Genomic DNA, 60,948 nt, shown 5'->3' on the forward strand with positions numbered 1-60,948 from the left:
CTGATCCTTCTTCTGATATGTCTGAAGAGACTGACAGATCTGATGCCCTCTTCTGGTGTATCTGAAGACAGCTACAGTGTACTTATATATAATAAATGAATAAATCTTAAAAAATAAAAGAAAAAAAAGAAAAATAATACAGTAAATTAAATAACGCACAAGATTAACATGTGCATGGACATAAGAATAGAAACTTTTTCTCTGCCGGGCTACCTACTGGCAACTGATTTTCATGGAAAAAGCCTGGCTTAAGAGTTGGCTTGGAGGGGTTGGGGATTTAGCTCAGTGGTAGAGCGCTTGCCTAGCAAGTGCAAGGCCCTGGGTTCGGTCCCCAGCTCCGAAAAAAAAAAAAAAAAAAAAAAAAAAGAAAAAAAAAAGAGAAAAAAAAAAAGAAAAAAAAAGAAAAAAAAAAAGAGTTGGCTTGGAGATCAAGGGCACTTGCCGCTCTTCCATAGGACCAGGGTTCAATTCCCAGCACCCATACGCAGCTAACAACTATCTCAGCCCCATGATATTGGATGCCCTATTCTGACCTCTTCAGACATCTGACATACATGTGGTAGAGGCACATATATGCAGACAATGAAATAACAAGATAATAAGTAATAAAGAAAAAAGCTGGGGGCTGGGGAGATGGCTTAGCGGCTAAGAGCACTGGCTGCTCTTCCAGAGGACTCAGGTTCAATTTCTATCACCGACATGGCAGCTTACAACTGTCTCCAGTCCTAGAGAGTCTGATACTCTCACACAGACATATATATGCAGGACAAACACCAATGCACATATAGAAATAAAACGAAAGTTTTTAAAAAAGGAAAAGGTTGAGTCAAAGAAATTCTGGAGAGGCAGTTGCTATGGGGATGGCCTGTGAAAGGTCAGGAAACAACTGGCCCAGCCTTTTCTCCACTCAGTAAGCATCTTCTCACTCAGGAGTCCTGTCCTCCTTTTTAACACACTTTATTTTTATTACTAATCCCTGGTGCATGTCTTTGTCCTGGAACCCCAAATCTGAAAACCTTAGAGGGTGTCCTCAGACTTAGAAGACCATTTGTTGCTCTTCCGTAGAACCTGGGTTCAATTCCCAATGCTCAGACACATGCTAACAACACCCGAAACCTCAGCCCCAGGGGATCTGATGCCCTCTTCTGACAAACAACAAGAAGGCATTGTCAGTGGTGTGGGATGAGTGGCTGCCTGGCATGACACCACCTGTCAGAGGAGAGAGGTCGAACACGTTTGGAAAGTGTCTGGTGAAACGAAGTTAACAGACTTGTTTGTTTCAGGCCTTCTGAGGGCCTATGACATGACATGAGCCATGAGTTCCAGGAAGGCTTAGGACACTCAGCTTTCCCCAAAGTTTTTCAACGAAGGACTCCTCCTTTCAGAGCTAAAGAGTTAAGAGCACTTGCTGCTCTTGCAGGGAACTGGAGTTCGGTTCTTAGCACCCACTTCAGGTGGCCTGCAACCACCTCTAGCTCCAGATCCCAGAGGGTCTTCTGGACACCTAGGTGCACACAGCCTAATCCCAGAACTTGGAATGCAATGAGAGGTGGACCCTTAAACCTGGAGGTCAGCCTGGTCTACACAGAGTTTCAGGTGAGCCAGAGCTAACTAGTGAAACCATGTCTTGATTTATCAAATAAATAAAAAAGGTAGATTTATGAGGTTTATCTCTAACTTCCACATGTATAGGTATACATGGATATCTTTTTTTTTTTGATCTTGAGCCTAGCCTTTAAAGACTGAGTCATCTCTCCAGCCCCACCCCAACTCCCCAAATTAATTGGCTGTCTTTCCAAATTCTCTTTGATATGCTTTGGTGAAAATGCATTAGGTTTTTTTTTTTTCTTTTGTAGGGTCAGGAGTAGAACATAGGGCCTCCAACATGCCAAAGAAGCAAGCTATTACTAAGCCACACCCCAGCCCAAAGCTGCTAATTGGAGGGATGTCATGGGGCCAGGGTTCCATCTGCTGCCTGGGCCACTTTCAATTTCCTGAGTTTAGAGGATCCTTCCCAACCTCCCCCTCCAAGTTCTGGGATTATAGACAGTGCTACTATGCTTGGCCTTGAATATAGTAATTTTAATGTGGTTGAATTTTTCAAAGTTTTCCTTAATAGTATGTATGGTGTTGAAGTTCTAGGAAGAAGCCAAGTCTGTATTAAAGATCCCACAGACTGACCTTAGCTGAGTAGAACATCATGGTGATTGTGAAAGGAGGAATGCTGTAGGTTGAAGCCAAAATTGCTTTGGCCTATCTGAGTGCCTATAATAACCATTTACTGCAGTTTCTGTAACTGGCCTCACGTCCTTAAGACTACAAGGAATATATACTTAAACTTTGAAGACCTCTAGCCTTCATCAACCCTATACCAAGAATCCTATAAACTAGCATCTGATATTATTCATTGCAAGTTTTTTAAAAAAAATATGGAAACTATAGGAAATATATATAGGAAATTATCTATCTATCTATCTATCTATCTATCTATCTATCTATCTATCTATCTATCTATCGTGTCTGAAACCTGTAGCAAAGAACCTTGCATTAGTAGGTAATCTGCTTACCTACTGCCTCTACCAAGGAACTTATTAAATTTGCTTGCTTGTTTGTTGAGACACGATCTTGAGCTATGCCTCAGGCTGATCTTGAACTACTAAGGCCAAAGGTGGTGTCGTGACAACCCTCCTGTCTTATCTACTATTGCTAGGATTTCAGGCATACACTACCATACCCAGCTTTATCAAACATATTGATATGTGGTTTTCTTTTTCTTTTGTTTTTGTTTTTCTCTAGAGACAGGGTCTTACTATGTAATCCTGGCTGTCCTGGAACTCGCTATGTAGACCAGGCTGGCCTTGAACTCACAGAGATCTTGAGCACTGTGATTAAAGAAAGGTATGTGCCTCTGTGCCTGGCTGAGTTGCGGTTTCTATGCTCTGTGACTACAGAAATACAGGCTAGGGTATAGCTTAGGGGTACAGTATTTGTCAAAGACTTTGGCAGGACGGTAGGAAAGGTTTGTATAGCCTTCTCTGTGGCAAAACATGCCACCCAGAGTAACCTGGGTCATGGTATTTAGTGCAGTTAAACACAGCCAAAGAACCAGGAGACAAAAACCGGTGGAAGGAACCACGTTCATTCAAAGCTGGCCTGCAAGGGTGTGGTGGTATCTACCGGCTGAAAGGAAAGACCGGGAGACCCACAAGATCAAGCTCTCACCACAAAGGAGATTTACTTGTCCTAGAGAGATGGGGGACAGGGAATAAGAGACAAAGAGGGAAGATAGAGGATGGAGGGGAAAGGAACAAGGGAGAAGGATATTTGACCTTGAGGGACAAAGGCCTGCCTCTGGATAGAGAAGAGACAGAGCTGACACATGGGAAAACGGTGGTTTATAAAGGTAAAGGGGAAACCCTGTGTTAGGACGAGGTGTTTAATTTTAATTGGGAATGTTTATTAGGTGAGCCTTTAATTGCTGGATTTCAATACTTGGATAGCTGGACTGGTAGTCAGTCTCAGGAGGAGGAAGTGGCCAAATAAGGGACTAGACCTTGGTGGCCAGCTTTAGGAATGTAATCTAATGGTTTTTGACAAGGCAGAGGGAATGGGGACAAGGGCAAGTCATTGCCAGAGCCATGTTTGTCAGGCTGGCTGGACTCCTTCACCTGCAATCCAGGCCGGCTCAGGGGTTGAGAGTGCTTGCTGTTCTAGCAGAGGACCTGGGTTTGGTCCGCAGTACAAGTGTCAGGCAGCTCTTGGTCACCTGAACTTCAGCTCCGGGACCACTGTCCTTCTCTGACTTTCATGGCTACTGCCTGCGCACAGGCATATAAAGAAGCCTATTTTAAAAAAGCAAAGCACTGAAGCTGGCTCTAAAGAAGGCAGAGGATCTCTCTCTCCCTCTCCCTCCTCCTCCCCTTCTCCCTCCCTCTCCCCCTCTCCCTCTCCCTTTCCCTGTCCCCCCTCCCCTTCCCTCTCCCTCCCCATCTCCCTCTCCCTCTCCTTCTCATTCCCCTCTCCCTCTCCCTTTCCCTGTCCCCCCTCCCCTTCCCTCTCCCTCCCCATCTCCCTCTCCCTCTCCTTCTCATTCCCCTCTCCCTCCCCCTCCCCCTCTCCTTATCCCTCCCCCTTCCCCTCTCCCTCTTCCTCCCCCTCCTCCCTTTTCCCCTCCCCCTCCCCCCTCTTTCTGATGATGAAAGTCTTGAGGGGATGAGGCAATGGGTAGGATCTGCCTCTTTCAGAAAGAATCCAGCTCTCAACCTCCTGGGACTAGCTAGCATCTGCATTTCCCTTTCAGATAAACACGAATTTTATTTTGTTTTCTGCAAGTTAATTCATATGAGCTGGGGAGAGTAGTCTTTAGAATTTGGTCAAGATCAAAGCAAAGACTAGGGAATAGATGGGGAGAGAAGGCAAGAGGAGCGCAAGGTTGCTGAGCTTTGTACATTTTCTACAACCTGAAAACATCTTTCTTAGTATTGATTACTTATCTGTTTGAGTGCATGCACATGCGTGTAGAAGTAGAGGTCAAAGGGCAACTTTCAGTGGTCAGTTTTCTCTTTCCACTATGGATTCCAAGGACTGAACTTGGGTCACTAGACTTGGTGACATGGGTCTTTATCTGTTAAGACATCTTGCCATCCTTCCTACAATGGAGTGTGTGTGTGTGTGTGTGTGTGTGTGTGTGTGTGTGTGTGTGTGTGTGATAGGTAAATTTTAGCCATTTCCTTTTGGTAGATCAGACTGTAGATCAGGCTAGCCTGACAGAGATCTGCCTGCCTCTACCTTCCAAGCATTGGAAACACCCTGTGCCATCATGGCCAACTGTGTGTAATATCTTTACACCCAGCTTCTAAAGCACTAATTCCTTTACATTCATTTGTTTGATTTGTCTATTTTTGTAGTCCTGGTGCTTAAAATGGGGACTCTTGTGCTGGATGAAAAGGCTGAGGCATTGCCCTAGCTGGAGGAATAAAGTCTCCATGACAGAGATTTCACACAATTCTGACAACTTATCCTGCCACCTTATTCCAGAGATGATGATGATGATGACGACGACGAGGACGACGACGACGGTGACGAGTGGAACCACACCTTAATCAGGACTGTTTAACTATGGATAACTTTTTTGTACTCTTTTTAAACCTAAACCTCACGTCAGAATCTTGATGATGGATTGGGGAGAGCAGGAAGTGTTTTCTCGATGTTCCTGTCCCCAGTATGGCCACATTCGCTTTCCACTATTGATACAGGGAAATCAGTCAGGGTCCTCCTTTGAGATTCTTAGCCTCATTGGTAAAAGAATTGTAAGAATGGACTCAAATAGAAACTCAAGGACAATTTTATTACAGTTTAAAAGGAAACCCCAGAGCACCTGAGCTGTGAGCCATAGCAGAGGTCAAAGGTCATGTCACGGAACTGGCAAGGAGGGCAGACATATGGTGGACAAGCAACCACATAGCAGGAAGAGAGGCTTTAAAGAAAGGATAATGAAGCCCAAAAGTGGGGGAGCCCAAAATGTTAAGGAAAACATGCTTAGAAAAGAGAGAAAGGGGGTTGGGGATTTAGCTCAGTGGTAGAACGCTTGCCTAGGAAGCGCAAGGCCCTGGGTTCGGTCCCCAGCTCCGAAAAAAAGAACCAAAAAAAAAAAAAAAAAAAAAAAAAAGAAAAGAAAAGAGAGAAAGAAGAGGGAAGTCATGTCTTATCACATAATTCAGAAAAAGCATCAGATTTAAGACCCTTACAGGGCTGTAACCTCTGAGCTTCTGCACTTGGGAAGGGGATCTTGGTAGGAAAAGTACAGCGTCTCACTGAGGAACTATGTATCCTGTCCATCTCTGCAGCGCTGTCGCTTATGGTGAGCCCACTTTAGTCAGTGATTGAACCCAGACCAATCGGAATGTCAAGTCCACTCTGGACCAAGAGGTTTTGTTTTGTTTTGTTTTGTTTTCTACCCTGACACTTGTCTGCTCAGTTGGCCTCTTGAAGATGAGTGGACAAATCTAGTTGGGGGGTCCAGGGTCCAGGCTGTGACCCCAATAACCTTTGTTTTTGAGTTTTGTTTTGTTTTGTTTGGTTTTTCAAGGCAGGGTTTCACTGTGTAGCCCTGGCTGTCCTGGAACTTTCTCTGTAGACCAGGATGGCCTTGAGCTCAGAGATCTGCCTGCCTCTGTCTCCTGAGGACTGGGATTAAATGAGAGTGCCACTACTGTTGGCCAGTGTCCCAAAGTAGATGCCCCTAATCAGAATTCTCAGTAGATAAAGATTTTTGTTTTATTGTCCTCTGAGTACTTGGAATGAGCTAGCCCAGGGAACTGCACTACTAGGTTAGTTTGGACAGAGGGACACTGAGGCAGACTGTCCCTTTTACTAAGAGAGTTACTAATGCCACAGAAAGCATTTCAGGAGTTCTTAAGAGAATTTGGGCCCAGGAGACAAGCTGGGTTTCCCTTTTCATAAGGTGTCTTGGGGGAGGGGAAGGCCTGTAAGTATTCCATAGTCCCTGTTTGTCATTGGGGTGGAGTGGGGTTTCAGGGTTGCAGCGGGTGTTGCCTGTTATCTCCATAGCAACATTTCCCTTTGTAGGGGAGTGTGGGTTTGTGGGGTGTGTAGGGTGTAGGGAAGGCCTGATTCATTCAGGGCAGCAGAGTCTGGAAGGCACGACCACCAGTTTTTTGTTTGGTTCATTAATCGGTAATACTAGTTGTGGTGGGGGGTTATGTTTGAGTTCATTGTCTGCTTCGAGACCTGGAAGACTCCAGCTTCACTTCTTGTCCCCTTCTCTCCTCCCACAGTCTGAGAAAACGCTCTGGGCACTCAGGACCCTTCTATGCTCTCGGGGCAAATCTGGTTCTCAACACTTACTCCTGTTTTCTGTTTTTGTTGTGGTTGTTTGTTTGTTTTTAAATTTTATTTTATTTCCCAGGATTTCTTACATTCTAGCAAAAATCACTCATAAGTCAAAAGAAATTTTATCTCTTAGCCCATCCAACCCCTTCCCCTGCCGATGCCTCCTCCCATTGAGACAGGTTTCCTACAGCCCAGGCCGCTCTCCAACTCTCTGTACAGTTGTGGATAACCATTATCTTCTGACTCTTCCGCTGGGAGATGGTGCTGAAATGGAGTCTGAGGCTTCCTTCATGCACCAGGCAGACAAAGTTACTCCCCAGTAAGCACTGAGCTATCGTCTTCCCTCTCTTTGCTCTTTTATACTGGGTTTTCCATGAGTCGTTAGCATCCCATACCCCATAAACAGAATGTCTTTGAGTTATATATGCATATGATGGCACAGCTGCTTTGGCAGGAATGGAGAAATTCTAGAGACACCGTGTCTCTCAGTTCATCAACTACTAAAACAATGGACCTCAAGGAAATGGTTATTTCCCCCAGGAATCTCATGCTAGAAGAAGGAAAGTCCCCAGTCAAGGGGGAGCTGGTCTCCCAGACATTTCAAACAGTCCCAACAACTTGTCCTATCACCCTACAGGTTGGGACTGAAGCCCAGATCATTGTGGGACCACACCTTAACCAGAACTGCTTACATGTGCACATCCACCCTTGGCTCTCCATTTAAACTTTGAACTCATTATAGGAGTTTAACGACTGGAGGGGTTTGCTGGATCTCTTTGTCCCTCAGCCCAGTGTGCCCACGTTGACTAAATTAAATACCAAACAGTGCAGACAGGAGACTTAAAACTTGGGTTTGAAACCATTCCAGCTCCCAGTGTGAACAACTCAACAGATGGTGTTGTTCAATTTGATCCGGGGCTCAGCTCAGGGTAGAGAAAGCTTTGCTCTTGCGAAATACACAACCCTTGACAAGGAAAGAGAATGCTGCAGATGTTTCAAGTCCCTTGACAGTATCATGCAGGTAGAACCGAGTGGCCTGAGGATGTGTCTCTACTGCACCTGCTCCAGAGTTTCTGCCATTGCAGACCTGCTGCCTTCCGTTTCATCTACAACAAGAGCGCCTCTGTCTGCTGTACATTCACATTTTCAGAAAAGGAAAGGGAATTGGTCTATCCTTGGTCAAATGTTCTTTTCCCTGGTCTAGACTCTGTGAACAGTGCTGGCCATGGAGGATACACACAAGTGTTGTGGGGTGGGGTGGGGAAAGGCAGCAGTTCTTGGAGAAAGGTTTAAGTGGGAGAACCTTAAGTGGGAGATGGGGTCAGTCAGTGACCTCCCTCTTTCTCTGCTCTTTGACCTGCAAGCTCATTGCTCTTGGAGGGTGGCTTTTGCTGTGAAGAGACACCATGACCATGGCAGCTCTCATAAAGGAAAACATTTAATTGGGGGCTGTCTTACAGTTCAGAGATGTAGTCCATTATGGCAGGAAACATGGTGGCATAGAGGTAGACATGGTGCTGGAGAAGGAGCTGAGAGTTCTATCTGGATCTGCAGACAGCAGGAAGACAATGCTACACTGGGCCTGGCTTGAGCATCTGAGACCTCAGAGCCCACCCCAGTGACACACTTTCCCCAACAAGGCCACACCCACTCCAACAAGGCCACACCTACTCCAACAAAGGCCACACCCACTCCAACAAGGTCACACCCACTCCAACAAGGCCACACCCACTCTAACAAGGCCACACCCACTCTAACAAGGCCACACCCACTCCAATAAGGCCACACTTCTTAATAGTGCCACTCCTAAGGACCAAGAATCCAAATATACGAATCTATGGGAGCCATTCCTATTTAAACCATTACAGAGGGGAAATAGTATGCTGTCCATCTATTTGTAGAAACCACAAAGGAAAATTTCAAATAAGAAAAGGCCCTGTGAGTCTCTCCCAGTGTTGGTTGGATGGACAAGGATGGTGTGGCTGTAACAGTGTTGCAGTGAAGCCTGGTCCGTTGGTTCCAAAGAGATATGACCTTGTTGAATTTACCATAGCTTAGAACCAGCTTGTGGATTTTACAAGCTTAGTCTTGCAATTCATTAGTGAGATTTTTAAGAAACAAATACAGAAAGCCTGTAAGTTGTCTCATTGTGTTAAGAATTTGCTGCTAAGCCTGATGACTGGACAGTGAACTCTGGAATGGACAAGGTAGAAGGAGGAAATCTACTCCTGCAGGATGCCATCTGACCTTGACACATGTGTTCTAAGTGTGCATGCGAATCTGTGTGTGTGGTTTTTTTAAAAAGAATTATTATTAAGAATTAGCTGAAGACAGCTACAGTATTCTCATACATAAAATAAACAATTCTCCTTTTTAAAAGATTTATTTATTTAATGTATATGAGTACACTATCATTGGCTTCAGACACACCAGAAGAGTGCATCAGATCCCAATGCAGATGGTTATGAGCCACCATGTGGTTGCTGGGATTTGAACTCAGGACCTCTGGAAGAGCAGTTGGTGCTCTCAACCGCTGAGCCATCTCTCCAGCCCTGTGTGTGTGTGATTTTTGAAAAGTGCTGGTATATAAGGGAAATGGCCCCATCAGTAAAGTTCTTACAATAGGAATTTCTGAGTTCAGCTCTCCAGCACCCACATAAAAACCCAGGCATTGGGTGCAGTCCTGGGATCCCAGCACAGAGGAGCTGGAGGTGTGCTTACTCCCAGGGCTCATCCTTCAGCCAATCGAGCTGAATCAGAATTACCACGCTCAGGGGTTGGGGATTTAGCTCAGTGGTAGAGCGCTTGCCTAAGAAGCACAAGGCCCTGGGTTCGGTCTCCAGCTCCGAAAAAAAAAAAAAAAAAGAATTACCACGCTCCAGGATCCATACGAAACATTATTAAAAACACTAAAACAGCCATGTGTTGGCTGCGGTGGCGGTGGCGGTGGCGGTGGCGGTGGCGGTGGCGGTGGCGGTGGCGGTGGCGGTGGCGGTGGCGGTGGCGGTGGCGGTGGCGGTGGCGGTGGCGGTGGCGGTGGCGGTGGCGGTGGCGGTGGTGGTGGTGCAGCACACGCCTTTAGTGGCCAGCAGATCTATGTGCTTCCAGGGCAGCCAGGGCTGCTATACAAATAAATCATGTCTCAGAAAAACAAATAAAACAACAACATAAGAGTGATTGAGTGACATCTACCTCTGGTCTCTTCATGCCTATGCACACACATGCATGTGTATCTACACACTCACTGTTCACACGTATGCCCATATATATCACATACATAAAATAAAATTTAAAAAAAGCTGAAACCCAAATCCTAAATGGAAATGTATCAATTTAAAATGATGACCTATGCATTAGTCTTCCCTAAGTCTGTTTTGCAAACACCTTTGAATATCACAATTCAAGCTGGGTGGTGGTGGGGGCACACCTTTAATCCCAGTACTCAGGAGGCAGAGGCAGTTGGGGATAGGTGGGGATCTCTGTGAGTTCAAGGCCATCCTAGTCTACATCGTGAGTTCTAGGACAGCAGGGCTACACAGAGAAACCCTGTCTCAAAAAACCAAAACCAAAACCAAAACAAAACAAAAAACAAAAACAATACCGAACCAAACCAAAACCAAAAACAAAAAAACCCTCCAAAACAAAAAACAAGCAAACAACAACAAACAAACAAACAAAAAGAAAGGAAAAGAGAAAGAAAATCCCAACTAAATGTCAAGTCCAGTTCTGACCAGTTCTGACCAGTTCTGACCAGTTGACCAGAATGGAGAGATAAATAGGACTCAGCTTTTGCTCCCTGAGGGCTCCCTATCTTGTGTGTGTCTTGGCTGTGGGCAGGTGCTTCTCTGAAATGACACAGCCAATTCTCTACCAGGAGGTAGCCTGTTCAGCATGAAATCCTAACAATGGCTGGCCACAGGGCCGGATAACGGGAGCCAGGACCTCTGCTGACAGGGTTGATGAAACAACCACTATCCGTGGTGTGGTTTTCAGACCCTTTGCCTCCAGGTTCCCTTGGGTCTTCCCTAGCTGCTGACAGGGTGTGTGCTCCTGAAATCGCTTTGTCCGGAGAGACTAAGGGGCTTCTGTTCCCCCTTCTTTCTGGTGAATGAGATCATGGGACGGTTACTGAAGTGCCTTGGATAAGATTAGTGCCTGATAAGGTCAAACCACATATCTCAAAGCTTGCACAGGTGGTTAAGACATGCCTTGAATTGTATGGGCTTGTTTTTGAAATTCCTCAAAAATTGTAGGTTGACATCTGAAAAGGGAGAAAGACTACTGGGCAAAAGGCTATACCAGGAGGAAAAGGCCATACAGCAAGAGGAGAAAAGGGATGCGTGCTTGAGCCTTAAGCATGGTTCGTTTTTATTTGACTGTAAAGGGATTGTTATCTCTCCAGGTAGCCTTCACGGACAATGTTAACTGTGCTGGAATTCTCGACTCTCATGCTGCTGAGAGGCTTGAACAAGGCTCTGGAGTGAGGATTCCTCTTCCTCCCCATTCCCTTAATTTTCTGTCCTTCCAATCCTGCCTCTCAAGGTTCCTCCCTCCCTCTCTTCCTTCCCTCCCTCCTTTCCTCGCCTCTCCCCCACATTCTCCTTTCTTTTTTTTTTTTTTTTTTTTTTTTTTTGGTTCTTTTTTTCGGAGCTGGGGACCGAACCCAGGGCCTTGCGCTTCCTAGGTAAGCGCTCTACCACTGAGCTAAATCCCCAACCCCACATTCTCCTTTCTACATACAGTTGCTGCCATATTTAAGAGTCTAGCATCTAGGGGTTGGGGATTTAGCTCAGTGGTAGAGCGCTTGCCTAGGAAGCACAAGGCCCTGGGTTCGGTCCTCAGCTCCGGAAAAAAAAAAAAAGAGTCTAGCATCTAGTCCTGGGTGTGAAGCATTAGTGGATGCATCCTGAGTCTCACCATGCTGTACTGACCATGCTGTCATCACTCAGGACGGTCCCTGAATTCCTTAGTTCCTCACGCCAAGGCACCCTGGCTCGTGCAGCGTGTGCCCCTCTGACTAGGCTTTTCTCTTCTTCATTGCCTTGCTCACTTTTCTTACACGCTCATCTGCTTTGACTGTGACACTCTCTTGTCTTCCAGCCAGCTCTCATCCTCTGCCTGGCAAGCAAGTTGTGTCACCTACTTTGAGACAGACAGACAGATGGACAGATAGACGGACGGCAAGACAGATGGACAGATGGACAAATGGACAGACCGATAGAAGGGTTGAGTGAAATTCCCTTATATGTAGGCATAAGATCTTTGCAAAAAGCCACAGCCACCCATGTCTAGTGGCCAGAGCAGTCAGTCCAATGTACTCTGTGGCTCAGTTCTCACCTACTTTCTGGGTCTTGCCTGCCTACAGACTTCCTGTTGAGCTCTGGGCTCTGGCCTCTCTTCTACCTCCCCTGGCCACGTTCATTACATCTTCCTTGTTGGAACTCCTTAGAGTCCTGTCCCAGATTCTCTTCTTCCCCCTGAGTTTTCTCCCTGTGTGACCCCATCTTCCTACATAGATCACCTTGTCATGTCTAGGTAACCCACCTTTTAAGGTAAGCCTCAGCTTGGTGGTGGTGACACATAGCCTTTAATCTCGGCACTTGGGAGACAGAAGTAGGTGGATCTCTGAATCTGAGGCCAGCCTGGTCTACAGAGTGAGTTCCAGGACAGCCTTGGCTACACTGCAAAACCCTGTCCTAAAAAACAAAAATGGGAGAGGAGAGAGAAGGAGATGAGAGGAGAGGAGAGAGAGAGGGAGGGAGGGAAAGAGAGAGGGGAGAGGGAGGAAGGGAGAGAGAGAGAGAAAGAGAGAGAGAGAGAGAAAGAGAGAGGTCATTATATATAGCTTTCAGTGGGCTATAACCCACTGTGTAGACCAGGCTGACCTCCCACTTATAAAGATCCGTTTACCTCTGTCTCCTGAGTGCTGGGGGTAAAGGTGTGTGCACTGCACTATACTTTTTGAAACTCTTAAACCTCTATTTTCTTATCACTTTGCTGTCTCTTGAGACCCCCATCCATTAGTAGGGTGTGCTGTGCCTTGAGCAGTGGCCGATAAGAGAAATGGGGACCAGGAAGGTGAGAGGAAGAAGCAGTCAGGGTACAATTTCCCTGGTCCTGCTCTCTCCATCAGTGACTATCTCTGCAGCTCCCCTTCCAACCTTGTCTCCAACTCCACTGAATCCAGTAGTTGTTCAGTCCGCAAGGCTGGATGCTTCATCTAGCTGGTCTTCAGTAGACACTGGAATCCTGAAGATGTAGGCTCTGATGCCAGTGAAAGGAATGGACTGGATTCTTGGACCTTCTGTTCATAGGTAGCCATTGTGAGGTTAGCAGGACCATAGCCTGTAAATCATTTGAATAAACCCAGGAACCAGCGTCAGTGGGAAGCCTTGACCACTTCTGTGTCTCCAGGGGCAGTGAGCTGAGCAGCAGTGTTTACTGCACTCAGTTCCCAGTGGAGTTGGAGACAAGGCTGGGAGGGGAGCTTCAGAGATAATCACCGATGGAGAGGGCAGGACCAGGGAAATTGTACCCTGACCGCTTCTTCCCCTCATTTTCCTGGTCTTCATTTCCCTTAACAAGGGTCAAGGACAAGAGGCAAAGAGAGAGGCTTCCTTCTTCCTTGTCCTTTACTTAGGCTTCCAGCAGGAAGTGTAAGCCAGATTAGAAGTGGATCCTTCTACTTCAAATGACGTAATTAAGCAAATATCTCTCACAGGTTTTATTTGGGGTTTTAATGAAATATACTTACGTTGACAACTGAAATCGCCATTACACCTGGGATTCATCCTTACAAGCCAGACTCCTCCTTAAGTTCACCAGTGTGACAATATTATTTATTTTTATATGTTTATGTCTTTGTGTATTTATTTAATGATTGATTGATTGGTGTTTGGCCTGAATGTGTGTTTGTGTGCTTTGTGAATGCCTGGTGCCTGTGCAGGCCAGAATAAGGTGTTGAATTCCCCGGAGCTGGAGTTACAGATGATTGTAAGCCAGTGCTCTTAACCGTTGAGCCACCTCTCCTACTCCCAGAGCTACAATCTTAATGTTTTTCCCCCTTCTTTACTTTTTGTTACATTGTTGGGGGTTAAACACAGGGCCTCACACATGCTTAGCAATTGCTTTACCTCTGAGCTGTGTCTCCCAGCTCATTGTTTTTTCTTTTGAGACAAGGCCTTATTATTTACTCAAGGCATGCCTCAAAATTGTGATCCTCCTGCCTCCACACCTTAAATGTTAGGATGATAGGTAAAAGGGCCCTAGAACTGACTCCATGATGGAATTGTCAGTCAGGCCATAAAACTCAGCATGCAGACAGCGCCACCCACCTAATCAGAAACAAAGGCCTTCTCCATCAAAGTCCGCATTGTGGGAAGTCTCTAGGTGAACCAACCTTGATTTCTGGTTTCTGTAGCTCTACTTCTAGCTTAACTGTTCTTGTTAACTGAAGTATGTCAACCAAGGACATAGTTTTTGTGCTTAAAATTTCACCCTGAGTAAGGCTCGGTGCTACACTGGGATCCCAAACACCCAGTGTAGTCAATGACTGGCTACTAAAGACCTTCCAATGGCTTAAACCCATGTCCAGGCAGTCTTCTCTCTGGTGGATACCTCACAACAGTAGGCGTGTGCCACCAGGTTCTGCCTTCCTCTTTTTTTTTTTTTTTTTTTTTTAGTAAACACTCTTTTTTTTTTTTAAAGATTTATTCATTTTATTATATATATAAGTACACTGTAGCTGTCTTCAGATACACCAGAAGAGGGCATTGGATCTCTTTATAGATGGTTGTGAGCCACCATGTGGTTGCTGGGAATTGAACTCAGGACCTCTGGAAGAGCAGTTGGATGCTCTTAACCGCTGAGCCATCTCTCCAGCCCCTCTGCCTTCCTCTTAACGTCTCTGATTCTGCCCCTTCCTTTATACATCCCGGTCAACACTTTGAATTAGGCATCCATTATCCAGAGAATCCAGGGTCTTCCTCTCTTCCTCTGGTCTCTGGCATCTGCAGGCACATCACACACACACACACACACACACACACACACACACACACACACACACATACACACACACAGTCCACATACAGGTAAGCAGGTACAAACATAAACACATAAATGCCACTCTAAGTGATGTTGAGGGTATAGAGTTCAGTGGTAGAGCAGTTGCCTGGCCTGTGTGAAGCCACAGGTTCTATCCCCAGCACAGAACATAAATACAATCTGAGTCTGATTTCATGTTTAAGCTCTCTCTGAGTCCTTCCATGTGTATAGGGTAAAGTCTGGATATTTCTCTGCAAGACTTGTAAGGCCCTTTCTGGCCTGACACTCCTTGCTCACAATTCTGAACCTCGGCGGCTTATCTTGTATGTCATCTCTAAGTGTTCTTTTATTTTTTTTTTCTAGAACTCTCCCACACAGGCAAGTCCTCCCTCATCATGCTGCCAGAATCTTGGTGGAAGACTTTTCTTTGGCTTGCCGGTCCAGGAGGGCAGGCACCAGGTGAACCTACTTCTCCACTCTCAGGACCTGGCACAAGGCCAGTCATCCTCAGCGTACTTTGAATGGCTAATCCGAGACTGGCAAGCCCGTCGCGCCAGGGCTAAGGTACATTGAGTTTGTGTGCAGAGCGTAGGAGCTTGTGGCTAAGCTTCTGCCCACCAGCGCTATCAAATTACTCAGTTGTTGTAGAGTACCAGGCCTGGGTCACACTAGAGTGTGATCCAGGACAATCCCATGCAAAGTAACTGAGACCTAGCAGAGCAGACCTTTCCCAGAGACCTGAGAACGGACGCTGGACTCAGTCACATACAAGAAGGCAGGACGCGGAGGAGAGAGACATGGATAGCCCAGGAGAAAGAGCAGGGTGGCTGTCACAGGCTCCCTGGCACAAACCCAAGTAGGAGGAGGCCAGGACTCATTCATCCAGGGCCAGCCCAAGGAAGACTGCCTAGCAGGCTGGCCCAGCCTAGGCCAGGCCACCAGGGGAGGGGATTTCCTCTGGTTCCCTCCCGAGTAGGAACCTGTCTGGACAATTTTAGTTCTGGGAGGGCGGGAGAGGAGCCTGGCAGGCTGCGGCTGGAGCCTCCAGGCAGCTCCGTTGGCCCCTTGACGTGCAAGATCCGACTGCAGAGCGGGACCGCTGTGACTCGGCCTCCCCGGGTAAGGTGCAGGGGTTGGGGACCGGCAGTGGGGGGCCCGGTGTTGAAGCAGGAAGCTGGTGGTGCTGAAGCAGGAATTCTAGGTAGCTCCCTAAACCTGCTGACTGCCAGCCCGATGAGGAGAAGGAAGGGTGCTGCTTCCAGAATCAACTTTCCGGAAGAACCTTGAGAGGCTGCTCCGGGTTCTGAAACTTTTCAAAGTTGGCAGCGCTCTGGAAATGGCTGGGAGTTTAGTCCTGCTACCTCACTGCACTGTTCAAGCAAGCACTGCTTTATTACTTTCTCCCCAGCACCCGTAGACTCCCAGGGCTTATTTTAATTTTTATTCTGGGCGGGAGGACTGGTGGTGTGTGTGTGTGTGTGTGTGTGTGTGTGTGTGTGTGTGTGTGTGTGTGTGTGTGTTACTACGTCAGCTACACCTGCAACTACACCCGTGATTGGCTGTACCACCACCAGAGCTGGTAGCTACCTGTGTTTCCCTAGCCTCTATCTGCCTCTGCGCTGGAGATTGCCAGGAAGAGGTTTCAGCAATTCCAGCAAGGGAGCTCTGCCATGTACTATTTCCTCCTTCCTGCTATGGGCACCTAAGGGATTTACCTCAAGTAATCCGTCGTTTATTTTCGGTCCTTTGTTTACTCATGAGTTGAGCACACACCTCAGTTGTCTGGCGGGGGGGGGGGGGGGGGGGACGACACGTCCTTTCTGCTGTGAATAAAAAAAGTTGAAATTTATCCACCCGTATCCACAAGCTGACAGGCAGGCCTCGGGGCATGGCGAGAGTCACAGGCCTGGATTGCTAATTCCCTCATCTCCTATTTACTTCCTGGACCTCAGCATCCTCATCTGTAAGGTCTTGGCTTTGTTTGTTTGTTTGTTTTTAAAGATGATAAGGAACTATATGAATCAAGACCGGCCAGGTGGTTGGCACACAGTGGGGCCTGGGTAAACATCTGTGTTTTCTTCTTCTTTGCCCCTCCCTAACTGGCCCCTCCCTTGCTGTAGGCTTGTAAAGTTATAGACCGAAAACCCTGGCCTTGACAGTGTCTAGGTGGCTTGTAAACTGAACTGAGTAGTGGAGGCAGGTGCTCTAGGGTGTGGGAGGCCAGAGACGTGAAGGAGGGAGACCGGCCTCTGGCTGAATGTACAAACACTGGGCTAAACCATGATGTTGTGTTTCCGACTTGAGAACTGTCAGAGTCATTATTCTCCTCCCCTACTTAAGAAAATTCTGTTTTATTACTTCTTTTTGAAACAGGGTCTCACTATGTTATCTGGGCTGGTTGGAACCCACTGCATAAACTTGGCTGGCCTTGAACTTCCAGAGATCCTCCTGCCTCTGCCTTCCCAAGGTGCCACTACTCCCAGCCTTCCTTTCCCATTAAAGATTTGTTTGACAATTTTGAACATTTATGAAATAAATCTTAGTCAGTTTCAGACACCCCAATCCTCTTCCTCCCATTGATATTCTTCTCAATGTTCCTTCTACATTAAGTGTGTGGCCTACTGAGTTCGGAGTTATTTGCTGAGTGGGGGTGAGGTTTATTTAGTGTCAAAAAGATTAATTATCTGTGTCACACTACAGAAGAAAGTGACGCCCCTTCCCCAACAAGTAGTGATTGCCTATAGTCCCTCAAACCTAGTTGGGTCTGAGCACTCAGCCGTCTCAAGGGCATGGTCTTGGGTTTGTGAAATCTGTGATCTCAGCATTCAGGAGGCTGAGTTCAAGGCCAGCGGGCTACACAGAGAGACCTTGCCTCAGATCCCAAACCAACCAAACACAAAGACATTCTTTCATTAAATCAAAACCCTGCCACATTACTCTCATCTCCATAAGCTTTACCCAAGGTTAATCCATAATGGATCGAGGATTCAGATTTGTAGAGCAGACTCCATGCTGCCTGCTCAGTTCCTTGATGTCTTTCAAGGTCTCTGTATAGAGGGCAGAAGTGAAGGTGACGTAATCACTTCTCCTGTTCTGAGCTGTTTCATCCAGGTGGGAGGAGACACTCTTGTAGTTATTCCTCATTCATTCATTCATTCATTCATTCATTCATTCATTCATTCATGTGTTCTATCTGTCCTAGGAGGTCCCAAAGGGTGGCAACTAACCTGAGATTACGATTCATGCCTGCAGTTCCTGCACTGGGAGAGGCCAGCATGAGGATTTTGTGAGTTTGAGTATGTCTTGGGCTACATAGCAAATACTAGACCAGTTAGGGCTGCAGAGCAAGACCCTGTCTCAAGTGACCAAAACCAAAGCAACCTGGGCAGCCAAGGACCCAGGGAGAGTGTCAGCACCATTGCATAAACGGTGCAGCTTCTGTGCCCTTGCTGTAAAGTGCTCAGTGAGCCGTCTGTGAGTAGCCAAAGCTGAGCAAGCTGTCTCCAATGGTGTGTTCCTGGGACTATGCAATAGGGACGCAGAATGGCTCCCACAGACGTCTCAGGGGGGTTGGGGACTTAGCTCAGTGGTAGAGCGCTTGCCTAGCATGCGCAAGGCCCTGAGTTCGGTCCCCAGCTCCGGAAAAAAAAAAAAAAAAAAGCAAACCACAGACGTCTCAGACTGAGGATGCCCGAAGTGTGAGAAGAAAGCCTCCCAGACACAGCCGAGGCTGACGAGCCACCTCAGAGGGGCCCTCACTTTGGCCAGGTCTGTTATGTTCCCTGCTGTAGCAGAGATGGAAAAGATGTAGAAGAGATGGAAAGGGACTCAAACTGGGACAACAAACTGGGAGAAAAGATGCTCCACGGAGGGCAGAGCTCATGAGGAGATCAACTGGAGAACGGGAACCTGGTCTGCTTTGGCTCAGTGTGGACACAGTACAGGGTGTAGTGGGGAGTGGGGGGGATGGGTGGTGAGAGTGGCTGGAGATGTAGATCAGTTGGTAGAGTGCTTGCCTAGCCTGCAGGGGGCCCTGGGTCCCATCCCTAGTGCTGCATAAGCCAGAAGCAGTGATGGCGCCAGCAATCCCAACACGCAGGAGGAGGATACAAGACGATCGGATCCAAGGCCATAGCTCAGCTACATACTAAGTGTGAGGCCAGTCTCCAGTACATGAGACTGAGAGGCTGTGGAGACCGTCAGGTGGTAAAGTGTAAGGCTGCACAAGTATGAGAGTGATCTCCCGGACTCAAAAGCTGCGTGTGATACCACGTAATTCTTATCCTTACTCAGCTCTAGTGGGTGGAGACAGGAGGATCCCTGGGGACCTCTGAGTAGCCAGAGAGCCTCATCAGCGAGTAGCCACAATGTCAGCATCACTCACTGTTCCTGACTGTAGACTCAATGTGATCAGGTACTTCTAGCTCCTGCCGCTGTGGTTTCTGGCCACGAGGGTCTGAACTCTCAGACTGACAAGAGAAACCTTTTCTCCTTTAAGTTGCTTTACCAGGTATTGGATCACAGCAAGTCACTAGTACAGGCAGTAAGAATCCTGTCGTAGCTAGGCTTTCTAGTACTGCATTCAAACACCATCACCGAAAATCAAGTTGGGAAGGAAAGGGTTTCTTTGGCTTATAGATCTATAACGCTGTTCACCACTAAAGGAAGTCAAGACAGGAACTCAAATAGGGCAGGATCCTGGAAGCAGGAGCTGATGCAGAGGCTGTGGAGGAGCGCAGCTCATGGGCTCGCTCAGCCTGCTTTCTTATAGAACCCAGGCCCACCAGCCTAGGGATGGCCCACAGTGGACTGAGCCCTCCCCATCAACCACTAATTAAGGAAATGGCTTACAGTCAGTTCTTATGGAGGCATTTTCTGAATTTGGGCTCCCCCCTTTCAGATAACTAGCTTGCGCCAAGTTGACATAGACTAGCCAGCACAAATGTTTGGTCTGAGTTTAAATAGGCTTATTTTTCTGTGAAAATCCTTAGAATAGTGTCCAGCTCATAATTAGTATGAATGAATATACTTAAGTAAAACCAGTACTATTAATTTTTAGTAAGGTGTAGTCCGTCCCTCTATTCACCAAATCTCTTTTGTTTGCTCTTACTCAAAACCAAAGAGATCTCTGGTTATCTCTTGCTCGCTCCCTCCCTCCGTCCCTCCGTCCCTCCCTCCCTTCCTCCCTTCCTTGCCTAGTATGCACAGGCATACCCACGAAGCCCTGGGTTCAATCCTCAGCATTGCATAACCTGGGCATGGTGGTGCACACCTGCAATCCTAGCATTTGGGAAGCAGAGGCAGGAGGATTGGAAACTCAAGATTATCTTAAGAAATTTGAGGCCAACTTGGTCTAATATGAGATTTTTATTTATTCTGCCTGCAGTCCTTGCCAAAGGAACGATGGCCCAAAGTTATGGTGGGACTTCCTATCTCAATTTACTAAGAGAATCAATCTCTCACAGACAAGCCCAGAAGCTTGTCTTTGGTGACCAGAGGCCCTGTCAAGTTGACAGTATCAACCATCACACAGTCCTTTTGGGGGATTGGGAAGGGGGGGGGGGGAGACAGGGTTTCTCTGTGTAACTGCACTGGCTGTTCTGGAACTTGCTCTGCAGACCAGGCTGGCCATCGAACTCACAGAGATCCACCTGCCTCTGCCACCAAGTGCTGGGATTAAATACTCAACTTCATGTAGTCCTTTTACAGATGAAGTTCCTGAAGCACCAAGAGGTTTAATACAGGCTGGGGGTGTAGCTCGGTGATATAATGCTTGCCTACTATTTAAAGCCCTGGGTTCAATCGCCATAACTTAAAAAAGAAGGAAAGAAAGAGAGAAGGGGAGGTTTGGTGCTTTGCATATGTTGCATAGCTCTTAAGCAATGAAATCAGGATTTGTAGTCAGTCACTTTGAAGTTCTCTGGAAATTGGCTTCTTAGTCATCACATCAGTCTGTTAATTTTAAAGTCCTTTGGACTTTATTTATGGATTGTAAAATTAGAGCTGCGAAGAACCAACCCGGGAGGTGGAGAAGGGAAGGTCAGAAGTTCAAGGCCAACCTTAACTACAAAGCCGCAGAAGACCTTCGGCTACGTGACACTTTCTCAAAAGCACAAAAGCCTAAGTGAAATCTGGTGGTATGGGGTTATGATCTCAGTAGTTCAAGGCCAGCCTGGGCACCTAGTGAGACTGTCAAAAAGTTAAAAGAGAGCTGGGGAAATAGCTCAGCGGTAAAGCACCTCTCTGGTACCCATGAAGCCTTGGGTTTGATCTCTAGAACCCTTCCATAAGTACAAAGAAAGAGTATATAGCATTTCAGACTTCCCATAGGATTCAGGGGCAAGACAGTGGCCAAACAGCAGATATGGGCTTTGTTTGGTGGGGGTTAGCTCCTGGTCTGGATAAGGGGAAGTGACTTTTCTACAGTCAAGCAGGGGTTGCACTGGAACAAGAACCAGGGTTTTCTCACTCTTTTTCCTCTCTTCATTTACTTGATTGGCCCATTCGGGGTTCACTGAGTGCCTTTCACTATGTAGATGGTCCGGTGCAGGTGGGACAGGAAGTGAACAATCCCAACCTTCCTGCAACTAGTACAGACAGACAATAAATACGCTAGATATTTTTAGGTACTGTAAGTGTTTGGAGCCAGGAAGCAAGAAAACGTACTAGAGTATTGGAGTGGAGGAAGGTGTGGGCAGGGAGGCTTCCTAGGGAGGTGCCAGCCCTATGTTGGGGGGGGGGTCGGCATTGCTGTGTTGACATTGGATGGCTGGTTAGAAGGAGCAGCAAGTGCAAAGACACTGAGACAGGAGCGAGGCTGACGAGCGTCACAGCCATGTTGGGGGAGACTGATTGGAAGCTGGATTCTATAAAAAGGTGGGAGCTAAGTCACGCAACTGCTGTGCTTATCCCGAAGACACTGCAAACAGCTGAAGGCTTTTCCCCCCTCCTTTGGGGTGCTAGCCATGGAACCCAAGGTCTCGTACCTGTGAGCAAGTGTTCTGTTGGCTGGGGTACACCCCAGCCTTGCCATGGCTTTTGAGCAAGTCGGTGTACTCTGGTGTATGGCTGTTGTAAAGAGAACAGGGGTGGAGGTGGAGGCTAATTTTGGAGGCTGCTTCACTTGCGTCATCTGCATTCTACTGTATAGAGGGATACGGAAGTGACCAATGCCAGTGAGAAGAAACAGTGAGATGTCCTCTTGCCATCTGGTGTTGCACGAAGCTTTGGCTACCCCACCTAAGATCTGGGAAAGGCAGCATTAGCAGTCCCCACCCAGATTCCCTTGAATCCATGGATAAAAACACAGACATACGTGCAGCTCAATTTCAATTTGCCTTATTGGCTCAATTGCTGGCCATTATTAAACTACCTCAGCTAGCGTGGCTAGCATGCCCTCCCCCAGTGCTCTTAGCTCAGCACCCTAAACCTGTCCTCAACTTTGGTCACTCCGTTACCTTTAGTCCCAGGTCAATATCCCCAACCTCCTACCTGTAGAAGCGTCCTATGACCGCTCAGTCTGAGATCTCACATAGCTGCTGGGCTTTGTTCTCTCCAAAGTATGGCGGACTCTCCCTTCCTCCCTTTCCTGTATCTGCTCTCTTATTTCCCACCTATTCCTTCCACCCAGCAATTAGCCCATGGCTTCTTTACTGATAGATCAAGAACCAACAGGGGAACCGGACCTTAGCATCAGCACCACCTCTACAGTCTGCTTCTGTATATTGATAGCTAATGCTGTAATCATAAGTAACTCCAGTGGGTCAGGAATTTAGGGAGGTCGTACGCTTTTTCTGTTCTCTTTGCTGTCAACTCATATCATCCCATCGTCGTGTTCTTGGCTGGGAAGTCCACGGAGGTGTCATCATCGGTCTGGTGCCTTGTTGTTCCTCTACATGACCTCAGCCTCCATGCTGGAGTATGGCCTTCTGCTGAGCATGGTGGCCTGAGGGGAGTCCACACACACATCTCAAAGCCTGGCCTTCACAGTCCCCAGCACTCCTTCTGTCATGTGGTATTGGTTAAAGCCAGGCACAGGGTTGGCCCCGTGACTTAAGAAGAGAGAAAACCAGTTCCATTTCCTAGTGGAAGGGATGGTAACTAGTGTGCTCATCTTCAGTGTCCCACAATAGGCTCTGGAAACTGAATAGCTGCCCCACTGCGCCCAGGCTGACCCACTTTTCATCTAAATCACTGGATACGGTGGTGCAGCGATTCTTAGGACTTTGTATCTCTCTCTGAATAGGAAAGGAGCAGACTGTTGTTGTTCCGTTGTTTTGCTTTCTTTCTTTTTCTTCTTCTGTGTCTTTCTAGTGTCTAACACATACCAGGCATCTAGGGACTGTTTGCCAAAACACACACTCAGAACGTGAGCTTTGGTGGTCACCAGAGAATGGCAGGATATGTAAGAATACCCAGGAGTGGTGGTTAAAAACATATGCTGGCTCTTAATCTCTCTTCCTCTTCCCCCCTTCTCATCTTCCCACCTCTGCCTCTCTCCCCTTCTCTCCCTTCTCCTCTTTTTTTCATTCCTCAAGCTCCCCTTCCCTCTATCACTATTCCTTCTGTTTCTCCCTTTCCTTCCCCTCTCTCCCTCTCTCTCTTTTCTGTTTTTCTGTCTCTTTGTCTTTCTGTCTTTGATTCTCTTGTGCCTCTGTTTGTATCTGTCTCTTGGTCTCTCTCTCCCCTCTCTCTCTCCTCCCTCCCTGTCTCTCTGTCTCCGTCTCTGTCTCTCTGTCTCTCTGTGTGTCTCTGTCTCTCTCTCTGTCTCTCTCTCTCTCTTTGTCTCTCTCTGTCTCTCTCTCTTTGTCTCTCTCTGTCTCTCTCTCTGTGTGTCTCTCTCTCCTCCCTCCCTGTCTCTCTGTCTCTGTCTCTCTCTGTCTCTGTCTCTCTGTCTCTCTCTCTCCTCCCTCCCTGTCTCTCTGTCTCTGTCTCTCTCTGTCTCTGTCTCTCTCTGTATCTCTCTGTGTCTCTGTCTCTGTCTCTCTCTCTGTCTCTCTGTCTCTCTCTCTGTCTCTCTCTCTGTCTCTCTCTCTCTCTCTCTCTCTCTCTCTCTCTCTCTCTCTCTCGTGTTAGGATTGGAGGTGTGCATTGCCATGCCCACTTGGAATCCAGCTCAGTGAACACTTAACCGTTTGAGCTGCTTTCCCAAGCCTGAAAACAAACTTCTAAGGCAGAAGCCGCTTCTATCTCCACTTCTCTCTGTGTCTCTGTTTCTCTGCCCCTGCCTGGTTTTGTTTTGGGGGTGTTCACCAGAGAAGACTGCTTGGACATGGGTTTAAGCCAATAGAAAGTCTTTATTAGCCGGTCAGTGGCTACATTTGGCATCAGGATCCCGGTGTAGCCCTGAGCCTTTCTCAGGGTGAGCTTTCAGGCATAAAAATCACATTCTGGGAGCTGGGGATTTAGCTCAGTGGTAGAGCGCTTACCTAGGAAGCGCGAGGCCCTGGGTTCGGTCCCCAGCTCCGAAAAAAAGAACAAAAAAAAAAAATCACATTCTGGACTGACGAACTTCAGTTAACAAGAACGGCTAGCCAGAAGCAGAACTACAGAAACCAGAAAGCAAGGTTAGTACATTTAGGGACTTTTCATTAATTATGGATGTGGATGGATTAGGCCTTTGTTTTCATTTGGCAGGTGGTGATGTCTTCATGCTGAGTTTCATGGCCTGAATGGCACTTCTATCATGGAGTCAGTTGTGCTAAGGTCTGGACTCTGTTAGCTTCCCTCCCTCCCTCCCTCCTTCCCTCCCCTCCCCTCCTTCCCTCCCTCCCTCCCATCCATCCTCCCTCCCTCACTCCCTCCCTCCCTCCCTCCTTCCCTTCCTTCCTTCCTTCCTTCCTTCCTTCCTTCCTTCCTTCCTTCCTTCCTTCCTTCCTTCCTTCCTGTCTGTCTGTCTTGGATGCCCATTTAAAAGTCTTATGGCCAGGGGCTCATCGGTTAAGAGCACACATATTCAGTTCTCAGAACCTGCATTGGGAGGCTCACAACCTCTGGCAATTCTAGCTGTAGGAAATCCCTGAGACATTGCACTCATGTACCCATGTCTACCCCTAACTGTTAAAAATAAAAACAAATCCTTAGGGGCTGGAGAGATGGCTCAGAGGTTAAGAGCACCGAGTGCTCTTCCAGAGGACCCAGGTTTGATTCCCAGCACCCACATGAGAGCTTACAACTGTCTCTATCCTCAAGATCTGACACCCTCACACAGACATACATGCAGTCAAAACACCAATGCACATAAAAACAAATTAAAAATAAAAATAAGGGGGTTGGGGATTTAGCTCAGTGGTAGAGCACTTGCCTAGGAAGCGCAAGGCCCTGGTTTCGGTCCCCAGCTCCAAAAAAAAAAAAAAAAAAAAAAGAAAAAGAAAAATAAATCTTAGAAAAAAAGAAGCTTGGTGTGGTTGTCGCCAGTTTTAATCTCAGCACTCCAGGGGCGAAAGCAGAAGGACCTCTGTGAGTTTGCAGCCAGTCTAGACTCCTGTGTGATTTCTAGGCCAGGCAGGACTATACAGAAAGACCCAGTCTCAAAAAAATACAACAAAAATAAATAAATCCACGAAAGGCATCTCGGTAGGGAATGGTGGTGCATGCCTGCAATCCCAGCATTTGGGAAGTGGAGGTAGAAGGACCAGAGTTTAAGATCATCCTTGGCTACACAGAGGGGAGCATGGTCTATATGAGATCCTGTTTTAAAAAACGGGGGAGGGGGGAGGCTGGAGAGAAATTCTAGCCCTGAAGAGGCAGACAGGAAATCTCTCTGGGGCTAGTTAGCCAGCCAGCCTAAACTACCATCAAGCATCCCAGGTCCCAGTGAGAGATCCTAACACACACACACACACACACACACACACACACACTAACACACACACACACACACACACACACACACACACACACACACACACACACAGAATCCAAGGTGAACAACTCCTGGGAATAGACCTTTGGTCTCCCCACACAAACACATGCATGATCCATGTGTGTACCAGCATGTACTATGATACACATATATACACAGAAGTGAAAATAGTTGGGAAGAACACATATTGATTTTCTTTCTTTCTTTCTTTCTTTCTTTCTTTCTTTCTTTCTTTCTTTCTTTCCTTCTTTCTTTCTCTCTCTCTCCCACCCTCCCTCCCTCCCTCCTTTCTTTCTTTCTTTCTCTCCCACCCTCTCTCCCACCCTCCCTCCCGCCCTCCTTTCTCTCTCTCTCTCTTCCTTCCTTCCTTCCTTCCTTCCTTTCTTTCTTTCTTTCTTTCTTCCTTTCTTTCTTTCTTCCTATCTCTTTTCAAGACAGGGTTTCTCTGTGTGGTTCTTGGAACTTGCTCTATAGACCAGGCTGGCCTTGAACTCAGAGATGCCTCCCAAGTGCTGGGATCAAAGGCATTGTGCCACCACCCGACTACAGATTTCCTTCTTAAATACTGACATGATGTCAGAGTTTCTTTAGTCCTGTGCGCTGGAATGCTAGCTCGGTCAAATCACTTAAATAATGTTATCTACTTTTGGAAAAAATTCGGGAGTGCCTTTCTCAGTGTACATGTGGCAGCTTTGAAAGCTCAGTCATGATCAGTGTGGATGATGATGTGTTAAAGATAATACAAGGTCCAGGATGGAGTCCTGTGTCCTCTGTAACGGTGGGTACTTTTAAGAAATATTCATTAGGAGCTCAGCGGTTAAGGGTACTTGTTGCTCTTAGGGGACCTAGTTTTGTTTCCCAGCACTCACATGGTGGCTTGTAGCCATCCATAACTTTAGAAGATCTTATGCCCTCATCAGATCTCTGTGAGCACCTGGCAGGGAAAACACTCATACACATAAGATTAATCAAACAATTGTTTGTTTTAATTTTGTGTGTATATGTGCCTGAGTTTATATTTGTACATATACCACATGTGTACGGGAGTCTATGGAGGTTAGAAGAAAGATCACATCCATTGAAACTGGAGTTATAGACAGTTATGAACACCAAGTGGTGTTCAGAACCAAGCCCTATCTTCTGTAAGGGAAGCCAGTCCTCTTAACTGCTGTAGCCTCTCCCTCCCCTCACCCTTTTTCTGAGACATGGTCCCTAGGCAGTCCTGGCTGACCTGGAATGTACTACGTATGTTTGGCTGGCTTTGAACATCCATTGACTCGCCTACCTATGCCTCGCAGGTGCTGGGATCACTGTGTATCACCCACCCCACGTGCAGCTCAGCCGTATATGCTATAATCACTACTACTAATTTACCTAGGTGTGTGCACCTACATGATGTGTTAAGTAGCTCTTGGAGGAGCTTAGGGCCCCAGGGAACCGACTTCGCAGTCACCAGGAATGCAAGCTTTGGTGTTTCCTTCGCTTTACCTGTAAGTGGATACAATATCTTCAGCACAGGGTGAATGGGAGCATCTCCCCAAATAGCAGAGTAGGAGGGACTCTGAAGACTGGAGGAATCATGATAGTCTTTCAGTGGAAGTAACACAAACATACTATTGTGCATACCACCCAAGCTCTGATTCCTAGCCCTGAACCACAGCCAGGGTGGTGGAGTTCATGGAAGGAGCTTTGAGTGCACAGTGAGCCACGGAGAGGCCTGGGGAAGCAAGGCTCCTTACCTTAGTTGCCCTCTCTAGGGAGGGCCAGTGGGCTTCGCCTCCAGAACAGAAACTTTTAGAGATGGGACTTGTGAAGGCATTTTTGTCCTTTAAAATCCTTTGTCTATTTATTTCAAGTTGTGTGCTCATACAGGGAGCAAGAAGAAAAAAGCCACAGCCACAAACCTATAATACTGAAAAACCAGTTCTTAATTTCAGTAGCTAAAAAAGCGTCCTTTCAGGCCATGGCCACAGAGAGATCCCTGCAGGCTCTGGACCAAGGCATAATGATGGTTTACAGTGTGATGAAGGAGACTGTTAATCTCTGTGGCTCAGAAGCCCAATCCCTGGCCTCACCAATTACCCGGGTTGCCTAGCAACGCCACCAAAAAACCTCCCACTAGGCCCAGCTGGGCAGCAAGTGGGTGCACCCAGTACAGACTGCTTGCCTCTCTGGCCACATGAAGGCTGTGTTCAGCCCCGGGGAGGGACTCGCCTGGTACTGGTGAAAGGGTGGATCCAGCTTCGTGAAAAAACAAAACAAAACAAAACAAAACAATTCAGCTGTTTAAAACCCACTTGTTCCCTGCAGTTAGGAAACAACATAAGCGGATGGCCAAAGTGTCTTCCATTAACGAAGAGATGTCCACAGGGTGTTCTCCCAGCATCCTCCTGAACTAGGTAAAGAAGAGACGGTGAGCCTGACTTAGTCTTTCCAGTCCCGAGAGAGAGAGAGAGAGAGAGAGAGAGAGAGAGAGAGAGAGAGAGAGAGAGAGAGAGAGAGAGAGAGAGAGAGAGAGAGAGAGAGAGAGAGAGAGGTGAATCCTGTTCTTGTGTGGGCACTTGTGTCCACTTGCTGTCCTTGTGGTAGCCAGGTCAGTGATGGGAATTTCCAGCCCTAGCCTGGCTTGCATGGTGACCTGAAGATACACTTCCATTTAGAATTTAGAATTCCCTGAGTTTGGGCTGGGTCTGTGTGGGCAGCCAGAGGGAGGAGATAAGGTGAGGTGTGTGTGTGTGTGTGTGTGTGTGTGTGTGTGTGTGTGTGTGTGTACATAATCAAAATGAAGATGTGCACTTCCATAACGTGTGTTCTAGAAAATGCCAAGGAAGGGGCTGGAGAGGTGGCTTAGAGGCTAAGAGCACTGGCTGCTTTTCTGAAGAATCTGGATTCAATTCCTAGAACTCACATGGTGACTCACAACCATCTGTAACTCCACTTCCAGGGGATCGAACACCCTCTTCTGTCTGCCACAGGCATCAGGTATGCACAGGTACACAGACATGGAGGCAGGCAAAACACCTGCACATATAAAATAAATTTTAAAAAAAGAGAAAGAGGGGTTGGGGATTTAGCTCAGTGGTAGAGCGCTTGCCTAGCAAGTGCAAGGCCCTGAGTTCGGTCCCCAGCTCCGAAAAAAAGAAGAAGAAAAAAAAAAAAAAAGAGAGAGAGAAAGAAAGAAAATATGGAGGAAGGGACATATCCAGGAAGTTTGGAGTCAGAAGTCCCAGGTTCCCTCCCAGCCTTACTGGGCTGGACCTTGACTGTGGGAGCCTGAGTTTCCTTATCCAGGAGATGGGGTGGCAGTGCCCTACTTTTCTAGGATGCTTTCAAGCTGGGCAAGGTGGCTCACACCTATACTCCCAGCTTTCAGAGGCTGAGTTAGGTCACTGTGAGTTCAAGGTCAGCCTCAGCAACAGAGTGAGGTTCCCATTCAAAAACACAAAACAAAACAAGAAAACAGCCAGGGGGATGGCAAAGTAGTTGTGGAACAATCATGAAGAGTTGAGTTCAGGTCCCTAGAATCCACGTGAAAAGCTGAGTATGTACCTGTGATCCCAGGGTTGGGGAGCCAGAGATGGGGGTCCCTGGAGCTTACTGGTCAACCAGTCTTGCTGAGACTCTAAATAACAACAACACAACAACAACAACAATAGCCATAAAAGACACCATATGTTGATTCTAGCCTCTACATGTACACACATATGCATTCGCCCCACCCTCCCCTCTCTCTCTCTCTCTCACACACACTTACACACACTCTCATACACAGTCTCCAAACAAACAAGAAAGAATGCTCATAACTGATGAAACCAATGTCCACTGGAGCTAAACATGGATGCTGGGAATATTGCTGTCTTGGCCCCCTGTCAGCCATCACAGCCTGATGGCTCTACAGATCTAGGCTGACAACTTCATGATGGCAGAACAGTGATGGTCTGCATGTGTGCAGAAGATATTAGCATAGATATAGCATAGAAGATATTAACATTAACATAAGACTAGGAAATGTTAATAAGTGAGGGCTGGAGAGATGGCTCAGTGGTTAAGCGCACTGACTGCTCTTCCAGAGGTCCTGAGTTCAATTCCCAGCAACCACATGGTGGCTCACAACCATCTGTAATGAGATCTGATGCCCTCTTCTGGTGTGTCTGAAGACAGCTACAGTGTATTTATTATATACATAAAGTAATAAATAAATCTTTTTTTTAAAAAAAAGGACTAGGTGATGTGTGGATTCAGTCCTATTACCTATTCGTCTTAATTTCTCCTTTTTTCTTACACCCTTCCTTTCTGTTTACATTTTTAAGGGGTGGGACTTATTTTGGCTTACAGTTTCAGGAAGGATACCACTTTTCATGGTTGGAAAGACATGGCCTCAGGATCTTGAGGCATCTGGTCAATTCCTCAGTCAGAAATGGAGAATGGACAGGAAGCGGGGCTAGACTATCATTCCTCAAGACTCCCCCTATCCCAGGCATGGTGGTGCCTGACTTAAATCTCAATACTTGTAGAACAGAGGCAGGCAGATCTCTGTGAGATCAAAGCCAGCTTGGTCTCTATAGCAAGTGTCAGGCCAGTCAGGGTTAAATAGTAAGATATTGTTTTGTTTTGTTTTTGTTATTATAAATCTAAGCAAATGCACAAATTTAGGTCACACTTCAACCCTAGCCACCTAGGGCAGGGGAAATGGAGGAATCAGGCATGCTTGGTTTCTATAATAGGAGGTGGTCCTTGCTGCCCACTAAGAAGAGATTTAGGGGGACTAGAGAGGTGGCTCAGTGGTTAAGAGCACTGACTGCTCTTCCAGAGGTCCTGAGTTCAAATCCCAGCAACCACATGGTGGCTCACACTTGTTTATAACTCCATTTCCAGGGGACCCAATGTTACAAAGACATGCATGCTGCCCAAATGCACATAAAAATAAAAATAATAAGATATATAGGGGTTGGGGATTTAGCTCAGTGGTAGAGCGCTTGCCTAGCAAGTGCAAGGTCCTGGGTTCGGTCCCCAGCTCCGAAAAAGAAAAGAAAAAAAAGATATATAAAACAGAGAGATTTGGAATTCCCCAAGAAAGTGGACAATTGCCCAGTGTTATCAAAGGACTTTACTGGAAGTCCTTGACTTCGAAAGACTAAACACATACAGTTTGGTATTTTATTGACAGTCGCCTGTAGCCTGAGCCTGTGTGAATGAACATGAGTTGAAAGACTAGTTTTCCTGGATAAACTTTTATTTATTATGTATTTTCTGTGATTTCAGTAGTGATAGCCTTTGCTTCTTGTTTGGGGAGCAGAAAAGACTCCCAGTGGCTGGGGACACATCTCAGCTGGTGGCATGCCTAAGTAACAAGAGTCCCAGAGTTTGATCCCCAGCATCATAAACTGGGATGGTGGCACTGCCCATCTTTAATTGCGGCACCTGGGAAGTGGAGATGGAGGAGCAGATATTCAAGGCCATCTCTGCCTACTTAGGGGGTTTAGGACCAGCAAGGCTGGTGATAGAAAAGAAGAAAGTTAAGGAGGCCTGAGAAAGTGAGGTTTGGTTTTGGTTTTTGTTTATTCTTTTTTTTTTAAAGATTTATTTATTCATTTATTATATGTAAGTACACTGTAGCTGTCTTCAGATACACCAGAAGAGGGCATCGGATCTCTTTACAGATGGTTGTGAGCCACCATGTGGTTGCTGGGAATTGAACTCAGGACCTCTGGAAGAGCAGTCGGGTGCTCTTAACCGCTGAGCCATCTCTCCAGCCCGGTTTTTGTTTATTCTTATTGTTGTTGTTGTTGGTGGTGGGTTTTCTTCAGCCTCAAATAAAAGTTTTGGATGGAGTGGGGTAGAATATCAAATTCAGTGATGCTTTGAATGTCTGATATTCGTAGGTCCACTCTGTGTGTCTCTTAGGTACAGGAAGAGCTTTGGAAGTTTTAAGTGCCACCCACCATAGGAATTAGTCTTCAAGAGAGAGATGAGGGGCTAGGGAGATGGCACAGTCAGTAAAGGGCTTGCTGTACACATTAAAAAGCCAGGTGCAGTGGAGACAGTGTGTCATCCCAGTACTGGGAAGAGGGGTAGGTTAATCTCTGACGATCATAGCCAGCCAGCCTAGCCAAATCCAGGGAGATGGAGAGCTAGGGAGATGGTTCGCCATAACAGCCTCACCAGCTGAGTTCAGATCCTTGGAATCCAAGAAAAGCCAGATGGGCTGGTAGGTGTCTGTGATCCCAGCAGAGTCCTCTGGAAGCTGGAGTTTGCTGCACAGCGGTAAACAAGAGACATTGCCTCAAAAACCAAGACGGAAAAAGAGAATCGACACTCACGGTCGTCCCCCAGCCTCCACATGCACACTGTAGCATGTCCACATCCACACACACAGATGGGTACACACACAGAGACACAAACACAGACGCACATTAAGTAAAAAAAATTCAGGGCAATTTTTAAAAATGCAAATCAGTAGGGTCAGGTGCCATGGTGCATGCCTTTAATCCCAGCTTTTAGGGACGCAGAGGCTAGTAAATCTCTTGAGAGTTTGAGGCCAGCCTGGTCTACATAGGGAGTTCCAGAACAGCCAGAGTCACACAGAGAGACCATCTCAAAGACCAAAACAACAAAAAGCAAAAAAAGATAGCTGGAGACATAGCTCAGTGAGAGAGCACTCACCTATGTGAAGTCCTGGGACGAAAGAAAGAAAAGGGAAGGAGGGAGTTTCATAAGAGACCCTGGATGTCACCAAGGGATTTTCTTCCCCAGCCACCTTTCAGCTGCCTCAGTTCACCACATGTTACATAATATCTCCTGAAGTCACAGGTCAAATTACAACCAGAAAGTTTTAAGTGACTCCATTTCAGCCCCTATATAAGTCTAAAAGCAAAGGTACAAAGTTATTTCTGAAATAAATTGTCTGAGAAGAATTAATATTCAGGTTTAACAATATTCAGCAGTACTAATGCTCAGCAGTGCTAATGCTCAGCAGTGCTAATGCTCAGCAGTGCTAATGCTCAGCAGTGCTAATGCTCAGCAGTACTAATGCTCAGCAGTACTAATGCTCAGTTGTACTAATGCTCAGCAGTGCTAATGCTCAATAGTGCTAATGCTCTGCAGTGCTAATGCTCAGCTGTACTAATGCTCAGAAGTACTAATGCTCAGCAGTACTAATGCTCAGTTGTACTAATGCTCAGCAGTGCTAATGCTCAGCAGCACTAATGCTCAGTTGTACTAATGCTCAGCAGTGCTAATGCTCAATAGTGCTAATGCTCAGCAGCACTAATGCTCAGCAGTGCTAATGCTCAGCAGTGCTAATGCTCAATAGTGCTAATGCTCAGCAGCACTAATGCTCAGCAGCACTAATGCTCAGCAGCACTAATGCTCAGCAGCACTAATGCTCAGTTGTGCTAATGCTCAGCAGTGCTAATGCTCTGCAGCACTAATGCTCAGCAGCACTAATGCTCAGTTGTGCTAATGCTCAGCAGTGCTAATGCTCTGCAGCACTAATGCTCAGCAGCACTAATGCTCAGCAGCACTAATGCTCAGTTGTGCTAATGCTCAGCAGTGCTAATGCTCAGCAGTACCAATACTCAGCAGCATTAATAGTCAGGAGTAATAATACTTGACAGTGCTAATAGCACTGAGGTCCTAAGGACGAAAAGAAACACTTGGTTAGTTAGATATGTCTCTATGTATCTCTTAGTAAAGTTTTGTTTCCTTTTTGTATTTATTTGTTTGGGACAGGTTGATTTTGAACTCCTGCCTGACACACAGGCGAGTGCATGTGTGGAGGTCAGAAGACAATTTACAGAGTTGGTTCTCTCCCTCCACCCACTGGGTCCCAAGGATTAAACAGTTCTTCAGACTTGGCAGTAAGAGTAATTCATCTGAGGAATCCTACTGGTTTGTTGTTGTTCTTCTTTTTTCTTTTATTGTTTTGTTCTATGTGTCTGGGTGTTCTGCCTGCACATATATATCATGTGTATGGTGCTGCCTTCAGAGGACCCAAGAAAGTGCCAGACTGGAGCTATAGATGCTGTGAGCCTCCTTATGGATGCTCGGAATCAAACCTAAGTCCTTTGGAAGAGCAGCCAGGGCTCTCAAACACTGAGCTGTCTACCAGCCCTTATTTGGTTATTATCTTTAAGGCAGCTACTTTAGGTAAACAAGCAGAGTCCTCCCCTTTCCAGGTGAAGTCCCAAAGGAAGAAAGTGCTTTCCATATTTTAATTTTTTTTTATTTTTTTTATTTTTTGGTTCTTTTTTTTTTCGGAGCTGGGGACTGAGCCCAGGGCCTTGCGCTTCCTAGGTAAGCGCTCTACCACTGAGCTAAATCCCCAGCCCCCCTTAATTTTTTTTTAAAACAATGTTTTACCTTTGAGACAGTTCTACTAGCACAGATCTCAGACACTGAAGTTGTAGCCCTTCTGCCTCAGCCTCCTAAGTGCCTGGGCCACCACATCTGGCTCATTCCCGCCACACACACTTTAAGGGAGGGGTTCTAGGAATCAAGTCCCTATTGTTAGGCTTGCCCTGAAAGTGTGTTTACTGGAGGAGCCACCTTGCTGGCTCTTTGCTTTTGAGATAGTCTTGCTATGTAGATCAGGCTGGTGGGAGCTTTCAATCCTCCTTGTCAGTCTCCAGAGAACTGGGATGACAGGCATCTGTTAGCACCTGTGTTTTTATTTTTGTTAGAGGATGTTGCTAGCTGGGATTGTTGGTGTGTGCCTATTTAGAAGGTTGAGGAGGAAGTTTCCCTGGAGAACAGCTCATTGTAAACCAAAGGCCGGAGGCCTCCTAACTGCCCACCCAGTTGTTCCCATGGGCAGGGTGAGAACATTTCACAGCAGTGCCATCCCATCATCCCATCTCTCTCACTGTCTCTCTCTCTCTCTCTCTCTCTCTCTCTCTCTCTCTCTCTCTGAGTGTGTGTGTGTGTTTGTGTGTGTGTGTCTGTGTGTGATGGTGTGTGTGTGTCTGTGTGTGTTTGTGTGTGTGTGTTTGTGTGTGTGTGTTTGTGTGTGTGTGATGGTGTGTGTGTGTGTGTTTGTGTGTGTGTGTGATGGTGTGTGTGTGTTTGTGTGATGGTGTGTGTGTGTTTGTGTGTGTGTTTTTGTGTGTGTGTGTGTTTGTGTGTGTGTGATGGTGTGTGTATGATGGTGTGTGTGTGTTTGTGTTTGTGTGTTTGTGTGTGTGTGATGGTGTGTGTGTGTGATGGTGTGTGTGTTTGTGTGTGTGTTTGTGTGTGTGTGATGGTGTATGTGTGTGATGGTGTGTGTGTGTGATGGTGTGTGTGTGTGATGGTGTGTGTGTGTGATGGTGTGTGTGTGTTTGTGTGTGTGTTTTTGTGTGTGTGTGTGTTTGTGTGTGTGTGATGGTGTGTGTATGATGGTGTGTGTGTGTTTGTGTTTGTGTGTTTGTGTGTGTGTGATGGTGTGTGTGTGTGATGGTGTGTGTGTTTGTGTGTGTGTGATGGTGTGTGTGATGGTGTATGTGTGTGATGGTGTGTGTGTGTGATGGTGTGTGTGTGTGATGGTGTGTGTTTGTGTGTTTGTGTGTGTGTGATGGTGTGTGTGTTTGTGTGTTTGTGTGTGTATGTGTGTGTGTTTGTGTGTGTATGTGTGTGATGGTGTGTGTGCGAGTGTGTGTGTGTGTGTGTGTGTGTGTGCATTTCAACAAGGACTAGGCAGTAGAGACTGGCAGCACTTTAGGAGGTGAATCATGCCAACATGAAAGGAAACGCCAGGAACCCTCGTTATCTTTGCTTAATGACTAATGCAACAGTCAGAGCAGTAAATATCCACTTGAGCTACACAGTCATGGAGTGAACAGACAATTGGATAACTGTGGGTGCTTTTGTATCTCAGAGAGACTACCACATGCTGAGATCATTGCCACCTGCTTTGCCTTGAGGGCCAAGCAGGTTTTGTTAGGCCTCTGAAAATGTTGCTTCACTAAAAGGGGCTTCCAGCCAGCTGTGGTGGCATGTGCCTGTAATCTCTGCATCTGGGAGGCAGAGGCAAGAGGATCGGGAGTTCAAGACTAGCCTTGGCTATATATCAAATTAATGGCAGCAGGGGACCCTGGGCTATAGGATACATTGTGCCATAAAACCAAAGTTAATTAATTAATTATAATTGTGCTTCTACAAGGTGTCCAGACCCCATGGAATTTATACACAACCTGTACCCAGGCAAGGGCAAAATGAATCACTTTAGACTAGACTTGCTTTCTGAGGCCCTACATACGGAAAAATGGATATGATGTATGCTGTAAAACAAACATAACCTAAAGCCTGGCGTGGTAGGACAAACCTTTAATCCCAGCCCTTGGGAGGCAGAGAAGGCAGATCTCGTGAGTTCAAGGACAGCCTAGCCTACATAGCAAGACTGTCAAAAAACAAAAACAACAACAATGACCAACAACAAAAACAACTGAAAATTAGAACTGTCATAAAATGCAGCATCCAGGACTGGAGAGATGGCTCAGTGGTTAAGGGCACTGGCTGCTGCTCTTGCAGAGGACCCAGCTTTACTCCCTAGTACCCACACAGTGGCTCAGAACCATCCGCAACCCAGTCCCAGGGGACCCAATGCCTTTTCCTGGCCTCTGTGGGCACCAGGCATGTCTATGGTGCACATAGATCTATGCAGGTAGATACTCATACTAATTCTTAAAGAAAAAAAAAAGGCAGCAACCCCATATTTGGGTTGCTTATGCCTTTTAATTTTTGTAAATAGTTCTGCATTTTACATCCTTGGAGCAGAGTTTTGTGGACTCACTCAAATGTCTTTGCTGGGTAGAATTCTAGAAGTATCTTTTATATTTAAACCTTATGTCACCATTGTGTATGTGCCATGATGTGCAGGTGGAGGTCAGAGGACAACTCTGCAGTCAGTTCTGTCCTCTCTCCTTTGTGTGTGCTCTAGGGGTTGGACTCAGGTTGCCAGGCTTGTGTGGCAAACTCCTTTATCCACCAAACCATTTCAGCGGCTGGTTTAACATCTTGAGAGCCTCCTGACTGCCTTCCAAAGGCTTCGTAAGTTTGTGCCTCACACACTAGCCTCATTTCCATATAGCCTCCTCCGTATGGGGTCATCAGTCTTCTTCACAGTTGCCAATGTACTTGACTGCACTGAGGAATTCAGGCGTGGGAGAGATCAAAAGGCGTAAGAGGATTTGCAGAGTGGTTGAGATTTGGAAAGGACACCTGCGAGTGTCTTAGGTTCAGGTGATGGATATGATGAGTCAGGGAGAGGCAGACAGGTAGGGAGGTCCAAGCAGGATAGCCTCTGAAGAGAGGCGAAAACAAATGGCTTCTGATGGCTGGTCTGTTGTTCCAGCCGTAAGTAGCTAGGATTCTGTATCAGAGGTCCTCAAAGCAGTGCCAGGGAAGATGGTGGACATGCGTGCATAGCCTTGGCTCCTCCGTGTGGGCTTGGTATCTTTTCATCCCGGGGCGTGCGTACAGGCATTTACATAGCAAACACTGTGAGACTGAAAACTCTGGAGATCTGAAGGAAGAGAAAACCTAAGAACATATCTTAGGTTTCTATTTCTGTGATAAAACTCCATGACCAAAAAAAAAAAAAAAAAAAAAAAAAAAAAAAAAAAAAAACTCCATGACCAAAAGCAAACCGGGGAGGAAAGGGTTTCCTTCAATTTACAGCTTACAGTCCTTCACAAACGGAAGTCAGCACAAGAACTCAGGCAGGACTGGAGCATAGAGCAGGAAGGAAAGCTACTTACTAGCTTTTTCCTCCAAGTTTATTCAACTGGCTTTTCTATACTTCCCAGGAGTGGCAACACCCCCCAGTGGGCGGGGCCTACCCACGTCAATCATCAATCAAGAAGACTTGCCCATAGGCTAATCTTATGAAGGCATCTTCTCAATTTAATTTCCTCTCCCCAGATACTCTAGCTTGTGTCAAGATTGCAGAGAATCTAATCATCCTTATTTTTCTAGTGCCTTTTATAAATGTAAAGTTACATTGTCGACAATGTGGAATTTTATTCCCTCATACAATGATCATCTGTGGTAATTAAATTTATAATGGGGCTGCTTCCTAGAAGCAAAATAAGTCTTAATTAAACTTATTTGTTTGTGTTGCAGGGGATCCACCCCATAACATGCTTATGTACTTAAGCACTTGACTTCCTAACCCAAGCTTATTTAAATGCATTAGTATTTATGGTTAAAAGCTGCAGTCCTTAAGTCCTCACTGCCGCTTTGTTAGTTTTGAGGCAGAGGGTCAGAAGGATTATGAATTAAAGGCTAGCCTGGGTTATACAATGATTTCAGTCTAGCCTGGACTACCTAGCATGACTGCCCCCCAACCCCCATCTCAGTACTTTTCCAATCCCCATCCCACTGTTCTCCAAGTTGAAAGAATTAGAGAGGGGCTGGGGATTTAGCTCAGTGGTAGAGCGCTTACCTAGGAAGCGCAAGGCCCTGGGTTCGGTCCCCAGCTCCGAAAAAAAGAACCAAAAAAAAAAAAAAAAAAAGAATTAGAGAAAAAAATATCAATTTTTTAAAGAAAAAACGATAGAATACTATGTGGATGGATTTAGTGTCTGAGTCTGGGGCATCTGTGAGTGTGAAGGCAGAAGGGACTGGGGTGGGAAAGAGACTTTACTTTCAGAAAAGAAAGGTGAAAACCTTTGCTTTCTTGCCGAATTCACCAAGTGGAACCAGTCCATTGTAACATGGAGTCGTGCTTAAAAGGACTCCGTCTGGAAATAAGTTAGATTCGATCTGATTCCCAATAAGATGCTTGTGAAAATAGGCCCTGGGTTCAGCCTTTCCATGCATTTGTCCATCCGTCCGTCCATCCATCCGTCCGTCCATCCATCCATCCGTCCATCCATCCACCCACACATCCACCCATTGCCAGTAATAATGAATGCTTATAGAATGCCTGCTGTGCGCCAGACATTGTCCAGTTGTCTTTTAAACATTAGTCAAAATCGTCCCCCCAATCTTCTCTCATTATCTCTTCTTCAGAAGGGATTCTGAGGGCCACCTATTAAGTCAAGCCTAGAATTACCTCCCCTCAGCACATAGGTTATATGCACTAAAGAGCTAGACAGGCATTCAAGACCTCGTACAGAGCTGTTCCTAGCAGCTTACTCGCAACAGGTGCATAACGGAAACAACCTTTCTGTTAGCAGATGCCTGGGTACCCCAAGTGTGAGGTACCTACACAGTGCAATATATACATTCACGTAAGAGAGAAAATCGTAGTTCAGGCCTGACGCCGAGCCACCCTACCAGCCCAAGTTTCCTGTTATTTACCAAAGTTTAAAAAAGTAACTTGGGGCTCAATGTGTAGGACTTGGTTGAGGTATCAGTACAGCTGACACATGAAAGAACTTGGCCTTTCTATGGTTGGGACGGCGTCTAGCTGATGCCATACCCCTGGTCAAGTGCTTTCCCACCTCAGGCTGCTGAGGGATAGAACTACAGGCCACTGTGCAGCACTCGGCTGGGACAATGCTTCTTCACTTCTGCTTGGGGACTGGCCTCACGTATCCTAGGGTGACCTCCAGATGGCTGTGTTGCAGAGAAAGAGCTTGAACTTCTCTTCCTGTGGCTACCATCCAAGTGCTGGGATGAACAGCAACTACACCTAACTTAGATGGTGTTGGGGATCAAAACCAAAGGCTTTCATGTGCTGCACAAACCCTTTGCCAATCGAGGTACATTATTCCCAAACTGTGTTTTAATTTTGGTCTTCGTGAATATGCATTTTTTTATTTCAAAGAATGGATTCAATTATTCATCTCTCTGTTACTTACTTGTGGAGATGAGGTCTCTTGCAGCCCAGGCTGGCTTGGACCTCACGATACTGCTGTGGTGTCCTTGGCCTCTTGCCTCTGTCTCTCAACGGATGGAGTTTCTGGTGCTCACCAACACACTCGGCTTAGTTATCTATTGTAAATTGCATTTAAAACATTTTATTCTCTGTGTGTTGGGTAGAAGTTAGAAGACGCCTCTCAAGAGTCAGTTCTCTGCTTTCACGATGTGGGTCTAGAGGACAGAACACAACTGCCTCAGGGCTTATTGCTGGTTTTATAAAGAAAAGAACACACACAGTTTACTACACCTCTAAGGTCTGTGAGCATTAGACTCCCTGCTTTAATTTTTTTTTAATCAATTTTATTTTTTTGTGTGGGTGTGATCTACAATGAACGTGCGGAAGTCAGAGGGTAACTTGTAGGATTTGGTTCTGTTCTTCTACAATAAGCGTGGGTCCCAGAGTTCAAACTCAGGTTGCCAGGTTTGGTAGCAACTTTCTTTACAGTCGGGGGTGGGGGGGGTGGGGCAGAGAGAGAGAGAGAGAGAGAGAGAGAGAGAGAGAGAGAGAGAGAGAGAGAGAGAGAGACTTAGAGACTCACCTGCCCCCAAATCCCTGCATTTTAAACTTTTAAAAACAATATGGTGAAAACCTGATTTGGGGTAACTTAGGAGGTCTGGGCCATTTTGATGCTCTTAAGCTGCCTCCTAGCTATAAACAGGAAGGACCAGGAAAACAGTTTTCCAAAGAGCCCAGGAAAGAACCACAGCCCGCTGACCAAAGACTCCCCCTCCACCCTCCTCCGCCTCCATTCACATTCGTGTCTGTTTCAGGTGGAGGGAGGACCAGGACAATGGCTGCTGCTCACGAGATGGAGATGGAGAGTGTGAACCTGAATATGGAGAGAGAGGGAAAGGAAGAACTGGAGGAGGAGAAAATGAGAGGGGATGGGGAAGGTAAAGACTTCCCCAGGGGTCGAAAGGTCCACAGGATTGTCTCCAAGTGGATGCTTCCTGAGCCAGTCCGAAGAACATACTTGGAGAGAGCCAACTGCCTCCCGCCGCCCCTGTTCATCGTTCTCATCAGTCTGGCTGAGGTAAACACCGCCCTGGTGAGAGCCTCACATCACTTCAGACTGGAGGCTGCAAAGTCGGGACCAAACCTACTTAGAGAAGAAACCATGTAGGAAGAGAGCACTGAGGGATAGGGTAGCACACATGAAGCCCACTCACACCTCCCAGAGCTGAGTTGCCCAGTCACTGCCATCCCAGGGGTTGGTTTCATCCACGATGAAAATTCGCTGCCCAGGGTTGACTGACTTCATTAGCTTAATTTCATTTTAGCCGGTGTGGTCTTTAGAATATAGGGAACTTTGGGCCTGCAAAGTAGTTGTTTTTTTTTTTTTTTTTTCAGATTTATTTATTTATTTCATGTATGTGAGTACACTGGTACACTGTTGCTGTCTTCAGACACACCAGAAGAGGGCATCAGATGCCCATTACAGTTGGTTGTGAGCCACCATGTGGTTGCTGGGAATTGAACTCAGGACCTCTGGAAGAGCAGTCAGTGCTCTTAACCGCTGAGCCATCTCTCCAGCCTGCCTTTTTATTTTTATTTTATTTTAATTTTTTGAGATGGGATTTAACACTGTAGCCCAGGCTGGCCTCTAACTCACTATGTAGCCCAGGCTAGCCACAGACTCACTATAATTCTTTCGTTATAGTCAGCCGGGTGTTGGGATTCTAGGCATGCACCACCTTGTTCAGCTTGCAAATTGGCTTTATCTCATCAAACAAAATAGACTGGTTGGTCAGGTCAGTCTGGAGTATATATTTAGAACAGTCGCCAGCTGCCCGGGCTTTCAGAGGGAAATTGTGGCATCTGCTGTGGGTGTCTACTTTGGGTGGATGGGATATATTCTCAGACTATGACCTGCTTAGCTTTTTTGGTTTCCAGAAGGAGGGCAAAGCTCAGAGAGGTGGGATGAGTCACCCAAGGGTGCGTCTCAGTGACTAGTAAGGGCCAGTTTCCTCCTGTGCTTTGTAATACAAAGGTTTTTCTACCGCTGTCTTAGGAGAGATCGATGCCTGGAGGGCATGACTTCAGGGGCATTAAGATGTCCTTTTAATTCTCACTAACACCCCAGCTTTGGTGTCAGAGACTGCAATAATTGGGGCTCCCCAGGCGAACAGAATCAATAGGCTGTGAGGGAGGTTTCAGCTCCATAGTCTTCAGGGCAGGCTGGTAGGCCGGAGACCCCACCCACCTTGTGTTGAGTCCAAGGCCGCTTACTAGTATAATTCTTTTCCTCATCAAATATACTGTTTTTCTATTAAGGCTTTCATCTGATTGGGTGGAACTCAGCCACAAGATGGAGAGAAAGGGGTATCAAATTAAATATTGTCCTCACCTCAAAAACTGATCTCGGATGAGCATGGTGGCATGGCCTTGTAATCTCAGAACTTGGAAACTGAAGCAGGAGGACGTGGAGTTTAAGGGAGCCTGGACTACATAGAAACTTTGAGGCTAGCCTAGGCTATATAGTGGGATGCTATAACTAAGAAATTTACTAACGAGTGAATAACTAACTAACTAACTTACTTAGTTAATAGATAGACAATACATGAAAAGTAAAAAATCCGTAGAAACATCTGGAATAATGTTCGGAGAGATATTCAAGTCTACCTGAACCTTGCCAAATTGAACATAAAATTGACTGTGGAGGAACCAAACCTTTCATGGCAAACGTTCGAGCATCTCCAGAAGATTCCTTTGTCAAGTCTGATTGGGTTTAAAGGACACAGCTCTCAACTTTTTTATGGGGTTCTATGGCAAGACTGGGAAGCATAGGCTCTGTGTCTGAAGTCACTGTGTACCTGGATTACCCGGATGATGGTACATCTGATATACCATCCTGAGTATATGTGAGAATAGACATGTGTGAGGGAGACACTGGAGCATAATGGGAGATGCTCGCATGTCTGAGAATAAGGGAGCACAGCTCTGAGAGCTATGAGTTTTGTGAGCTCTGAGAACATGGCTGCCCAGAGGTCCTGGGGCAGGTGCCATAGTAGCTGCCTCATACAAGAGGACCACTTGTAGGTATTGCCTCTGATGGAGGGCTTGCTCAGCACGCCAACATTTGACTCTCCTACATTTTGTAAAACCAGGCACAGTGGGGCACACCTGTAATCCCCGCAATTGAAAACCGGAGACAGACGTTCAAGAAAGGTCACCCTCAGCTGCATAGCAAGTTCCAGGCCAGCCTGGGATTCATGAAACTATGTCAAAAAGGAAGAAAGGAAGAAAGGGAGGAAGGGAGGAAGGGAGGAGGAAAGAAAGGAAGAAAGAAAGGAAGGAAGAAAGAGAGGGAGGAAGGGAGGAAGAAAGGAAGGAAGAAAAAAAAAAGAAAGGAAAGATGGCTCAGTGGTTAAGAGCACTGACTGCTCTTCCAGAGGCCCTGAGTTCAAAGCCCAGCAACCACATGGTGGCTCACAACCATCTGTAATGGGATCTGATGCCCTCTTCTGGTGCGTCTGAAGACAGCTACAGTGTACTCACACACATAAAATAAACAAATAAATCTTAAGAAACAAGAAGGGTTGGGAATTTAGCTCAGTGGTAGAGCGCTTGCCTAGGAAGCGCAAGGCCCTGGGTTCGGTCCCCAGCTCTGGAAAAAAAAGAACCAAAAAAAAAAAAAAAAGAAAAAGAAAAGAAAGGAAAGGTTGCAGAAAATAGAACAGAGTCTCCGATTCTTCCATTGTTAATACCACATAGCTACGAAGTACCTTAGTTAGATCTAAAACACTGGTGTGGGGCCATCACTGGCTGAGCAGCCATTAGCAGAAATGCTCGCATCAGATGTTTATGTTTCTGAATACTTATTTTTTTCTTTTTTATATTTATTATTTAATTGTGCGTAAGTGCCGGTGCCTGCAGAAGCCAAAGTTATTGAATCCCTCCTAGAGCTGGAGTTACAAATGGTGTGAGCTACCTGCTATGTGTACTGAGCTCTGGTCTTCTGGAAGAGCAGTCTATGCTTTTATTCACTGAATCATCTCTTCAGCGTCCATGTTTCCTCTGGCCTCCACATGTATGTGCACATACATGAGCACCAGCACACACACAAACTAAAACTTGCTTTTAAATTTTTTATTTTTTTATGTGTATGGTATTTTGCCTGCAGGAGAAGGGGACTCAGAAGGTCGAATTACAATCCGTTCTAATGCCTGCTCGTTCTGAGGGCATATGACCATGGTGGGGCATGGTGGAGAGATCTAATTTCAACATCTTCTGAGCCCACAAAGAGCTAACCACTCTGACACAATTACTGCTCGTGGGATTTAATGGGGCCCTGCTCCTGAGAGAGCTTGGTTAACACGCATGATCGCTCCTCCCTGACAGCTGGCTGTGTTTATTTATTATGCGGTGTGGAAGCCTCAGAAGCAGTGGATCACCCTGGACACGGGGATCTTGGAAAGTCCCTTGACGTACTGCCCTGAGAAGAGGGAGGAAGCCTGGAGGTTTATCTCATACATGCTGGTCCATGCTGGGTAAGGAATGATGGCCCAGCCAATGCTGTCAGAAGAGATCGTAAGTAATTGTTAGGCTGGGCAAGGTGCTGCATGCCTGACATTCTGCACTAGGGAGCCAGAGCGAGATCTTAGCAAGCTTGAGGCCAACATGACCTACATATAGAATTTCAGGCCAGCCAGCCACATAGTCAGACTCTGTCTTAAAACACAAACAAAACCAGGGTGTGTGTGAGCAATGACTTAGAGGGTAAAGACACCTGCCAAACCCAACAGCCTGAGTTCGATCCCCGAACTTATAGTGGAAAAAGAGAACTGAATCCTGAAAGTTGAAAGTTGTCTTCTGATATTTACACACACACACACACACACACACACACACACACACACACACACACGAAAATATAAGATTTTTAATTAATTAATTAGTTAGTTAATTAATTAAAAACCACAGCAGAGAGAAGTGGAGCAACTCCTTGAATCCCAGAACTAGGGAAGCAGAGGCTGGTGGATCTCTGAAAGCTAGCCTGATCTACACAGAATTCCAGGTCAGCCTTGGTTACATAGTGAAACCCTGTTAGGGGACGGGAGCGAATGAAGATACCCAAATCACCACTAATCTGTTTGGAACTTTTATTATGATCATTATTATTTTTATTTGTGTGTGTGTGTGCCACATGGACAGTGCTTGGAAGGTAGAAGTGCTGTGCTCTGCATAACTGTCTAATTCTGATACTAATATAGGAATATTAATGAGACGAGACCAAATCGCTATCAAACCAAGAGTAGGTCACCACCATACTTACTGGATGTTGTCCAGTGCTCCATTTAGGTGATGAAGGAGTCAAACTGAATCACCAGACTGCCTCCTGCAAACACACTCTGTAAAAAATTAACTTGTGAGCGTTTTGACCGATGTAAGGGACTTGCTGTGTATCAGTTGAAGAGCAGCATAAGGAGGTATGTACTGTATAGAGAAGCAGTAGAGGTGGAGAGAAGGCACGCGGGCAGACGGGATTGGGGGGCGGTGCGAAGAGGACCGGCCCCCTGGGCGTGGCTCATGCGGCTGCAGTTTCAGTGCTGGACACAGGAGGAATTGCTGTGCTCGCCAGCTAACAGTCTAGCTGAACGACACTTGCTTCAGGTTCCAGAGAGACCCTGCCGCAAAAGAATAAGGTTAAGAGAGAATGATAGAGGAGATCCTGGTGCCACTATACAACACCTGCACGTGCAACACACACACACACACACACACACACACACACACACACACACACACACAGAGTAAGAAAGATGGGTAACGAACAGGAGAGGCTATGCTTGCTTGTCTTTCTAATTTTCTTTACCTTTTTTTTCTTTTTCTTTTTTTTTTTTTCTCTTTTTTGTTTGTTTTTTCAAGACTGGTTTTCTCTGTGTAGTCCTGGCTGTCCTGGAACTCACTCTGTAGACCAGGCTAGCCTTGAATTTACAGAGATCCGACTCCCTCTGCCTCCTGAGTGCTGGGATTAAAGATGTGTCCTACCGCTCTTGCTCCTTGTTCTTTCCCTTTTCTTCTCTTCTCCTTTGTCCCTTCTCTCCCCATTCCCCTCCCCCTTCCCTCCATGTGCTCATGGTCGGCCTCTACTCCTCTCCTTTTCTACTCTTCTTCTCTCATTAAACCTTTCCAAAATGTGGGGGAAAAAAAAGATGTGTCCTACCACCTTCTGGCTTTGTTTACAGTTTCCCAAATGTGAGAGCCTTTCCAGACCTTGCTCAGCACCAGCTGAAGGTACATACCTGCAGCCTCAGTGTGTGGGAGGTAGAGGCAGGCGGGTCAGGAGTTCAAGGCCAGCATAGATTGTGTCTCGAGAAAAAAAAAATCAGAGATTTATGGCCCATGTCCATGGTGGTCAGTAAATAGTTTGTGGCTATCTCATTTCTTTGGGGGGAGCCCTGTGGTATCAGGTGAGTTGAGCTTCACCCATGTGACTCACCCTACCCCGGTTAAGTTACATTTTTGGTCAGTGGCTAATTAGACATACAGGGCAGGGCGCAAAGACTTGGTGCTGAGGACAGAACCCAGAGTTTCATATATACTAAGCGACCAAGTGCTATTCCTACCTCTGACCTTCATCTGACCTTCAGCCCCAGCCCTCAAGTTCTTTATTATTATTGTTGTTGTTGTTATTGTTACTATTTTAAAAAATGTTTTTTGAGACAGGGTTTCACTATGTAGCCTAGATGGCCTGGAACTAAGTATGTAGACCAGGCTGGCATCAAACTCACAGAAACTCACCTGCCTCTGCTTCCAGGAAATGGGATTAAGGTTGTGCACCACCACACCTGACTTCGTTCCTTAAGTCAGCTTCACTGGTCATGGTTTCCTGTTGTAATCAATGTCGTAAAGCAGAATTTACAACATGCTTATAGCTTACATTTCTTTCTAAGATTTATTTATTTATTTTATGTATATGAATACATTGTTGCTCTCTTCAGACACACCACGAGAGGGCATCGGATCCCATTACAGATGGTTGTGAGCCAACATGTGGTTGCTGGGATTTGAACTCAGGACCTCTGGAAGGGCAGTCAGTGCTCTTAGCTGCTGAGCCATCTCTCTATCCCACATTTATATTTCTAAGACTTTTATTTGCTTTGCATATTAAAGCTTCATGTAAGATTTTATTTAAAAGCAGAAAAGAGAGCCGGGAATGGTGGTACATGCTTTTAATCCCAGCACTCAGGAGGCGGAGGCAGGTGGACCTCTGTGAGTTCAAGTCCATCCTGATCAACAAAGCAAGTCCAGGACAGCTAGGGCTATTACAGAGAGAAACCCTGTCTCAAATGCACCCCTCCCCAAAAAAAACCAAGAAACCCCAAAGCAACAACAATAAAAACAGATAAGAGAAAAAACAAAACAAAATAATAACAGCAAAACAGATAAGAGAGTCTCATCCTTTGAAAAACTAGAATATAGGAGCTGGAGAGATGGCTCCATGGTTAAGAGGGCTTGCTGCTCAATCTTGAGGACTGCAGCTTTGATCCTAAGAGTGACTCACAGCTTCTAGGATCTGGAGCCCTCTTCTGGCTGCCATAGGGGCATATTCTCTCTCTCTCTCTCTCTCTCTCTCTCTCTCTCTCTCTCTCTCTCTCTCTCTCTCTCTTGTAAATTCCTAGCAAGTTCCTAACTAGATATATCGCATGCAAGTCTCCCATGACAACTGCTTGCTGCTTGGCTATTGGATATCTGACCCGTGTTTGTCTCTGCAGAGTCCAGCACATCGTGGGGAATCTTTTTATGCAGCTCGTCCTGGGTATTCCCTTGGAGATGGTCCACAAAGGCCTCCGAGTGGGACTGGTGTACCTGGCAGGCGTGCTTGCAGGTCAGTGTTCTGAGGTAACAGAACAAACACTTCTGGGCTCTTAGGATGGAAACCGAAGGTAAAAGACGTTTACAATGGACTTTTTTTTTTTTTCAAAAACTGAAGTCAATATTTATTGCACCATAACATATTATATACATGTCATATAACATGCTAGGGAGTAGGGTAAGAATTAGAGATAATGTAATTAGATATTAGAGATAATACAACTACACGAAGATGAGTCACGGTGGCTGTCCTCAAATATCTCACATCCCGGGAGAGGCTGCACAGCTGGGAGCTACAAGCAGCTTGGTGTGTGAATCTTGAAGCCTCTGATATGCTACGCTAATGATTCTGGAAAGGAACAGGGCCAGATTGGCAAAGAAAAACATTTTGCTGGGTATGGTGAACAATTTTAATCCCAGCACTTGGGAGGGAGAGACAGGTGAATCTCTGTGAGTTCAAAGCTAGTCTGGTCTACATAGCAAGTTCTGGGACAGCCAGAATACATAGATGTCTCAACAGACACACACCTTAATTTTGAGAAAGCTATATAGGTTTACATGAGTTATCGGTAATACCTCAAGACCCCAAGTACCTCTGGACACCAGTGTTGCCATCCTGTACGTTGTAACACAGCAACACAGCCAAGATGTTCAGGGTCATGAGGTCAAGACAGTAAATACCCACAACACCCCAGAGCTCTCACTCTGCCTTCTCATGGGCCAGCCTCTGTCTTCCCACCTCTCTGCCTCCCTTACCACTCACAAGCGCTAACCTGCTCCCTTTTGTTTGTGCCCTTTTTTGGAATGCACAGTTATTTTTCCCCCGCTGAGCAGTTCTGTGTTATGGCCCTCCTAGATGTTCACTCCTTGAAGGATATCTGCATTGTTTTACCTTTTCCCCATTGCTTTTTGAAAGCGGGTCCCTTGTAGCCCAGGTTGGCCTTTAGTAGGCAAGGATGCCCCTGAATTCCTGATCTTCCTCCCTCTACTTCCCAAGTGAGGGGACTGAAGATTTGTGTGGTGTTGGGGATTCAGCAGCTTTCTGGATGCTGTGTAAACATTCTAGTGAGCTACATTCCCAGGCTATCCAGGAGCTCTCTCATGTAGCCCAAGCTGCCCTCAAATATGAGATCCTTCTGTCTCAGCCTCCTCAGTGCTGGGACTGCAGGCATGCTTTGATGAGAAACAGAAAGAAAGTTGGGGGGGTTGGGGATTTAGCTCAGTGGTAGAGCGCTTGCCTAGGAAGCGCAAGGCCCTGGGTTCGGTCCCCAGCTCCAAAAAAAAAAAAAAAGAAAGAAAGAAAGTTGGGGAGAAAAGAGTTAAAGAGTTCATTCAGCTTATACTTCCACATCACTGTTTATCATTGAAAGAAATAGGACAGTAACTCAAAGAACCCGAAGGCAGGAGCTGATGCGGAGGCCATGGAGGGATGCTGCTTACTGACTTGCTCATCGCGGCTTTCTCAGCCTGCTTTCTTATAGAATCCCAAACCACCAGCCCAGGGATGGTACTATTCACAGTGAGCTGGGCCCTCCTACATCTATCACGAAGGAAATACCCTACACAGTTACCTATGGCCCAATCTTACAGAAGCCTTTTCTTAATTAAGGCACCCTCTTCTCAGAATAAAATTACCCAGCAGGAACCACCACATCTGCTGCTGACTTTTCCCCTTTTCTGTGTAGCCTTATTTTCTTTTTTTTTTTTTTCCAGAGCTGGGGACCGAACCCAGGGCCTTGCGCTTCCTAGGCAAGCGCTCTACCACTGAGCTAAATCCCCAACCCCATATGTAGCCTTATTTTCAAATAAGGTTTCCTGATTTCAAATATTGTTCCTGGGAAATGAATGTCAACATGTATGTGTCTTAAGGATTACAATTCAATTCAATTATGTTTCCTTCTCCTCCTACTCCTCCTCTCCCCCTCTTCCCCCTCCTCCCCATCCCTTTCTCCTCCTTTTCTTCTTGTTCTTGTCCCTCCCTCCCTCCCTCCCTCCCTCCCTCCCTCCCTCCCTCCCTCCCTCCCTCCTTCCTTCCTTCCTTCCTTCCTTCCTTCCTTCCTTCCAGCTGATGGGAGGTGAGGGAGGTATTTGCCAGCCACTGTCTGAGAGAATTCCTGGAGGGCCTGCTTTGTAAGGTGCAGTGGCAGCAGTGCGGACAGCAGGAAGCAGACTTGAGCTACTGTACACAGAGGGCTTTGAAAGGGCTTAGCACGAGGCTTAGTTCCTTGTCAGACATCCACCTACCTGTTTGGGATCCTGTTTCTCCACCTTCTCTGTTTCTTCATGCAGCTTTTTGTCCTGTTCTTGCATGCAGAGGTGTGGACTTGCACACCTCCTGCATCCATTACACATTCCCCCTCCGCTCGTGGCTTGATGTCAGTGAGCGGCCTCAGCACCAGAGAAGAAGCCCTGCGGGGGAATGTGAACGATTGATTCGCATCCTCTGGTGATTTCGGCCATCGCTTTTTGGCAGGTGTTTCTTGCTATTCGGGGATGCTTCCCACTGCTGTTGGCATCATCGTTGGCAAACAGACTAGTTCCTAGCAACTCACAGTGGTCAAAAGAAAGCCAAAATACCAAGAAAGCTGTAACCTTTTCCTACCTGGCAGAGTTGCCGTCCCTGGTTTGCCTTTTCTCTTTATTTTTCCATAGGCAATGTCACCCCACCGTCTCTGCCTTGGCTACCCGTGAGGTGCGCCCACCGATCCACAGTGTCAGCATCAGAAGAAACTGCTCTGGCGGGGTGTTGGAGCCAGGCCAGATCTGACCACTAGAATTCTTTTCGTAAATTCACAAGAGCACATTAAAGACCAGATGTCTGTCTCCAGATCTGCACCCCAAAGCTGACTGGTGCTCAGAGTCAGCGGGAGAGCTCAGTACACCTCTCAGACCCCACCTGACCTACTGACCCAGACTCTCTGGGGACATGGCCCTGGGATCTATGTTTTGTAGGGCATATGACAGCAAAGCAGAGCATTTTATGTCCTCTGCTCTTTCACAGATTCGAAGTTTAGTGTGGTCGGTCTTCCTTGTAGTACCCTATCTGTTCTGCACCTCGTGGTGACTCGGTGGGTTTAAATGTGCGTTCCTAATAATGGCTCCCTCCTACCACCGTATGGTCTCTACTAAAGGTTTCTTTAAATCATCTGCTCATTAACACTTTTGGCTCACATTCTTTATGGAGTGTCACTGTATAAGACATGCAGGTATTTCCTCCCTGTTTGTATCTTGCCTTCCACTCCCTTCTTGGTTTTTGGTTTAGTGGGGACTGAGCCACCACTCACATGCGTGCGTCCAGCTGAGCTCCGACTGCCACTCCCTTTCTTCCCCCCTCCCTCTCTGCCTACTAATTTATTTTGTCTCTCTGTATAATTTGTCTATTTTGATTTGCGATGTAGAGAATGACGTTGACTGACTTCCCAGTGTTCAACCAAGCTTGCTTTTGGGATGACACTCGGTCATGGTATATTAGGATTTTCATAATTAGATTCAATTTGTTCAAAATTTTAAAGGCTTATTTTGCTTTTATTTATTCATATGTGTGCAGGTATGTATGTGACTGCAGTACCAGCCACAGTGGCCAGAAGCGTGGTTCTCTCTCCTCCTCCCTTTCTCTTCCTCACTTCTCACTTCCCTTCCTCCCTCCCTCCGAACCTTCCTTCCTTCCTTTGCTGGAGATTGCTCTCTCCCACTGAGTCACATAGACATAGAGGTTAGTTCTCTTGTAATGTCTTTGCTCATTTAGCACTGACGTAGCGCTCCCCTCACACAGCAGGTAGGAAAGTGAGTTAGCCTTGTCAGGCTTATGGCCAGGGTTGGGCAGAATCGTTGTACTTGGAAGGAGGCAGTGGTGCTGGGAATCACACAGCCTTGCACACAGTAGGCAGGCACTTTACCACTGAGCCACGTGCTCAGCCCTGGTTCTTACTTCTTGTTTAGATGACTGTTGGAACTCAGCAGTGAAGCAGGGTATATGCTTATAGTCCTAACGCTGAGGAGGTGGAGGCAAGAGGATCAGGAGTTCAAGGCCATCCTCCACTCCACAACAAGTTTGTAAGTAGCCTGTTCTAAGTGAGATGCTGAGTCAAAAACCAAAACTAAAGCAAACACCCCAGCAAATAAAGCCACTGCAGCATGTAATATGCTCCGTGGGAAGATTTTAAACTTTAATTCAATTTTGAAAATAGTTATCATGCCAGGTGTGGTAGAATGCAAGTTTAATCCCCAGAACTCAGGAGCCAGAGGCAGGAAGATCTCTATGAGTTCAAGGCCAGTTTGTTTTCATAGATAGTAAGTTCCAGGACAGCCCAAGGCTACATAGCCACACCTTGTTCCAAACAAACAAACAAACAAACAAACAAATCAAAGCACAGAAAACAACAAAAATCTAATTATCTTTTCACTTATTATCTGGTGGATACGCTGTGGTGAATTTTGTTTTAAGAGGAGTTTACTACATAGACCAGGCTGATCTTGAATTTATGGTTGTCCTCCTACCTCTGCTTTCTGTGTCAGGATTAAAAGTATGTGGTTCTATGCCCAGCCTCTCATTCTATGTATGTATGTATGTATGTATGTATGTATGTATGTATGTATGTAGTGTATGTGTACATTTGAGGGTTCCATGGCATGCACCTTGAAGAGAGAGGCTTTTCCTCCTTTTCTCTCGCCCTCTCTTCCCTCTCCTTTCCCTCCCCTCCTTTCCTCATAACAGAGAAATCTCTTCTGAGAAGTCATTCCTTCCCGAGTGCTTCCTCAGCATGTCCTGTCTATCTTTGTCACATGTCATACTTGCGGACACCAGAAGAGGGCATCGGATCCCTCTGGAACTGGAGTTAGGGGTAGTTGTGAGCCACTATGTCCATGCTGGGAACCAAACCTTGCTCTTCTGGAAGAGCAGCCCGTGCTTGAACAGCGGAGCCATCTCTCCAGCCCCGAGACATTTTTTTTTTTTTACACATAATAAAGATTGTATCCCATCCTAAGGAATGAAAGGTCATGAGTGGAAGATACCAAATAGTAATAATAGTAAGAAGCTTTGAGAAGACCTCTTAATGTTCATGGTGTGTGCTTTGACTCTGGTGTCAAGCACTGGGTTAGGAAATGAGTTTTGCCTCGCTTCCAGAATGTGATTGAACTTTGTGCTAAGAAGGATTCTGAGTCCACTCCACACCATGAGATAGCTCAGTGGGTACAGCTCTTCTCTAGAATTATGGGAGATGAGTGTGAACAGAGCGTGATTTATCACCCTTACTTATTGATGTGTGGGTATGTGTGTGTGTAGACCCTTGTGCAGGTCAGAGGACAGCTCGGCTCTCTCCTTCCACCATGTGGGCCCCAGGGATCAAACTCAGGTTATGGGGCTAAGCAGCAGCTCTTTTACCGGCCAAACCACCTCACTGGAAGGTGAAGTAATAGCAAGGCTCCGAAACCCATCACACACAGTGTATCAACTCTTATTTCCCCTCACAGCCTATTGGGAACTGCTTAGTTAATATTTCCATGTTACAGACAGGGGAGGCTAGATAATGTCCTTTCTGTGTGATTCTGACTCCAGGATCTGAGCTTCTGTCTCTGTTTTATGGCTTTTCTTCCTCCTCTTCCTCCTCTTTCTTTTCTTCTCTTCAGTTTTTTTTTTCCTTGAGATATGGTTTCTTTGTCTAGCCTTGGCTGTCCTAGAACTAACTAGCTCTGTAGACCAGGCTGCTTTTGAACTCACAGAGATCCACTTGCTTCTGCTTCCTGAGTGCTGGGATTAAAGGCGTGCACCGCTACTGCCCGGCGTTTACTGCATTTCTATTAAATGTTCATGTTTCAGAGATGCGGAAGCAGTTTACCTGCATGCCGGAATCCACACAGTACACAGAGCAAGGTGGAGTTGTTGCCTGTTAATATAAAAACGGTCAAAACTTCCCATATGTTTACGTTAGATGTGTTTCTTTTAAATCCTACTTCACTCATAATTCTTACAGTTCTGTCTGATCTTTTGTATTTTATGTTTCCAGGTTCCCTGGCCAGCTCCATTTTTGACCCCCTTAAGTCTCTCGTGGGTGCTTCAGGAGGAGTCTATGCCTTGATGGGTGGCTATTTTATGAATGTTATAGTGGTAAGAGTTTTGGGAATGGAAGTGTTAAAGACAGGGTCTCTCGTGTAGCCCAGGCTAGCCTGGGTCCTGATAAATAGCAGAGGATGGCCTTGACGTTATCCTCACCTAGATTCGTATCTTTGCCCTTGTACCTGTCAAAATTATAAGCATGTACCGCCATACCACATTTCTGGACTTAAAAACAAGATTTTATTTTATGTTATGTGAGTATTTCCTGCCTGTGCACATGGACACCGTGGACACCGTGGACACAGTGGGCACTGTGAGCTTCATGTGCACATCTGGAGTCTGTGGTAGTCAAGAAAAAAAGGGGGGGAGGATGTCGAATCCTGGAACTGGAGTTACAGCTGACTGTGACCCACTGCGTAGGGGTGAGACTCAAATCCAGGTCCTCGGGAGCCATCTCTCCAACTCCAACTTTTTTTTTTTTTGTTCCTGTTTTCTGATTTATCAACATTTACTGAGTTCTTATGACTTTAGAGATTTTTGGCCACCCTCCATCCAGTTGCCGTGGCCTCTTCGTGCCATGATGTCACCAGGATACTGCTTAGTCATTCTGCATTTTGATTTATTCAGTCGTTTTTCCTTCCCCTTTCAAACAATAAGATTTCTTCCCAGGGAATTAAAGTCTGATTAAAAATAACCTCTTAAAAGCCAGTGAGATGACTCAACAGGTAAAGGCGTTTGTCACTGACGTCCAACACTTGACTTTGATTTCCTGGACCCACAAGGTGGAAGGAGAGAACCTTTCACATGGTCTTCACATGCAAGGCATGTACACACACACACACACACACACACACACACACACATGCACGAATGCACATACATACAGGCGCACTACGATTTTGAAAAAATAATTTAAAAATAATAGTCTATTCCTGCCATTTCTAGTTATTGTTAAAAAAATGAAAGATGTTAGTTAAATCTTTCTTAACTGCTCCTGGGAAAGAGGATGAAATAGTAAAAGAATATTAACCAGAAAGCCTTAGATGTATTTTACAGACTTCTCTCCTCATTTATTGACATGTTAAATGTTGATTTTTATATTACTTGTATTTAATTACTGGCTAATGAAATCGTGGAATTTACATTATAAAATTAAACACTATGTTTTGTTTTGTGGTCCAAGGTACAGCAGCATTGTCCTTCCCTGATGCATTTTAAAAGTTGGCTGTTGTATCTCTGGTTTGCCTTGCAAATATTTGACACATAAACACTGCTTTTAACTGGGTGTGGTATCCCTCACCTTTAATCCCAGCGCTCAGGACGCTGTGGCAGGCAGAGAGAGCTCTGTGAGTTTGAAGCCATCCTGGTCTATAGAATGAGTTCCAGGACAGCCGGGGGCTACAGAGATAACCAGTCTTGAAAAATAAAACAAACAAACAAACAAACAAAAAACCTGAAACCAAACAAAGAGCAAAAGACAAAACAAAAAGCAAAACAAAATAAAAAAAGAAAGGAAAAGCAAATGAGGATGTGGTGTTGGGATGCCACGGCCTAGACTTTGTATTCTTCCTCTTCTCTCTTTCCCAGAATTTTCGAGAAATGATTCCTGCCCTTGGAATCGTCAGGCTACTCGTTATCATTCTGATAGGTAAGTGAACTTTCTAACACTTCACACCCTCAGTCTTATCTTCAGCCTTCTTGGGAAGGGACGGTGGATAGTCTAGCCTTGGGAGGAACTGGCTGCTGATAGATGTCCCTTGGTGATGTGAGTGGTGATGTGAGCTGTGCGTCTCGCTTCCCTCAATAGCTTCGCTTATGTTCCAGACTCTTGTTTCAGACGTTGGGACATATACGACTTCTGTCTGCAAGGAGCAGCTTAAAAACTGCTAAGATAATCCATCTTCTTCCTAAAGTTCTCCATTTTCAACTTTTGGGGCAGTGGGAGGTTTAAGATAAGTTTGTGTAGACCAGGCTTGAACTCTTCATCCTCCTGCTCCTACCTCCTGAGCACTGAGATTACAGACCTGTGCTTTCATACCTGTACCTGGTTTTATATAGTGATCCAACCCAGGCTCTCCCGCACTGCAGGTGAGCACCCCAGCAAGTGAGTTACAGCCATAGTCTCTGTCCTGGTTTCTTTGAGCATAGGATGGTACCATTGCCCTCACTAGGATTGCTGAGGCAGCCCTGAATCTGTTCTCTCTGTTCCCGTTCTTGCCTATTTCCCACCTAACCAGAATGATCCTTCCCCAGCACCATAAAAGCAAAGCAAACCAAAATCTCATCAGATATATGTCATCCATGCCCCAAACCCTCAAAGCCTTCCTGTCATCCAGATGTCAAAGTCATATGTCAAAGGCCCTGGTTCAGAAGGCCTCTGAGGATCAAGCACTCCCTAGCTCCTTGCCTGGTCCCACCAGAATTATTGGAAATCTCTTTAAAGCAGGAAGCTCAGACTTAGTTTCTCATTCACCTGTATAGGATGATCCAGAGAATTTATTTTTAATAAGTTCCTGGTGCCAAGTGTCATGGTGCCCGCCGATAATTCCAGCACTCTAGAGGCCAAGGCAGGAAGATGCCCTCAAGTGTGGGCCCACTTGGGCTAGATAATAAATTTAAGATAGCCTGGGATATATAGTGAAACCCCATCTCAAGCAAAATAAGGCAGGCGTTCCTAAGTGCTTCTGATATTTCTGGTTTGAGGGGACATTTGTGTCTCAGGGACTTCATGCTTGTTGCTCACTCTGCAAGAGTCTTGCTTTACATATCAGCATGGGTTGCTCCATCTAGGGAAGGATGCTTAGAGCTCCCCCTGATCCTCCTATTAAAAACAATAGCTTGGCTGATAAAACATCTCAGTAGGAAAAAGTGCCTGACACCAATCCAGACATATGAGTTCGAGTCCCAGGACTTCCACATGGTGGAAGCAGAGGATTGACTTCTGCAAGCTGTTCTCTCTCCACACAGTCACTGTGGCACATAAATACACACACACACACACACACACACACACACACACACACACACACACACACAGAGAGAGAGAGAGAGAGAGAGAGAGAGAGAGAGAGAGAGAGAGAGAACTAATTAAAAATAGTATTTTAAAGGATAGTCTATTCCTAACACCCCCAATCATCAATTCTTTGTATTTTCACTGTGGTACTTGGCACAATGTGGACACTGTTATCTTTTGTTAGTTTGAATGGTTTTTGAAATAGGGGGGGGCTCTCTCTCTGTTTCCCTGGCTGACCTGGAACTTGGTATGTGGATGAGGTTGGCCTCGAACTAACAGAGATCTGCCTGCCTCTGCCTCTTGAGTGCTGAGACATCAGCTAACAAACCTAGCAGTGCACACACTCCCTCTCCCACCAGGACACTCACCTCCATAAGTCAGGGCCATCTGGTCTGCTCTTCACTTACGTCTACCATGAGAATAGTCTGTCGCTTGTTTGATTAATATGTCCATAGATGGGTTACTGATAATGTCCACTTCATTAAGCTCTTGTGGGAAGTAATGAGTTAATGGAGGGAGAGCTCCAAGACCAGCAACCAGCAGGGCAGCAGAGTAAAGCAAGACCTGGCCAAAGGGAACAAAACCCTGCCCACTGTGGAGATCCCAGGCTTCATTGGGCGTCTTCTCTTCTAGTTGCCTCAGACATGGGCTTTGCTCTCTACAGAAGATTCTTTGTCCCTGCAAATGGGTCTCCGGTGAGTTTACTTTCTTTCTTCCCTCCCTTCCTTTCTGTATTTGTCTGTGTGTGTTTGTGTGCATTTGTGTGCTCTCACATGTACATGCACACATAAGTTCATGCTGTGTATGTGGAGGCCAGAAGACAACCTACAGAATAGGTTCCTGCCTTTTATCCTGTCTCTGCCTCCAGTCTGGGATTAGAGAGACCCACTCCAGTTCTCTTACAATATTCACTGCTGGATCCAGCTTTCTTACATGGGTTCCAGGGTTCAATTTTAGGTTTTCAGGCTTTTGAGACAAGAACTTTTACTCACTGAGATATCTCTCCAGCTTCAATTCCACCCTCACCCCCCCTTTTTTAAAAACAGAAACACTTATTCTCCCATAGAAAAGAGTCATCCTGTAATCTCAGTATTCAGGAGGCTGAGTGAGGTAGGAGGATCTGGTGCTTGGAGCCATCCTCAGCTACACAGCAAGTTCAAAGGTAGCCCAGGCTACCTGAGACTGTTTCAAAACAGCAACAATAGTAACAACAAAATAAAGCAAACAAACAGAAAAGGGATATCAAATAGAGATTACAACTCCAGTCTAATTAAAGTGCTCAAACTTCCATTTGGAAGTTAGAAAATTTTTTTTCCTAAGATAGATCTGGGGAGATGTCTCAATGGATCCAAATTTCCAGCACTCATGATGGCCAGCCCGCAGTCCCAGCCCTTGATAAGTGGAGACTGGGATCCCCAGGGCAAGTTGACCAGTCAGTCAACCAGGTCATTGAGCTTTTATTCCAGCGCTGGGAGGCAGAGGCAGAGGCAGGGGCAGGGGCAGGGGCAGGGGCAGGGGCAGGGGCAGGGGCAGGGGCAGGGGCAGGGGCAGGGGCAGGGGCAGGGGCAGGGGCAGGGGCAGAGGCAGAGGCAGGAAGATCTTTGTGAGTCTGAGGCCAGATCTTCTGCATACTGAGTTTCAGAAATATATGGAGACACACACACACACACACACACACACACACACACACACACACAGAGAGAGAGAGAGAGAGAGAGAGAGAGAGAGAGAAACAGAAACAGAGAGACCTATCTCAATATAAATAATAAAGTAGATGGATGGAGAACTGATTGAAAAGAACAGCTAGCCTCTGACCTCCACATACATACATGCACATGTGGTTACATATTCATGTGTAACCATAGACATCCAATACACATATGCACAGGCACACATATATGCACAACCAAAGACAAAAGCAAACAATAAAAAAAAATTAAAGAGTTCTGAGGAAATCAGAGTTCAGATTGTCATTTGGCTCTCGTCTGCCATGCTGATAGCTATTCAAAAATAGGTGACACGGGCTTCCCGCGCCCACAGAGAACTTAGAGTGGAAAACTGATGGAGTGGTGCATGCCTGTAATCTCCACACACTTGTGAGCAGTGAAGCTCATCTTCACCGCATCGTTAGTTCAAGGCCAGGAGGCTCTGTCTGTAAAAAAAAAAAAAAGTGATCAAAACATAGTAATGATCTGGGCAGGCACTGGTGACTTCGAGGTCAGCCTGGTCTAAGAGCAAGTTCTAGGACAGCCAGGGCTACTCAAAGAAACTGTGTCTGGGGGTGGGAGGGAGGATATAGCAAAAAAAAAAAATGTGTCCAAGTTTACTATAAAAAAAGCTGACAAAAGTAATGTTCAGTTTTTTTCTGGGGTTAGTCTTTGAATGTGATAGTTTGTTTTTATTGTTATTTAATGTCATTTAATTCTGCTTCTCCTTTCAATAACCATTTGACAACAGCGATAGATACCTCATGGCCAGTCCCACCCTGGTCTCTGGGCTGACTTTATAGAGGGAGGCATCTGAAAGGCAAAGCTGATCAAGAGGATAAGAGGAACCGGGTTCTGCCTTGTGTGCTTAGAGTGGGCGGGTGACATGTTTTATTAGGGTTGGTTGTCCACATCTATAATCCTAACACTGAGGAGACTGAGGCAGGAGACTTTCTGTGAGTCCTGACTTTCCAGTACAGCCAGGGTTATATAGCAAGACCTTGTCTCGAGGGAAAAAAGGAAGGAAGGAAGGGAGGGAGGAAGGAAGGAAGGAAGGAAAGAAAGAGGGAGGGGAAGAAAAAGAGAGGGGAAAGAGGAGAGACAGGAAGAGAGACTTGGGTTGGTGAGATGGCACAGGGGTCCAGCACTTCCTCTGCAAACCTGGAAACCTGTGTTCAGTCCCGGAAGCCATGTATGGTGGAAGGAGAGAGGACCTCACAGTTACCCTGTCTGGCACATGTGTTTTGTGGCATGTGAACCCCATCATAACGTGCATACACAATAATAACAAGTTACATAAACAAGAAGGAAAACATTTTAGTTTAGCTTTGGTTTTCTGAGACAGGGTTTCTCTGTATAGCCCTGGCTGTCCTAGAACTTACTCTGTAGTCCAGGCTGGCCTTGAACTCACAGAGATCTGCCTGCCTCTGAGTGCTGGGATTAAAGGTGTACGCCATCATGCCTGGTCACATTTTTGGGCTTTCTGTACTTTATAACATAACCGTGTCTTGGGGGACAAAGGAGTTTGTGTCTCCTCTGTCTAACCTCAAGACCCAGACTTTAAGACTACGATATTTACACTCAAGTAGGAGAACCACAACTGGACTGGAGAGATGGCTCAGTGGTTAAGAGCACTGACTGCTCTTCCAGAGGTCCTGAGTTCAAATCCCAGCAACCACATGGTGGCTCACAACCATCTGTAATGGGATCTGATGCCCTCTTCTGGTGTGTCTGAAGACAGCTACAGTGTACTTATATGTGATAGATAGATAGATAGATAGATAGATAGATAGATATTCTTTTAAAAAAGAGCCACAACTAAAATACACAATTAGCATTTTCTCCATCCATTTCTCTTTCCCCTCTCTCCAAGGTGTCCTTCGCTGCTCACATTGCAGGCGGATTTGCTGGGATGTCCGTAGGTTACACTGTGTTCAGCTGCTTCGACAAGACCCTGCTCAAAGACCCCAGGTTCTGGATCTCGATCGCGGCCTATGTAGCTTGTCTCTTATTTGCTGTGTTTTTTAACATCTTTCTGTCCCCAGCAAACTGACTTGCCTCTGTTATAAGCCACTTAATAAAAGTGTCACATGGGAGGAAGTGGCAAACTTTGTAAAGAAACACAGATATCCCAGCCTATGCTAAGAATGTTATTAAAAAAAAGAAAGAAGACAGGACAGCAGCTGAGCTTCCAGCGCGAAGCAAGAAGATAAAAAGCAAAGACTGGGCCTTTCATGCACAGAGCATGCGTGTGTGACCCTGTGAAGGAGCCTTGATATCCTTGGGGGATGTAATTTGGAGCTTGTTTATAGGCTCCACGAGAGCTGCACTATCCTGATAATAAACATTTTTCATATCTGGCTCGGACTCTTGCTTCCTGTTGCTTCGAGGCAGAGCCGTGTGCCTCATAGGATGGCTAAGAACTTGGCAGACTCCAAGAAAGCCTTAGGACTTGGGTCTCTGCGGACATCTCTGCAGCTGGGATTACACACAGGCTTGCGTGACACCAGCCTGGGGTCTCCAGTCTTTAAGGCCAGCTCCACTGAGCTCCATTCCCCAGGTAAAACCCTTGACAACCACTTTTCAGTAGACAGAGCACAACCGTTTGTTATTTTTGTTTTTAAAGGTTTGTTTGTTTTTTGAGACAGGGTTTCTCTGTGTAACAGCCCTGCCTGTCTGGAACTTGCTTTGTAAACTAGGCTGGCTAGAGATCCTCTTGCTTCTGCCTCTGGATTAAACTCCGCTGGG

The 60,948-nt window shown here is 46.2% G+C and overlaps 1 protein-coding gene across 27 annotated transcripts; it reads left to right on the plus strand.

Annotated features, from left to right (window-relative positions):
* Window positions 1-15,397: 15,397 nt before the first annotated feature.
* Window positions 15,398-60,561, plus strand: Rhbdl2 (rhomboid like 2). 27 transcript variants are annotated; one of them, XM_087548345.1, is made up of 14 exons: window positions 15,804-16,017; window positions 18,101-18,184; window positions 24,535-24,603; window positions 27,141-27,252; window positions 28,073-28,161; window positions 28,707-28,744; window positions 33,494-33,652; window positions 40,379-40,641; window positions 43,950-44,098; window positions 47,327-47,439; window positions 53,432-53,532; window positions 55,069-55,129; window positions 57,128-57,189; window positions 60,074-60,561. In XM_087548345.1, the coding sequence occupies exons 7-14, from the start codon at window positions 33,532-33,534 to the stop codon at window positions 60,251-60,253; spliced, it is 1,050 nt and encodes a 349-aa protein (XP_087404471.1). In that variant the 5' UTR covers window positions 15,804-16,017; window positions 18,101-18,184; window positions 24,535-24,603; window positions 27,141-27,252; window positions 28,073-28,161; window positions 28,707-28,744; window positions 33,494-33,531; the 3' UTR covers window positions 60,254-60,561.
* Window positions 60,562-60,948: the final 387 nt, after the last annotated feature.

This window comes from Rattus norvegicus, chromosome 5 (assembly GCF_021556685.1).
Source record: "Rattus norvegicus strain SHRSP/BbbUtx chromosome 5, alternate assembly SHRSP_T2T, whole genome shotgun sequence".
Classification (NCBI taxonomy): Eukaryota; Metazoa; Chordata; class Mammalia; order Rodentia; family Muridae; genus Rattus; species Rattus norvegicus.

Bases quoted from the DNA above. Each gene is read 5' to 3' on its own strand.
- Rhbdl2 (XM_087548332.1), top strand. From the start codon at position 33,532: ATGTGTGGAGGTCAGAAGACAATTTACAGAGTTGGTTCTCTCCCTCCA. The intron at 53,533-55,068 runs GTAAGAGTTTTG...TCTCTTTCCCAG, and splicing joins ATTTTATGAATGTTATAGTG to AATTTTCGAGAAATGATTCC. The intron at 57,190-60,073 runs GTGAGTTTACTT...CCTCTCTCCAAG, and splicing joins TCCCTGCAAATGGGTCTCCG to GTGTCCTTCGCTGCTCACAT.